The following is a 66533-nucleotide window of genomic DNA, read 5'->3' as shown; positions in this document are numbered from 1 at the left end:
TCCTCTGTCACGCTCTCTCTCTTTGTCTCGCTCTCTCTCTCTGTCTCGCTCTCTCTCTCTGTCTCGCTCTCTCTCTGTCTCGCTCTCTCTCTCTGTCTCGCTCTCTCTCTGTCTCGCTCTCTCTCTCTGTCTCGCCCTCTCTCTCTGTCTCGCTCTCTCTCTCTGTCTCGCCCTCTCTCTCTGTCTCGCCCTCTCTCTCTGTCTCGCTCTCTCTCTCTGTCTCGCTCTCTCTCTCTGTCTCGCTCTCTCTCTCTGTCTCGCTGTCTCTCTCTACCTCTCTGTCTCTCTCTGTCTCTCTCTGTGTCTCTCTCTCTCTCTTTCTCTCTCTCTCTCTGTCTCTTGCTGTCTCTCTCTCTCTCTCACTCTCTCTGTCTCTCTCTTTCTCTCTGTCTCCATCTCTCTGTCTCCATCTCTCTGTCTCTGTCTTTCTGTCTCTCTCTCTCTCTGTCTCTTTCTCTCTCTGTCACTCTCTCTCTGTCTCTCTCTCTCTGTCTCCCTCTCTGTCTCTCTCTCTTTGTCTCCCTCTCTCTCTGTCTCTCTCTCTCTCTCTGTCTCCATCTCTCTGTCTCTCTCTGTCTTTCTGTCTTTCTCTCTCTCTCTCTCTCTCTCTCTGTCACTCTCTCTCTCTCTCTGTCTCTCTCTCTCTCTGTCTCCCTCTCTGTCTCTCCCTCTCTGTCTCTCTCTCTGTCTCTCTCTCTCTGTCTCCCTCTCTCTCTGTCTCCCTCTCTCTCTGTCTCCCTCTCTCTCTGTCTCTCTCTCGTCTCTCTCTCTGTCTCTCTCACTTCTCTCTCTCTCTCTGTCTCTCTCTCTGTCTCTCTCTCTGTCTCTCTCTCTGTCTCTCTCTCTGTCTCTCTGTCTGTCTCTCTCTCTCTGTCTCTCTGTCTGTCTCTCTCTCTCACTGTCTCTCTCTCTCTCTCTGTCTCTCTCTCTCTCTCACTGTTTCTCTCTCTCTCACTGTCTCTCTCTCCTGTCTCTCTCTGTGTCTCTCTCTGTGTCTCTCTCTGTGTCTCTCTCTGTGTCTCTCTCTGTGTCTCTCTCTGTGTCTCTCTCTGTGTCTCTCTCTGTGTCTCTCTCTGTGTCTCTGTCTGTGTCTCTGTCTCTCTCTCTCTCTCTGTCTCTCTCTCTCTCTCTCTGTCTCTCTCTCTCTGTCTCTCTCTCTCTCTGTCTCTCTCTCTCTGTCTCTCCTCTCTCTCTCTCTCTCTCTCTTCTCTCTCTCTCTCTCTGCTGCTCTCTCTCTCTGTCTCTCTCTAGGATAGTTTGTGTGGTTTGTCACTCTGTAGTAACTGCTCCCACACCCCCTGTGATCTGTGTCAGGCTGACTCAATCACACAGGGGGTGATGCAATCATCAAAGAGCAGCTGTCTGCCTTGAGATAGCGCCAGAAACTTCAGCAAAAGCCCCAGTTACTCTCAGAGCTCAAAGCAGACACATATCAAACCCTGAAACCCCACAGGAGATACTCAGGGACAGCTGGCAAAGAGATTACTTTGAAGGAGAGGCTTAAAGGAATAGAGCGAGAGTGACGCAAAGGAAGAGAGACATACACAGAAGCTAGAAGCAGGAGGAGGCCATTCGGCCCTTCCAGCCTGTTCCCCCATTCATTTTGATCATGGCTGATCATCAAATTCAATATCCTGATCCCCCTCCTTCCCCCCATATCCCTCGATCCCTTTCGCCCCAAGAGCGATATCTAATTTCTTCCTGAAATCACACAACGTTTTGGCCTCAGCTACTTTCTGTGGGAGTGAATTCCACACATTCACCACCCTCTGGGTGAAGAAATTTCTCCTCACCTCAGTTCTAAAAGGTTTCCCCCTTATCCTCAAACTATGACCCCTAGTTCTGGACTCCCCCCACCATCGGGAACATTCTTTCTGAATCTACCCTGTCTAACCCTGTTAGAATTTTATAAGTTTCTATGAGATCCCCTCTCACTCTTCTAAACTCCAGTGAATATAATCCTAACCCACTTAGTCTCTCCTCATATGACAGACCTGCCATCCCAGGAATCAGCCTGGTAAACCTTCGCTGCGCTCCCTCTGTAGCAAGGACATCCTTCCTCAGATAAGGAGATCAAAACTGCACACAATACTCCAGGTGTGGCCTCACCAACACCCTGTACAATTGCAGCAAAACATCCCTATCCCGATACTCAAATCCTCTCGCTATGAAGGGCAACATACCATTCACCTTCTTTACTGCCTGCTGTACCTGCGCGCTTACTCTCAGCGACTGATGCACGAGGACTCCAAGGTCTCGCTGAGTATCCGCCTCTCCCAATTTACACCCATTCAAGTAATAATCTGTCTTCCTATTATTGCTGCCAGAGTGGATAACCTCACATTTATCCACATTATGCTGCATCTTCCATGCAGATACCCACACACTCAGCCTGTCCAAATCACACTGAAGCATCTCTGCATCCTCCTCACAGCTCACCCTCCCACCCAACTTTGTATCATCTGCAAATTTGGAGATAATACATTCAGTTCCCTCTTCCAGATCATTGATGCGTGATGTGAACAGTTGGGGTCCTCGCACAGATCCCCGCGGAACCCCACTCGTCACTGACTGCCAATCAGGAAAAGACCCATTTATGCCCACTCTTTGCTTCCTATCTGCTAACCAGCTTTCTATCCGTCTCAAGACATTACCTTTAACTTTACAAAGTGGTCTGTTATGTGAGACCTTGTCGAAAGCCTTCTGAAAGTCTAAATAAACCACATCCAGTGGTTCTCCTTGGTCAACTCTGCTAGTTACATCCTCAAAAAACTCCAATACATTCGTCAAACATGATTTCCCTTTTGTGAATCCGTGCTGACTTTGTCTGATTCTACCACTGCCTTCCAGATGCTGAGTTCTGAAATCCTTGATAACGGACTCCAGAAACTTCCCCAGTCCCGACGTTAGGCTCACTGGTCTATAGTTCCCTGTTTTCTCTCTCCCTCCCTTTTTGAATAGTGGGCTTACATTCGCTACTCTCCAATCTGTAGGAAGCAGTCCAGAGTCCAAACAATTTTGGAAAATAACCACCAATGAATCTACTATTTCCAGGGCCACTTCCTCAAGTACCCTGGGATGAAGATTATCAGGACCTGGAGATTTATCCCCCTTCAATCCCATCAATTTCCCCAAAACCATTTCTCTGCTAATGCTGATTTCCTTCAGCTCCTCACTAAAACACTTTTCTCTCAGCCCTTCTGGGACATTATTCATGTCTTCCTCTGTGTAATCAGAAATAAAGTACAAATTTAGTTCCTCAGCCATTTCTTTGTTCCCCGTCTCTGATACAAAGGGGTTGATATCCGTTTTAGGAATTCCCATTTCTGACTGTAAGGGGCCTACATTTGTTTTTGTCAATCTTTTTCTTGTTACATACCTACAGAAACTTTTACAGTCAGTTTTTATGTTCCCTGCAAGCTTACTTTCATACTCTGTCTTTCCCTTCTTAATCACTCCCTTGGTCCTCCTTTGCTGAATTTTAAACTGCCCCCAATCCTCGGGCCTATTGCTTTTTCTTGCCAATTTGTATGCTTCTTCCTTGAATCTGATTCTCTCTCTAATTCTCCTTGTAGGCCATGGTTTAACCACCTCCTGGCAGCGCGTTCCAGACACTTCCCACCTTGAATGCAAAGAAAACTTGCCTCTCACAATTCCTTTAAGCTTTCCCCCTTGTACCTCAGGCCTACGTCCCCGAGTAATTGACATTTCTACCCTGGGATAAAGACTGTGCCTATCCTTCTATCTACACCTCTCATGGAACACCATTGATGAGTTAACAGTGCCAACAGAGACAAGGGAATCCCCAATATGTTGTGGAACCAACTGGAGAGCTGGCCATTCTAAATTTGGTATCGTACAATGAGCGGGGTTTAATCGATGACCGTATAGTTAAGGATCCACGAGGAAAGAGTGACCATTGTATGACAATACTCTGCCTTCAGGAAATGTATTTTATTCATGTTTCTCTGCAGGACGTTGCAAGCAGGCCCTGACATTTTATCGGTGCAGAGTTGTCTGTAACCTGTGTCCTGTATTGTTGCTGAGGCAGTATCATTGATATCATGGTGATTTTAATCTGGACTAATGCAGTGTTCTGTGGTTTTAACGGTCCCTTAGGATTGCTGAGTGTAGCTTGATTGAGGTTGATTGATGTCCCTGAAGACAGTTTTTTCCACAGAGCATTAGTTTTGTTCCTCAGTTGCTGTTAGAAGCTGGTGGAAGGAGGCAGTGTCCGTCTCTCTCGCCCTCCAGAGACTTTCTGGAAGTTCTTAGACTGGGGAGCCGCAGCAATTTGATCCAATGTTGAAAGGAGACATTCACAGGGGGTGTTTAACAAGCTGCACAATCCAGCATCACGTGAGCATACTTGCTTTCTGTGCTAAGTAAGAAGTCTCACAACACCAGGCCAAAGTCCAACCGGTCTGTTTGATAGCATGAGCTTTCAGAGCGCTGCTCCTTCCTCAGGTGAGTCACCTGCTGAAGGAACAGCGCTGTGAAAGCTCGTGCTACCAAATAGACCTGTTGGACTTTAACCTGGTGTTGTGATACTTCTTACTGTCCAATGCTAGCATCTCCTCATCATTTCTGTGCTAAGTTGAAGAAGAGTGTATGTAGGATGGTGTTTGACTTGGAACAACAGAGATAACTAGCTGTTAAGAATTGTATTGAATTATACATGTTTAAGTACTTTAGTTGGGAAAAGTTATACTAATTATTTTAATTATATTCTAACTGTGTTCTTAAATAAACTTTGTTTGATAAAAGCTTCCCAGTGGATCACTGGAATTTTACCTGGAGTGGAACATCTTATGCTGATAAGTTTCTCATCCCCACTCTCCCGCCCTTTCCCCCATAACCTCTGACCCCCTTACCAATCAAGAACCTATCTATCTCTGTCTTAAACACACTCAATGGCCCGGCCTCCTCGGTGGCAATGAATTCCACAGATTCACCACCCTCTGGCTGAAGAAATTCCTCCTCATCTCGGTTCTAAAGAGTCATCTTTTGCAACTGTACACAACTCTGGTGCGGCCGCACTTGGAGTACTGTGTGCAGTTCTGGTCCCCACATTACAGGAAGGATGTGGAGGCTTTGGAGAGGGTGCAGAGGAGGTTTACCAGGATGTTGCCTGGTATGGAGGGGAGATCCTATGAGGAGAGGCTGAGGGATTTGGGATTGTTTTCGCTGGAAAGGCGGCGGCTAAGAGGGGATCTTATTGAAACATATAAGATGATTAGAGGTTTAGATAGGGTGGATAGTGATAGCCTTTTTCCTCTGATGGAGAAATCCAGCACGAGGGGGCATGGCTTTAAATTGAGGGGGGGTAGTTATAGAACCGATGTCAGGGGTAGGTTCTTTACCCAGAGGGTGGTGAGGGATTGGAATGCCCTGCCAGCATCAGTAGTAAATGCGCCTAGTTTGGGGGCGTTTAAGAGATCCGTAGATAGGTTCATGGACGAAAAGAAATTGGTTTAGGTTGGAGGGTCACAGTTTTTTTTTAACTGGTCGGTGCAACATCGTGGGCCGAAGGGCCTGTTCTGCGCTGTAATGTTCTATGTTCTATGTTCTATCTCTCCACTCTGACTCTGCACCCTCGGGTTCTAGTCTCTCTGACCAATGGAAACATCTTCCCCGCGTCCACTCTATCCAGGCCTTTCAGTATTCTGTAAGTTTCAATAAGATCCCCCCTCATCCTTCTAAACTCCAACAGGTACAGACCCAGAGTCCTCAACCGTTCCTCATACGACAAGCTCTTCATTCCAGGGATCATTCTTGTGAACCTCCTCTGGACCCTTTCCAAGGCCGGCACATCCTTCCTTAGATACGGGGCCCAAAACTGCTCACAATACTCCAAATGGGGTCTGACCAGAGGCTGCTGAAGCTTTGGAAGGCTCTGTCAGCGTGGGTGGGAGATGTTGTTTGGTGTCGGGGTGAAGTGTGGATAGGGAGATGTGTAACCGGTCAGGAGTCTCCCGTCACAGGGGAGGCAGTCAGGGGGAGGATGAAGAATTGGGAGAAGTTTTTCCACTGCGGTTTTACCATTTCACCTCTTCTCTTCACTGCCCTCCCAGGTTGCAGGAAATCGTCATCCGGAATCGGGAAGGGCGCCGATAGATTTTTCCCGTGGATTCCCCACTTGCGTCCGGACTTGAGGAAGGCGAAGAAGATGGAGATGGAGAAACTGGCAGCTTCCGAGGAGGAGGGAATGCTGCGGAACGGAAGCAACCTGAGTGAACTGACCACGGAGAAGATGATGCTGAACGAGGGGTGAGAGTGAGCAACGCTCCGAGCTGCCTCCGACATGTGTCCTGGAATCCTCCCCATATCCCTCGGTTAGACCCACACTTGGAGAGAATGTGGGACTCGCTCCCACGGGGAGTGGGGGAGAATGTGGGACTCGCTCCCATGGGGAGTGGGGGAGAATGTGGGACTCGCTCCCACGGGGAGTGGGGGAGAATGTGGGACTCGCTCCCATGGGGAGTGGGGGAGAATGTGGGACTCGCTCCCATGGGGAGTGGGGGAGAATGTGACTCGCTCCCACGGGGAGTGGGGGAGAATGTGGGACTCGCTCCCGCGTGGGGAGTGGGGGAGAATGTGGGACTCGCTCCCACGGGGAGTGGGGGAGAATGTGGGACTCGCTCCCACGGGGAGTGGGGGAGAATGTGGGACTCGCTCCCATGGGGAGTGGGGGAGAATGTGGGACTCGCTCCCACGGGGAGTGGGGGAGAATGTGGGACTCGCTCCCACGGGGAGTGGGGGAGAATGTGGGACTCGCTCCCATGGGCAGTGGGGGAGAATGTGGGACTCGCTCCCATGGGGAGTGGGGGAGAATGTGACTCGCTCCCACGGGGAGTGGGGGAGAATGTGGGACTCGCTCCCACGGGGAGTGGGGGAGAATGTGGGACTCGCTCCCACGGGGAGTGGGGGAGAATGTGGGACTCGCTCCCACGGGGAGTGGGGGAGAATGTGGGACTCGCTCCCACGGGGAGTGGGGGAGAATGTGGGACTCGCTCCCACGGGGAGTGGGGGAGAATGTGGGACTCGCTCCCACGGGGGGAGTGGGGGAGAATGTGGGACTCGCTCCCACGGGGAGTGGGGGAGAATGTGGGACTCGCTCCCACGGGGAGTGGGGGAGAATGTGGGACTCGCTCCCACGGGGGGAGTGGGGGAGAATGTGGGACTCGCTCCCACGGGGAGTGGGGGAGAATGTGGGACTCGCTCCCACGGGGGGAGTGGGGGAGAATGTGGGACTCGCTCCCACGGGGAGTGGGGGAGAATGTGGGACTCGCTCCCACGGGGAGTGGGGGAGAATGTGGGACTCGCTCCCACGGGGAGTGGGGGAGAATGTGGGACTTGCTCCCACGGGGGGAGTGGGGGAGAATGTGGGACTCGCTCCCACGGGGGGAGTGGGGGAGAATGTGGGACTCGCTCCCACGGGGGGAGTGGGGGAGAATGTGGGACTCGCTCCCACGGGGGGAGTGGGGGAGAATGTGGGACTCGCTCCCACGGGGGGAGTGGGGAGAATGTGGGACTCGCTCCCACGGGGGGAGTGGGGGAGAATGTGGGACTCGCTCCCACGGGGAGTGGGGGAGAATGTGGGACTCGCTCCCACGGGGAGTGGGGGAGAATGTGGGACTCGCTCCCACGGGGGGAGTGGGGGAGAATGTGGGACTCGCTCCCACGGGGAGTGGGGAGAATGTCAGGGGCAGAAACAATGAAAGGGAGCAGAGGGGCCGAATGATGTGTTTGTTGGCAGCTCGCTGCAGTTAGAAATTGGAGGCGGAATCGGGGCGAATTTGATGCCCTATCAGTTAATAAATACTTGTTCAGACCTTCGCAATGGTTGAGGGCTGTTTATTTCTCACAGAGTTGATTGAACATTTGCCAGAGGTCAGTTCAGGTTATCAATCGCCTTCGACACTCACAGTTTAACCTTGTCTTCGAATAAACCATTAACTTCCATTTCTCTCTCTGACCCCCTCAGACCAACAGCACACTGTTCCCTCAGCACTGACCCTCCCACAGTGCGGCGCTCCCTCAGCACTGACCCTCCCACAGTGCGGCGCTCCCTCAGCACTGACCCTCCCACAGTGCGGCGCTCCCTCAGCACTGACCCTCCCACAGTGCGGCGCTCCCTCAGCACTGACCCTCCCACAGTGCGGCGCTCCCACAGCACTGACCCTCCCACAGTGCGACGCTCCCTCAGCACTGACCCTCCCACAGTGCGGCGCTCCCTCAGCACTGACCCTCCCACAGTGCGGCGCTCCCTCGGCACTGACCCTCCCACAGTGCGGTGCTCCCTCAGCACTGACCCTCCCACAGTGCGGCGCTCCCTCAGCACTGACCCTCCCACAGTGCGGCGCTCCTGCATCACTGACCCTCCCACAGTGCGGCGCTCCCACAGCACTGACCCTCCCACAGTGCGGCGTTCCCTCAGCACTGACCCTCCCACAGTGCGGCGCTCCCTCAGCACCGTCCCTCCCACAGTGCGGCGCTCCCTCAGCACTGACCCTCCCACAGTGCGGCGCTCCCTCAGCACTGACCCTCCCACAGTGCGGCGCTCCCACAGCACTGACCCTCCCACAGTGCGGCGCTCCCTCAGCACCGACCCTCCCACAGTGCGGCGCTCCCTCAGCACTGACTCTCCCGGGGAACAGTGTGGGGTACGGTGGGAGTGGGTGCGATATAGCTGGTGTTGTCTCTCTGACCATTTCCCCCGTTGACAATCCTGTCTCTCGGTCTCTCTGAGTTCCTGCCTGCACTCACCCGGAGAATTATCTGTTTTTTTTTGCAGCTATGAAGCAAGTGAATCGACTGCAGCAGAATGTGACGAATTCCTGCCTCACATTTCCAAGACTAAAGCCATCCAATTCACCGATGTAAGGCAAAGCCCACTCTCTCCTCCCCGAGGCCTGGACTGGCTCTCTGGGCTTGTGTGTCGTTCCCCCAATCAGCTCCGACACTTCTCCACGGCTCACCCACCCACTGACTGCACATTCAGTGCTGTAGCAATCCCACTGCCTGGCAGATTGGAACAGGAGGAGGCCATTCTGCCCCTCTTGAGCCTGTTACATTGGACCAGGAGGCCATTCTGCCCCTCTCTCTCTCTCTCTCTCTCTCTCGAGCCTCTTACACAGGAACAGGAGGAGGCCATTCAGCCCCTCTTTCTCAAGCCTGCTACACAGGAACCGAAGGAGCACATCTAACCCCGTGCTGTACTTGTCCTGGGAGTGTTTGATGGGGACAGTGTAGAGGGAGCTTTACTCTGTATCTAACCCCGTGCTGTACCTGTCCTGGGAGTGTTTGATGGGGACAGTGTAGAGGGAGCTTTACTCTGTATCTAACCCCGTGCTGTACCTGTCCTGGGAGTGTTTGATGGGGACAGTGTAGAGGGTGCTTTACTCTGTATCTAACCCCGTGCTGTACCTGTCCTGGGAGTGTTTGATGGGGACAGTGTAGAGGGAGCTTTACTCTGTATCTAACCCCGTGCTGTACCTGTCCTGGGAGTGTTTGATGGGGGACAGTGTCGAGGGAGCTTTATTCTGTATCTAACCCCGTGCTGTCCCTGTCCTCGGAGTGTTTGATGGGGACAGTGTAGAGGGAGCTTTACTCTGTATCTAACCCCGTGCTGTACCTGTCCTGGGAGTGTTTGATGGGGACAGTGTAGAGGGAGCTTTACTCTGTATCTAACCCCGTGCTGTACCTCTCCTGGGGGTGTTTGATGGGGACAGTGTAGAGGGAGCTTTACTCTGTATCTCACCCCGTGCTGTACCTGTCCTGGGAGTGTTTGATGGGGACAGTGTAGAGGGAGCTTTACTTGTATCTAACCCCGTGCTGTACGGTAAGTGGAGGAACGGATATGTCTGGAGATTCTGGATATGTGCAGAAAAAATAGGGTTGTTGTACTGGGAGACTTCAATTTCCCTGGTATAGAGTGGAAAGTGCTTAGAGCTGGGGGTCTGGACGGGGAGGAATTTGTAAAATGCGTACTGGAAGGTTCTTTGGAACAGTATGTAGATAGCCCAACTAGAGAGGGGGCTATACTGGACCTAGTTCTGGGAAATGAGCCCGGTCAGGTCGTCAAAGTTTCGATAGGGGAACATGTGGCAAATAGTGACCACAACTCTGTTAGCTTTAGGATAGTAATGGACAAGGATGAGTGCTGTCCTACGGGCAGGGTGCTAAATTGGGGGAAGGCTAACTATAGCCGGATTAGGCAGGAATTGGTGGCCGTTGATTGGGAGAGGCTGTTCGGGGGTAAGTCCACGTCTGGCATGTAGGAGTCTTTTAAGGAACTATTGATAAGGCTGCAGGATAGGCATGTGCCTGTAAAAAGGAAGGATAGGAAAGGTAGGATTCGAGAGCCGTGGATAACCAGGGAAATTGAGGATCTGATCCAAAAGAAAAGAGAGGCGTACATTAGGTCCAGGCAACTGAAAACAGATGGAGCTCTGGAGGAATACAGAGAGAGTAGGAAAGAACTCAAACGGGGAGTTAGAAGGGCAAAAAGAGGTCACGAGATGTTCTTGGCAGGCAGGATTAAGGAGAATCCTAAGGTATTTTATTCATATGTTAGGAACAAAAGAGTTGTCAGGGAAAAAGTCGGACCTCTCAGGGACAAAGGAGGGGAATTATGCTTTGAACCCAAGGGAATAGGGGAGATCCTAAATGAATACTTTGCATCGGTATTCACAAAGGAGAGGGACTTGTTGACTGGGAGTGTCTCAGAGGGAGGTGTTGACCCGTTAGAGAGAATCTCCATTACAAGGGAGGAAGTGTTAGGTTTTTTAGGTAACATTAAAACTGACAAAGCCCCAGGGCCTGATGGCATCTATCCTCGACTGCTCAGGGAGACGAGAGAGGAAATTGCTGGGCCTCTGACGGAAATCTTTGTCTCTTCGTTGGACACAGGTGAGGTCCCTGAGGATTGGAGGATAGCGAATGTGGTCCCGTTATTTAAGAAGGGTAGCAGGGATAACCCGGGTATTTATAGGCCAGTGAAATTGACGTCCGTGGTAGGGAAGTCGTTGGAGAGGATTCTTAGAGACAGGATGTATGCGCATTTAGAACGGAACAATCTCATTAGTGACAGACAGCATGGTTTTGTAAGAGGGAGGTCGTGCCTTACAAATTTGGTGGAGTTTTTTGAGGAAGTGACAAAAACGGTTGACGAAGGAATGTCATCTATATGGATTTCAGTAAGGCATTTGACAAAGTCCTTCGTGGCAGGTTGGTTAAGAAGGTTCAGGCTCATGGGATACATGGAGAGGTGGCTAGATGGGTAGAAAACTGGCTTGGCCACAGGACACAGAGGGTAACAGTCGAAGGGTCTTTTTCCGGCTGGAGGTCTGTGACCACTGGTGTTCCGCAGGGCTCTGTACTGGGACCTCTGCTATTTGTGATATATATACATGATTTGGAAGAAGGTGTAACTGGTGTTATCAGCAAGTTTGTGGATGACACGAAGATGGCTGGACTTGCGGATAGCGATGAACATTGTCGGACAATACAGCAGGATATAGATAGGCTGGAAAATTAGGCGGAGAAATGGCAGATGGAATTTAATCCAGATAAATGCGAAGTGATGCATTTTGGAAGAAATAATGTAGGGAGGAGTTATACAATAAATGGCAGAGCCATCAAGAGTATAGAAACACAGAGGGACCTGGGTGTGCAAGTCCACAAATCCTTGAAGGTGGCAGCACAGGTGGAGAAGGTGGTGAAGAAGGCATATGGTATGCTTGCCTTTATAGGACGGGGTATAGAGTATAAAAGCTGGAGTCTGATGTTGCAGCTGTATAGAACGCTGGTTAGGCCACATTTGGAGTACTGCATCCAGTTCTGGTCGCCGCACTACCAGAAGGACGTGGAGGCTTTAGAGAGAGTGTAGAGAAGGTTTACCAGGATGTTGCCTGGTATGGAGGGTCTTAGCTATGAGGAGAGATTGGGTAAACTGGGCTTGTTCTCCCAGGAAAGACGGAGAATGAGGGGAGACCTAATAGAGGTGTACAAAATTATGAAGGGTATAGATAGGGTGAACAGTGGGAAGCTTTTTCCCAGGTCGGAGGTGAGATCATGAGGGGTCACAGGCTCAAGGCGAGAGGGGCGAGGAATAATCAGATATCAGAGGGACGTTTTTTACACAGAGGGTGGTGGGGGCCTGGAATGCGCTGCCAAGTAGGGGGGTGGAGGCAGGCACGCTGATACCGCTTAAGACTTGATAGTCACATGAGCAGTCTGGGAATGGAGGGATACAAACGAATGGTCTAGTTAGACCAATGAGCGGCACGGGCTTGGAGGGCCGAATGGCCTGTTTCCTGTGCTGCACTGTTCTTTGTTCTTTGTACCTGTCCTGGGAGTCTTTGATGGGGGACAGTGTAGAGGGAGCTTTACTCTGTATCTAACCCCGCGCTGTACCTGTCCTGGGAGTGTTTGATGGGGGACAGTGTAGAGGGAGCTTTACTCTGTATCTAACCCCGTGCTGTCCCTGTCCTGGGAGTGTTTGATGGGGGACAGTGTAGAGGGAGCTTTACTCTGTATCTAACCCCGTGCTGTCCCTGTCCTGGGAGTGTTTGATGGGGACAGTGTAGAGGGAGCTTTACTCTGTATCTAACCCCGTGCTGTACCTGTCCTGGGAGTGTTTGATGGGGGACAGTGTAGAGGGAGCTTTACTCTGTATCGAACCCCATGCTGTACCTGTCCTGGGAGTCTTTGATGGGGACAGTGTAGAGGGAGCTTTACTCTGTATCTAACCCCGTGCTGTACCTGTCCTGGGAGTGTTTGATGGGGACAGTGTAGAGGGAGCTTTACTCTGTATCGAACCCCATGCTGTACCTGTCCTGGGAGTCTTTGATGGGGACAGTGTAGAGGGAGCTTTACTCTGTATCTAACCCCGTGCTGTACCTGTCCTGGGAGTGTTTGATGGGGACAGTGTAGAGGGAGCTTTACTCTGTATCTAACCCCATGCTGTACCTGTCCTGGGAGTGTTTGATGGGGGACAGTGTAGAGGGAGCTTTACTCTGTATCTAACCCCGTGCTGTACCTGTCCTGGGAGTGTTTGATGGGGACAGTGTAGAGGGAGCTTTACTCTGTATCTAACCCCGTGCTGTACCTGTCCTGGGAGTGTTTGATGGGGACAGTGTAGAGGGAGCTTTACTCTGTATCTAACCCCGTGCTGTACCTGTCCTGGGAGTGTTTGTTGGGGGGACAGTGTAGGGGGAGGTTTACTCTGTATCTAACCCCGTGCTGTACCTGTCCTGGGAGTGTTTGTTGGGGCAGAGGGTGTGTGTGACGGGGCAGAGGGTGTGTGTGACGGGGCAGAGGGAGTGTTAGTTTGCGAGTGTCTGTGGGGAAGCTGGTCTAAGGGACACACACACACTCTGACACTTCATGCCGGGCCCTGTTTCTGACGCTCCTTCTTCCTCCGCAGTTCGAAGGCAAGACCTCTTTTGGGATGTCAGTTTTCAATCTCAGTAACGCCATCATGGGCAGTGGGATTCTGGGCCTTGCGTACGCCATGTCCAACACGGGCATCGTGGTGTTTGTGTGAGTATGCAGGCCATGCGTTCGAGTGGCGGTCGTGAGCAGGGGAATGGGATGGTGGTGGGTTAGGGTGTCAGGAGGGGCCGAGTGGTCTCTACCCGTTCCCATGTATTATTGGAGGATGAGCTGTCAATGTCTAACAGCGATCAAAAGCCCCAGCTTCCTGCCAGGCCGGGACGGGGGACAGAGTTGGTCAGCTGTTGGGCTGCGTGTGGCATCGCTGTACCCATGAGCCTGCACCGTAGCAGGTTAGAACTGCAGTGAATAAGCAGCAATGGGAGGGAGGACAGCAAGAAGCTTTCTGTAAAGCCTGGAGACAAATCTCCTCCTGGAATTTGTAATAGCTTCGGTATGTTGCATCAGCCTTGGCTCCCTCACTCACCAACTGGAACCCATCCAAATCTGCAAACATCTGAAGCCTGCCCAGGATACTGAGTGCCAGGTGCCAATCCTCATTGTCCATTTCCCACAGTCCTGCCAGCAGAGACACGCCAAGGCTCTGAATGGCTAGAGACCAGCCCACCCTCGCCAACCACCAGCACTGCCCACACCGGACTCTGCCTCCAAAGGTGTCCCCTGGGATCTGACCCTCTGACTAAGCACTGACCCTCCCACAGTGCGGCGCTCCCTCAGCACTGACCCTCCCACAGTGCGGTGCGCCCTCAGCACTGACCCTCCCACAGTGCGGCGCTCCCTCGGCACTGATCCTCCCACAGTGCGGCGCCCCCTCGGCACTGACCCTCCCACAGTGCGGCGCTCCCTCAGCACTGACCCTCCCACAGTGCGTTGCTCCCTCAGCACTGACCCTCCCACAGTGCGGCGTTCCCTCAGCACTGACACTCCCACAGTGCAGCGCTCCCTCAGCACTGACCCTCCCACAGTGCGGCGCTCCCTAAGCACTGATCCTCCCACAGTGCGGTGCTCCCTCAGCACTGACCCTCCCACAGTGCGGCGCTCCCTCGGCACTGACCCTCCCACAGTGCGACGCTCCCTCAGCACTGACCCTCCCACAGTGCGGCGCTCCCTCAGCACTGACCCTCCCACAGTGCGGTGCTCCCTCAGCACTGACCCTCCCACAGTGCAGTGCTCCCTCAGCACTGACCCTCCCACAGTGCGGTCTCCCTCAGCACTGACCCTCCCACAGTGCGGCGCTCCCTCAGCACTGACCCTCCCACAGTGCGGCGCTCCCTCAGCACTGACCCTCCCACAGTGCGGCGCTCCCTCAGCACTGACCCTCCCACAGTGCGGCGCTCCCTCAGCACTGACCCTCCCACAGTGCGGCGCTCCCTCAGCACTGACCCTCCCACAGTGCGGCGCTCCCTCAGCACTGACCCTCCCACAGTGCGGCGCTCCCTCAGCACTGACCCTCCCACAGTGCGGCGCTCCCTCAGCACTGACCCTCCCACAGTGCGGCGCTCCCTCAGCACTGACCCTCCCACAGTGCGGCGCTCCCTCAGCACTGACCCTCCCAATGTGTCACTCGGAGCTGCTTTCCCCCTGCCCCCTGGGGTGAGGTGGGGCCGTTTCTTGCGGGTTCAGTCTGTGGAGTGAGGCTCGAACCCTGGATTGTCAAACCCCCGCCCCTGTTTCGCCTCCCCCAATTGCGGCGGGTTACGGTGTGGCGAATGAGCTGGACACTGGGCTGAAGTTGGCCCACGTCCCTGAGCCCCAGCTGTTTCCAATGCCCCGTCCCCCACACAGGGATGGAAGGGGGGGTGTTGCTGCGGGTTGCGGGGGGGGGGGGGGGGCTCGGACTGTGATCAGGGTGTAACTCTGTCCTGTTGTCCTCTTCCAGATTCCTCCTGATCTCCATCGCTCTCCTCTCAGCCTATTCCATCCACTTACTCCTTCGCTCGGCTGGATTCGTAGGTAAGCATCTCCCTCCCTATCTCTGTAACCTCCCCCAGTCCCTACACCCCTCCCTATCTCTGTAACCTCCTCCAGCCCCTACACCCCTCCCTATCTCTGTAACCTCCTCCAGCCCCTACACCCCTCCCTATCTCTGTAACCTCCTCCAGCCCCTACACCCTCTCCCTGTCTCTGTAACCTCCTCCAGCCCCTACACCCCTCCCTATCTCTGTAACCTCCTCCAGTCCCTACACCCCCTCCCTATCTCTGTAACCTCCTCCAGCCCCTACACCCCTCCCCATCTCTGTAACCTCCTCCAGCCCCTACACCCCTCCCTATCTCTGTAACCTCCTCCAGCCCCTACACCCCTCCCTATCTCTGTAACCTCCTCCAGCCCCTACACCCCTCCCTATCTCTGTAACCTTCTCCAGCCCCTACACCCCACCCTATCTCTTTAACCTCCTCCAGCCCCTACACCCCCTCCCTATCTCTGTAACCTCCTCCAGCCCCCTACACCCCTCCCTATTTCTGTAACCTCCTCCAGCCCCTACACCCCTTCCCTATCTCTGTAACCTCCTCCAGCCCCCTACACCCCTCCCTATTTCTGTAACCTCCTCCAGCCCCTACACCCCCTCCCTATCTCTGTAACCTCCTCCAACCCCTACACCCTCTCCCTATCTCTGTAACCTCCTCCAGCCCCTACACCCCCTCCCTATCTCTGTAACCTTCCTGGGGAAAAGACTATGTGTGTTCATCCTATCTCTGTCCCTCGTGTGTTTATCCACCTCAGTAAGGTCACCCCTCATTCTCCTACGCTCCAAGGAATAAAGTCCCATCCTGGCCAACCGCTCCCTCTAACTCAGGCCCCAGTCGTCCTGGCAACATCCTCGGAAATCTTCTCTGCACTCTTTCCAGTTTATCAGTGTCTTTCCGATAGGGTGACCAAAACTATACACAATACTCCAAGTGTGGCCTCACCAAGGACTTGTACAATAATGTCCCAACTCCAATACCCAATGCCATGACTGAGGAAGGCCAGAGTGCTAAACGCCTACTTCACCGCCCTGTCTACCTGTGACGCCGCTTTCAACAAACTATGCACTTGTACTCCTAGGTCCCTCAGTTCCTCAACTCTCCCCAGGACCCGACCATTCATTGTATAAATCCTACCCTGGTTCAACTTTCCAAACTGCGACTCCTCACACTGATCTGTATTGAAGTCCCTTTGCCAATCCCTGGCCCACTTCCCGAACTCATCAAGATCCCCCTGTCATTTTTGATACACTTAAGAATGGAAACGCAGAAACTAGAAGCAGGAGGAGGCCATTCGGCCCTTCCAGCTGCTCCGCCATTCATTTTGATCACGGCTGATCATCAAATTCAATATCCTGATCCCCCCCCTTCTCCCCCATATCCCTCGATCCCTTTAGCCCCAAGAGCGATATCTAATTTCTTCCTGAAATCACACAACGTTTTGGCCTCAACTACTTTCTGTGGGAGTGAATTCCACACATTCACCACCCTCTGGGTGAAGAAATTTCTCCTCACCTCAGTTCTAAAAGGTTTCCCCCTTATCCTCAAACTATGACCCCTAGTTCTGGACTCCCCCCACCATCGGGAACATTCTTTCTGAATCTACCCTGTCTAACCCTGTTAGAATTTTATAAGTTTCTATGAGATCCCCTCTCACTCTTCTAAACTCCAGTGAATATAATCCTAACCCACTTAGTCTCTCCTCATATGACAGACCTGCCATCCCAGGAATCAGCCTGGTAAACCTTCGCTGCGCTCCCTCTATAGCAAGGACATCCTTCCTCAGATAAGGACACCAACCCTGCACACAATACTCCAGGTGTGGCCTCACCAACACCCTGTACAGTTGCAGCAAAACATCCCTATCCCGATACTCAAATCCTCTCGCTATGAAGACCAACATACCATTCACCTTCTTTACTACCTGCTGTACCTGCGCGCTTACTCTCAGCGACTGATGCACGAGGACTCCAAGGTCTCGCTGAGTATCCGCCTCTCTCAATTTACACCCATTCAAATAACACTAACTTTATTCACCATCCGCTTCTTGTTCGCAGTGTGTGTCACATTGAGCGGGTATAAATGGGCCACATTCCGGGCTTTGCTATTGGTTGTTAGTGTAGCTATGTGCGCACTCAGGGTCATTCAACAGATGTTTTGATTTGATTTATTATTGTCACATGTGTTGGGATACAGTGAAAATTATTGTTTCTTGCGCGCTATACAGACAAAGCATACTGTTCATAGAGAAGGAAATGAGAGGGTGCAGAATGTAGTGTTACAGTCACAGCTAGGGTGCAGAGAAAGATCAACTTAATGTGAGGTAGGTCCATTCAAAAGTCTGACAGCAGCAGCAGGGAAGAAGCTGTTCTTGAGTCGGTTGGTACGTGACCTCAGACTTTTATATCTTTTTCCCGAAGGTGGAGGAGAGAATGTCCGCAGCGGGGGGCGGTGGCGAGATCCTTAATTATGCCGGCTGCTTTGCCGAGGCAGCGGGAAGCGTAGACAGAGTCAATGGATGGGAGGCTGGTTTGCGTGACGGGGTTGGGCTACATTCACGACCCTTTGTAGTTCCTTGCAGTCTTGGGCAGAGCAGGAGCCCAGACCAAGCTGTGATACAACCAGAAAGAATGCTTTCTATGGGGCATCTGTAAAAGTTGGTGAGAGTCGTAGCTGACATGGCAAATTTCCTTAGTCTTCTGAGAAAGTAGAGGCATTGGTGGGGCTTTAACTATAGTGTCAGCGTGGGGGGGACCAGGACAGGTTGTTGGTGATCTGGGCACCTATAAACCTGAAGCTCTCGACCCTTTCTACTTTGTCCCCGTTGCTGTAGACAGGAGCATGTTCTCCTTTACACTTCCTGAAGTCGATGACTATCTCAGTTTAGTTGACATTGAGGGAGAGATTATTGTTGCCGCACCAGTTCACCAGATTCTCTATCTCATTCCTGTTCTCTGTCTCGACATTGTTTGAGATCCGACCCACTACGGTGGTGTCGTCAGCAAACTTGAAAATCGAATTGGAGGGGAATTTGGCCGCACAGTCAGAGGTGTATAAGGAGTATAGTAGGGGGCTGAGAACACAGCCTTGTGGAGCACCGGTGTTGAGGATGATCGTGGAGGAGGTGTTGTTGTCTATTCTTACTGATTGTGGTCTGTGAGTTCGGAAATTCAGGATCCAGGTGCTGCCCAATTTGGATTCACATCCAGCAATGTTGTGTTTTGGGTTGTTGAGACACGGTTATTTGCGTTGTGTTTTGGGTTGTTGAGACACGGTTATTTGCGTTGTGTTTTGGGTTGTTGAGACACGGTTATTTGCGTTGTGTTTTGGGTTGTTGAGACACGGTTATTTGCGTTGTGTTTTGGGGAGGGGGTCCGGAGGCCACTGGAAAGGTGTTGTGCTGACGTTCCGACGCTCTGGTGAACCCTCTTTGCTTCTCCTGCAGGTATGAGGGCCTATGAACAACTAGGCCACAAAGCCTTCGGGCAGCCTGGGAAGATTATCGCTGCAGTTATCATTTCATTGCACAACATCGGAGGTGAGGAGATGGCGCGTCCTTTCATTCCTGTTGCTGTACCACGCAGTCCCACCGCTGCGGCAGGAGGCCATTCAGCCCCTCTCTCTCCAGCCTGTTACACAGGAACAGGAGGAGGCCATTCAGCCCCTCTTTCTCGAGCCTGTTACACAGGAACAGGAGGAGGCCATTCAGCCCCTCTCTCTCCAGCCTGTTACACAGGAACAGGAGGAGGCCATTCAGCCCCTCTCTCTCTCTTGAGCCTGTTACACAGGAACAGGAGGAGGCCATTCAGCCCCTCTCTCTCTCTCTCTCTCTCTCTCTCGAGCCTGTTACAGAGGAACAGGAGGAGGCCATTCAGCCCCTCTCTCTCTCGAGCCTGTTACACAGGAACAGGAGGAGGCCATTCAGCCCCTCTCTCTCCAGCCTGTTACACAGGAACAGGAGGAGGCCATTCAGCCCCTCTCTCTCGAGCCTGTTACGCAGGAACAGGAGGAGGCCATTCAGCCCCTCTCTCTCTCTCGAGCCTGTTACACAGGAACAGGAGGAGGCCATTCAGCCCCTCTCTCTCTCGAGCCTGTTACACAGGAACAGAAGGAGGCCATTCAGCCCCTCTCTCTCTCTCTCGAGCCTGTCACACAGGAACAGGAGGAGGCCATTCAGCCCCTCTCTCTCTCTCGAGCCTGTTACACGGAACAGAAGGAGGCCATTCAGCCCCTCTCTCTCTCTCGAGCCTGTTACACAGGAACAGAAGGAGGCCATTCAGCCCCTTGAAAGCCCAAATTCCAGACGATGGCAACCAGTGATGTTGTGTGAGAAATGGGTGCTCATTGGCTGGCTGGGGGTGACTCTGTGTGACATGGTAGAACGCAGTCGGACCGTTTGGGTGTCAACCTTGTGGCGAGCGAGCGTGAACCCGGGTACAGGTGTGAGAGTGGGCAATCTGCCACCTTTCGCTGGTCTGGCCTACATGTGACTCCACACCATGTAGCTACTTTCAACTGCCTTCAGGGGCCAGCAAAGATGGCGAGGAACCTCACCAGCACCGCTCAGTTCCCTGGGAGTGAGAACCATAGAATCCAAACAGTGCAGAAAAAGGCCATTCGGCCCATTGAGTCTGCACCGACTCTCTGAAAGAGCATCCCGTCCAGTTCCTCCCCTCCACCCTATCCCGTAACCCCACACATTTAGCACGGCCAATGCACCCTAATCTGCACGCCTTTGGACTGTGGGGGGAAACCCGGAGCACCTGAAGGAAACCCACGCAGACACGGGGAGAATGTGCAGACTCCACACAGACAGTGACCCGAGCCGGGAATCGAACCTGGGTCCCTGACGCTGTGAGGCAGCAGCGCTAACCACTGTGCCACCGTGCCGCATGGTTTAGTTTGTGTGTGTACCTGGGAAGAGTCTCTCTGTCCCAGTTAAGCGAATATGAAATGTGCTGAAGCCTTTGGAATGTCTCTTTGCAAGTGTCACAGAATGCCGCGTTTGTAAGTCCTCTCTGTCTCTCTCTGTCTCTCTCTGACCCTCTCTGACCCTCACTGACCCTCTCTCTCCATTCTCCAGCCATGTCGAGTTACCTGTACATTGTGAAGTCTGAACTCCCGCTCGTTATTCAAGCCTTCCTTCAGCTCCAGGAGAGCAATGGGTGAGTCTTCCCGACAGGGGGGGGGCCTCCTCACTGGCTGCTCTGACCGAGGCTATCAACTTACAAACTAAAGTGCATGCCCCCCAACCATGAGACAGTTTAAAGTTTGTTTATTAGTGTCACAAGTAAGGCTTACATTAACACTGCAATGAAGTTACTGTGAAAATCCCCGAGCCGCCACACTCCGGCGCCTGTTCGGGTACACTGAGGGAGAATTTAGCACGGCCAATGCACCCTAACCAGCACGTCTTTCGGACTGTGGGAGGAAACCGGAGCACCCGGAGGAAACCCACGCAGACACGGGGAGAACGTGCAGACTCCGCACAGACAGTGACCCAAGCCGGGAATCGAACCCAGGTCCCTGGCGCTGTGAGGCAGCAGTGCTAACCACTGTGCCACCGTGCCACCCATTCGGGGGAAATAGATTCTGACTGTCAACCCTGTCTGTGCGTCTCATCATTTTATAGACTTCTATCAGGTCTCCCTCAGCCTCCGCCGCTCCAGTGAAAACAGCCCTAGTTTGTCCAGCCTCTCCTTATAGTCCATACCCTCCAATCCAGGCAGCATCTTGGTAAACCTCTCCTGCACCCTCTCCAAAGCCTCCACATCCTTCCTGTTCATTTAAGAGCACAGTTCAAATATAATAAAAAGACTTGGCAAAGATTCAAGCATGATACAGTATAAACCTTAACAGCTAGCTACCTCTGTTGTTCCAAGTCAAACAACATCCCATAAACACACACCCCACTCTAGACTCGGCACAGACAGCAAGTATGCCACGTCATGCTGGATTTTGCGGCTGCCAATTGGTCCTTTGAATGTTGGATTAAATCTCTGAGCTCCCCAGTCGTGGAATTTTCCAAAGACCCTCCGGGAAGAGAGAGAGAGACAGAGACACTACCTGCCTCCAGCAGCAACTCATTGAGTTTACAACTCCAGAGAGAGGGGAAAACCAGAGATTTTCTGTCTCAAATCCAAACAGCATCAAAGAAAAATGGAACTAAAAACGTGGACTTCTTTTGTGGGGAGAAAAATTGTGTCCGGGCAGCATCTGACCAATCATTCTCCACCCAGCAATTCCAAAAGGATCACAAAAACCCCCAGGACACTGCATTAGGCCCAGATTAAAAATAAACATGATATTGGTTCAGTAACAATTGGAGGACACCGGTTACAGACAACACGGCGCCAACAAAAACCCTGCAGAGAAACACCGTGACAATACATTTCTTAAAGGCACAGTACCATCACATGGGACCATGACCCCCGACCCCGCCCGTGTTCTCAATGATCTAGACACTTCCTCAATGGTCGAGATGCACCCAGAATGCTCTAGATTCTCACGACGGATGGTACTGGGTGGCACACTGCTGTCTGTATCCCAGCAACATCACGGAAAGGAAGGATCAGAAAAGCAAATCTGGTTTCCTTAAAGCAACAAGCTTGTTTAGTGGTGTTTGAAAGAAGCTGAACGGTGAGGGGGGGCGTGGTGGGGGCAAACATTGACAGACCTGGACACAGCATCCGGAGATACTTCCCAACTTGTGATGGCACAGTTTAGTGTTTGGGTGTTATTTTTAACCATGAATTTCAGGAACATTCTGTTCCTGCTCCACGCCTGACTGATCCAAGAAATTATTTGGACTGAGAGAAATAAATAATGCCAAAGCTTCCCCCCTCTTCCCCCGACATGAATAGCATCTTCAGCGTTGTAGAATACCTCTCCTCGGAGCCTCCTCATTGCAATGGGAATCAGACAGAATTTAACTCCAAGCAGATATTCAGGAGCAGGCAACCAGGAACTGGGTCAAAGAGGTCAGTTTTTAAGGAGTGTCTGTAAGACAGAGGGACAGAGAGAGAGGCAGCCAGAGGGACAGAGAGAGAGGCAGCCAGAGGGACAGAGAGAGAGGCAGCCAGAGGGACAGAGAGAGAGGCAGCCAGAGGGACAGAGAGAGAGGCAGCCAGAGGGACAGAGAGAGAGGCAGCCAGAGGGACAGAGAGAGAGGCAGCCAGAGGGACAGAGAGAGAGGCAGCCAGAGGGACAGAGAGAGAGGCAGCCAGAGGGACAGAGAGAGAAGCAACCAGAGGGGCAGCCAGAGGGACAGAGAGAGAGGCAGCCAGAGGGACAGCGAGAGAGGCAGCCAGAGGGACAGAGAGAGAGGCAGCCAGAGGGACAGAGAGAGAGGCAACCAGAGGGACAGAGAGAGAGGCAGCCAGAGGGACAGAGAGAGAGGCAGCCAGAGGGACAGAGAGAGAGGCAGCCAGAGGGACAGAGAGAGAGGCAGCCAGAGGGACAGAGAGAGAGGCAGCCAGAGGGACAGAGAGAGAGGCAGCCAGAGGGACAGAGAGAGAGGCAGCCAGAGGGACAGAGAGAGAGGCAGCCAGAGGGACAGAGAGAGAGGCAGCCAGAGGGACAGAGAGAGAGGCAGCCAGAGGGACAGAGAGAGAGGCAGCCAGAGGGACAGAGAGAGAAGCAACCAGAGGGGCAGCCAGAGGGACAGAGAGAGAGGCAGCCAGAGGGACAGCGAGAGAGGCAGCCAGAGGGACAGAGAGAGAGGCAGCCAGAGGGACAGAGAGAGAGGCAGCCAGAGGGACAGAGAGAGAGGCAGCCAGAGGGACAGAGAGAGAGGCAGCCAGAGGGACAGAGAGAGAGGCAGCCAGAGGGACAGAGAGAGAAGCAACCAGAGGGACAGAGAGAGAGGCAGCCAGAGGGACAGAGAGAGAGGCAGCCAGAGGGACAGAGAGAGAGGCAGCCAGAGGGACAGAGAGAGAGGCAGCCAGAGGGACAGAGAGAGAGGCAGCCAGAGGGACAGAGAGAGAGGCAGCCAGAGGGACAGAGAGAGAAGCAACCAGAGGGACAGAGAGAGGCAGCCAGAGGGACAGAGAGAGGCAGCCAGAGGGACAGAGAGAGAGGCAGCCAGAGGGACAGAGAGAGAAGCAACCAGAGGGACAGCGAGAGAAGCAGCCAGAGGGACAGAGAGAGAAGCAACCAGAGGGACAGAGAGAGAAGCAACCAGAGGGACAGAGAGAGAGGCAGCCAGAGGGACAGAGAGAGAGGCAGCCAGAGGGACAGAGAGAGAGGCAGCCAGAGGGACAGAGAGAGAAGCAACCAGAGGGACAGAGAGAGAGGCAGCCAGAGGGACAGAGAGAGAGGCAGCCAGAGGGACAGCGAGAGAGGCAGCCAGAGGGACAGCGAGAGAGGCAGCCAGAGGGACAGCGAGAGAGGCAGCCAGAGGGACAGCGAGAGAGGCAGCCAGAGGGACAGCGAGAGAGGCAGCCAGAGGGACAGAGAGAGAGGCAGAGGGGAAGACGGTGGGACAGAGGGAGAGAGAGACAGAGTTTTAGGGAGGGAACTCCAGAGCTGAGGGCCCCCCAGGCAGTTGAAGGCACGGCCGCCAATGGCGGAGCGATGGAATTGGGGGGTACTCGAGAAGCCGTAATTGGAGCAGCGCAGAGATCTCAGAGGGTCGTAGGAGGTTACAGAGATAGGGAGGGGTGTAGGGGGCTGGAGGAGGTTACAGAGATAGGGAGGGGTGTAGGGGGCTGGAGGAGGTTACAGAGATAGGGAGGGGGTGTAGGGGCTGGAGGAGGTTACAGAGATAGGGAGGGGTGTAGGGGCTGGAGGAGGTTACAGAGATAGGGAGGGGGTGTAGGGGCTGGAGGAGGTTACAGAGATAGGGAGGGGTGTAGGGGGCTGGAGGAGGTTACAGAGATAGGGAGGGGGTGTAGGGGCTGGAGGAGGTTACAGAGATAGGGAGGGGTGTAGGGGCTGGAGGAGGTTACAGAGATAGGGAGGGGGTGTAGGGGCTGGAGGAGGTTACAGAGATAGGGAGGGGTGTAGGGGGCTGGAGGAGGTTACAGAGATAGGGAGGGGTGTAGGGGCTGGAGGAGGTTACAGAGATAGGGAGGGGTGTAGGGGCTGGAGGAGGTTACAGAGATAGGGAGGGGTGTAGGGGGTTGGAGGAGGTTACAGAGATAGGGAGGGGAGTAGGGGCTGGAGGAGGTTACAGAGATAGGGAGGGGTGTAGGGGCTGGAGGAGGTTACAGAGATAGGGAGGGGTGTAGGGGGCTGGAGGAGGTTACAGAGATAGGGAGGGGTGTAGGGGCTGGAGGAGGTTACAGAGATAGGGAGGGGTGTAGGGGCTGGAGGAGGTTACAGAGATAGGGAGGGGTGTAGGGGCTGGAGGAGGTTACAGAGATAGGGAGGGGTGTAGGGGGCTGGAGGAGGTTACAGAGATAGGGAGGGGTGTAGGGGCTGGAGGAGGTTACAGAGATAGGGAGGGGTGTAGGGGCTGGAGGAGGTTGCAGAAATAGGGAGGGGTGTAGGGGCTGGAGGAGGTTACAGAGATAGGGAGGGGTGTAGGGGCTGGAGGAGGTTACAGAGATAGGGAGGGGTGTAGGGGCTGGAGGAGGTTACAGAGATAGGGAGGGGTGTAGGGGCTGGAGGAGGTTACAGAGATAGGGAGGGGGTGTAGGGGCTGGAGGAGGTTACAGAGATAGGGAGGGGTGTAGGGGCTGGAGGAGGTTACAGAGATAGGGAGGGGTGTAGGGGCTGGAGGAGGTTACAGAGATAGGGAGGTGTGTAGGGGCTGGAGGAGGTTACAGAGATAGGGAGGGGGTGTAGGGGCTGGAGGAGGTTACAGAGATAGGGAGGGGGTGTAGGGGCTGGAGGAGGTTACAGAGATAGGGAGGGGTGTAGGGGCTGGAGGAGGTTACAGAGATAGGGAGGGGTGTAGGGGCTGGAGGAGGTCACAGAGATAGGGAGGTGTGTAGGGGCTGGAGGAGGTTACAGAGATAGGGAGGGGGTGTAGGGAGGGACTTGAAAAGGATGAGAATTTTAGTTGTATATTAATTGTGTATTTAATGATATTCGGGTGTGAAGTGGGGGTTCCTTGCGCCCCTATTTTGGTACCGTGCTCGCGGGGTTTGGGATATATGCATGTGAGAGACACATCTGCAAATACATACTGATAAAGTAAAGGTGGATCTGTGGAGTGAGCCAGGCTTTCTGGAATAGAGCCGGTCTATTCAAGCGGTGGGCCTGGTGAGGTGGGTGTAAGTCGGGGAGGACAGGGGGCAGTTGGAGGGGAGTGCCTGAGCTGAGGTAGACAGTTCCGGGGGGTCATTTTGGAGGTGGGTTGGGCAGTTGGCGACGGTTTGGGCATGACAGGAAAGGGTTAAAAGGCTGGGCCTCGGAAGCCATTGTGCCGAGAGAGAGCGAGGGGAGTGTGCTGGTGCCCAGAGCCAAAGCAGGCAGTGGTGTTGGAGACAGATTCCTTACTATATATGGAGCGTTCCCAGATTGGAACTGGCACCTTCCACTGCCTTCACACCATCCTGGCCAAAGCCGGGGTCCGCTCCGGCACAGCTCCATCCTGAGGAGGGGGTGGGGGGGATGCGGGAGGGCTGCAGGCGAGGCGGGGGTGGGGAGTGTGGAGCGTTAACCCTCGCAGTGTCGCTCAGTGGGAGGAAACCTGTTCCCTCGGAGCCGGGGGGGAAACCCGGGGAGGGGCGTGGTGGGATCCGGTGCCGCCACCAGCACCCGTCCCCCAAGGCAGCCTGGCCACGCCCCGCGGACGGGGGCGGGTGAGCTACGCACAGCAAGATCCCGGGGGCGCTGCATCGGGGCTGAGTATCCGGAGCGGTGCTGGACATAAGGATGAACAATGGGCAGAGCGCTGGGAAGCCCCCTCCCCTCCATCGGCCATGTAACGGCCATGCAGTCTCTGACCCCCCACCCCGCCCCCCGCCACGAGCAGGTCGTCAGGGTTCGTAACGTCAGGGTAAACACCAACACCGCCCCCCCTCTGCACCCTCTGTACAAGCTGGGATTTCCATATCCACCTGGCCCCCGTCCCAACTCACCCCCAGTCACCCTGCAAACCCCATTCACTGATCCACACCCCCCGAGACCCCCCCAGTCACCCTGCAAACCCCATTCACTGATCCACACCCCCCGAGACCCCGTCCCTATCTCTGAAAGCTCTGGAACCGTTCAGGGGACTGGAGGAGGTTACCGAGATAGGGAGGGGTGTAGGGGCTGGAGGAGGTTACAGAGATAGGGAGGGGTTTAGGGACTGGAGCAGGTTACAGAGATAGAGAGGGGTGTAGGGACTGGAGGAGGTTACAGAGATAGGGAGGGGGTGTAGGGGGGCTGGAGGAGGTTACAGAGATAGGGAGGGGGTGTAGGGGGGCTGGAGGAGGTTACAGAGATAGGGAGAGGTGTAGGGGGCTGGAGGAGGTTACAGAGATAGGGAGGGGGTGTAGGGGGGCTGGAGGAGGTTACAGAGATAGGGAGGAGTGTAGGGGGCTGGAGGAGGTTACAGAGATAGGGAGAGGTGTAGGGCCTGGAGGGGGTTACAGAGATAGGGAGGGGTGTAGGGCCTGGAGGGGGTTACAGAGATAGGGAGGGGTGTAGGGGCTGGAGGAGGTTACAGAGATAGGGAGGGGGTGTAGGGGCTGGAGGGGGTTACAGAGGTAGGGAGGGGTGTTGGGGCTGGAGGGGGTTACAGAGATAGGGAGGGGTGTAGGGGCTGGAGGAGGTTACAGAGGTAGGGAGGGGTGTAGGGGCTGGAGGGGGTTACAGAGATAGGGAGGGGTGTAGGGGGCTGGAGGAGGTTACAGAGATAGGGAGGGGTGTAGGGGCGGAGGAGGTTACAGAGATAGGGAGGGGTGTAGGGGGCTGGAGGAGGTTACAGAGATAGGGAGGGGTGTAGGGGGCTGGAGGAGGTTACAGAGATAGGGAGGGGGTGTAGGGCCTGGAGGAGGTTACAGAGATAGGGAGGGGTGTAGGGGGCTGGAGGAGGTTACAGAGATAGGGAGGGGTGTAGGGGGCGGAGGAGGTTACAGAGATGGGGAGGGGTGTAGGGGCTGGAGGAGGTTACAGAGATAGGGAGGGGTGTAGGGGCTGGAGGAGGTTACAGAGATAGGGAGGGGTGTAGGGGCTGGAGGAGGTTACAGAGATAGGGAGGGGTGTAGGGGCTGGAGGAGGTTACAGAGATGGGGAGGGGTGTAGGGGCTGGAGGAGGTTACAGAGATAGGGAGGGGTGTAGGGGGCTGGAGGGGGTTACAGAGATGGGGAGGGGTGTAGGGGCTGGAGGAGGTTACAGAGATAGGGAGGGGTGTAGGGGCTGGAGGAGGTTACAGAGATAGGGAGGGGTGTAGGGGGCTGGAGGGGGTTACAGAGATAGGGAGGGGGTGTAGGGGCTGGAGGAGGTTACAGAGATAGGGAGGGGGTGTAGGGGCTGGAGGTGGTTTCAGAGATAGGGAGGGGGTGTAGGGCCCGGAGGAGGTTACAGAGATAGGGAGGGGGTGTAGGGGCTGGAGGAGGTTACAGAGATAGGGAGGGGTGTAGGGGGCTGGAGGAGGTTACAGAGATAGGGAGGGGGTGTAGGGGGCGGAGGAGGTTACAGAGATAGGGAGGGGGTGTAGGGGCTGGAGGAGGTTACAGAGATAGGGAGGGGTGTAGGGGCTGGAGGAGGTTACAGAGATAGGGAGGGGTGTAGGGGCTGGAGGAGGTTACAGAGATAGGGAGGGGTATAGGGGCTGGAGGAGGTTACAGAGATAGGGAGGGGTGTGGCTATAGGCCAATTTTGGATTATTCTGAGTGAGGGTAAAGAGTGGTTTTGTGAGCCAATGAGAAAGTTTCCTGTTGGAATCTAATGATTGTGTCCCTGTGTTCTGTTACAGAATGTGGTATATGAATGGGAATTATTTAATCATGATTGTCAGCGTGCTCATCATCTTACCCCTCGCTCTCATGCGACAACTCGGTAAGTGACAGTCCCAGTACTGGGACAGCACTGACCTTCCCACAGTGCGGCGCTCCCTCAGCACTGACCCTCCCACAGTGCGGCACTCCCTCAGCACTGACCCTCCCACAGTGCGGCACTCCCTCAGCACTGACCCTCCCACAGTGCGGCGCTCCCTCAGCACTGACCCTCCCACAGTGCGGCACTCCCTCAGCACTGACCCTCCCACAGTGCGGCACTCCCTCAGCACTGACCCTCCCACAGTGCGGCGCTCCCTCAGCACTGACCCTCCCACAGTGCGGCGCTCCCTCAGCACTGACCCTCCCACAGTGCGGTGCTCCCTCAGCACTGACCCTCCCACAGTGCGGCGCTCCCTCAGCACTGACCCTCCCACAGTGCGGTGCTCCCTCGGCACTGACCCTCCCACAGTGCGGCGCTCCCTCAGCACTGACCTTCCCACAGTGCGGCGCTCTCTCAGCACTGACCCTCCCACAGTGCGGCGCTCCCTCAGCACTGACCCTCCCACAGTGCGGCGCTCCCTCAGCACTGACCCTCCCACAGTGCGGCGCTCCCTCAGCACTGACCCTCCCACAGTGCCGCGCTCCCTCACATTGACCCTCCCACATTGCGGCGCTCCCTCAGCACTGACCCTCCCACAGTGCGGCGCTCCCTCAGCACTGACCCTCCCACAATGCGGCGCTCCCTCAGCACTGACCCTCCCACAGTGCGGCACTCCCTCAGCACTGACCCTCCCACAGTGCAGCGCTCCCTCAGCACTGACCCTCCCACAGTGCAGCGCTCCCTCAGCACTGACCCTCCCACAGTGCGGCGCTCCCTCGGCACTGACCCTCCCACAGTGCGGCGCTCCCTCAGCACTGACCCTCCCACAGTGCGGCGCTCCCTCAGCACTGACCCTCCCACAGTGCGGCGCTCCCTCAGCACTGACCCTCCCACAGTGCGGCGCTCCCTCAGCACTGACCCTCCCACAGTGCGGCGCTCCCTCAGCACTGACCCTCCCACAGTGCGGCGCTCCCTCGGTGTGCCATGTTACGCCATCTTTAATGACCGTGTTAGATACGTCTCCTGTGCATCCAGGTGGGTGCGGTGTCTCTTGCTGATTACTGGGACTGTCTGATCTTGTTGTCTCTCTCTCTCCAGGTTACCTGGGTTACACCAGCGGTTTCTCCTTGACTTGCATGGTCTTCTTTCTGATTGCGGTGAGTCAGAACTTTGTGGCTGTCACCCTCGGCGCTGGCTGACACGTGCTTGGTGCGATCCTCCTCAGCCAGTGCGTGCCCAGCTGGGCTGCTGCCAACACCCTGCAGATTCAGAAACACCGAGCTGCTTTACACCGGCCCCCGCCGACTGGACGCAATCCTGGACGGGCTTGGCTGCTGACAGTTTCTTCCCGCTGTGCTGACCGGGATTGCTGTCCCCAGTAGCATTCACTGGCCAGCGCCACAGGCCATTCAGCCCTCCTATTCCGTACTCGTGTTTGGGCTCAGCTCGAATCTCCACCCACCCTCGCCTCCTCTGCTCCTGTCCCCCCTATAGCCTTCCATTCCTTTCTCCTCAGTGTCTCTCGCCAACATCCCCTTGAATACAGTTTGCCTCAAAGGCACTGTGGGAGGGTCAGTGCTGAGGGAGTGCCGCACGGTGGGAGGGTCAGTGCTGAGGGAGCGCCGCACTGTGGGAGGGTCAGTGCTGAGGGAGCGCCGCACTGTGGGAGGGTCGGTGCTGAGGGAGCGCCGCACTGTGGGAGGGTCAGTGCTGAGGGAGCGCCGCACTGTGGGAGGGTCAGTGTTGAGGGAGCGTCGCATTGTGGGAGGGTCAGTGCTGAGGGAGCGCCGCACTGTGGGAGGGTCAGTGCTGAGGGAGTGCCGCACTGTGGGAGGGTCAGTGCTGAGGGAGCGCCACACTGTGGGAGGGTCAGTGCTGAGGGAGCGCCGCACTGTGGGGAGGGTGAGTGTTGAGGGAGCGCCGCACTGTGGGAGGGTCAGTGCTGAGGGAGCGCCGCACTGTGGGAGGGTCAGTGCTGAGGGAGCGCCGCACTGTGGGAGGGTCAGTGCTGAGGGAGTGCCGCACTGTGGGAGGGTCAGTGCTGAGGGAGTGCCGCACTGTGGGAGGGTCAGTGCTGAGGGAGTGCCGCACTGTGGGAGGGTCAGTGCTGAGGGAGTGCCGCACTGTGGGAGGGTCAGTGCTGAGGGAGTGCCGCACTGTGGGAGAGTCAGTGCTGCGTGATTGCTGTTGGAGAGAATGATTGCGGGTGGACAGAATGAGGGAATGTCTCCCTGGGTGACCTTGGACCAATGTTTACCCCTCCAACAACATCATTAGAAACAGCTGATCAGGCTCATTGTCACATTGTTAGAACATAAGAATATAAGAAATAGGAGCAGGAGTAGGCCATCCAGCCCCTCGAGCCTGCCCCGCCATTCAATAAGATCATGGCTGATCTGAAGTGAATCAGTTCCACTTACCCGCCTGCTCCCCATAACCCTTAATTTCCCTCCCGATCAGGAATCCATCTATCCGTGACTTAAACATATTCAACGAGGTAGCCACCACCACTTCAGTGGTCAGAGAATTCCAGAGATTCACCACCCTCTGAGAGAAGAAGTTCCTCCTCAACTCTGTCCTAAACTGACCCCCCTTTATTTTGAGGCTGTGCCCTCTAGTTCTAGCTTCCTTTCTCAGTGGAAAGAATCTCTCCACTTCTACCCTATCCAGCCCCTTCATTACCTTATATGCCTCGAGAAGATCACCCCTCAGCCTTCTAAACTCCAACGAGTACAAACCTAATCTGCTCAATCTCTCCTCATAATCAACACCCCTCATCTCCGGTATCAACCTGGTGAACCTTCTCTGCACTCCCTCAAAGGCCAATATATCCTTTCGCAAATAAGGGGACCAATACTGCACACAGTATTCCAGCTGCGACCTCACCAATGCCCTGTACAGATACAGCAAGACATCCCTGCTTTTATATTCTATCCCTCTCGCGATAAAGGCCAACATCCCATTCGCCTTCTTGATCACCTGTTGCACCTGCAGACTGGGTTTTTGCGTCTCATGCACAAGGACCCCCAGGTCCCTCTGCACAGTAGCATGTTGTAATTTTTTTCCATTTAAATAATAATCCAATTTGCTATTATTTCTTCCAAAGTGAATAACCTCGCATTTGTTAATGTTATACTCCATCTGCCAGATCCTCGCCCACTCACTCAGCCTGTCCAAATCTCTCTGCAGACCTTCCGCTTTCCCACTTATCTTCGTGTCGTCAGCAAACTTTGTTACCCTACACTCAGTTCCCCCCCTCCAGATCGTCTATATAAATGGTAAATAGTTGAGGCCCCAGTACCGATCCCTGCGGCATGCCACTAGTTACCATCTGCCAACCAGAAAAGCACCCATTTATTCCGACTCTCTGCTTCCTGTCGGATAGCCAATCCCCAATCCACGCTATCACCCTACCCCCAACTCCGTGTGCCCCAATCTTCTGCAGCAACCTTTTATGGGGCACCTTATCAAACGCCTTTTGGAAATCCAAAAACACCACATCCACCGGTTCCCCTCCGTCAACCGCACTAGTCACATCTTCATAAAAATCCAACAAGTTCGTCAAACACGACTTTCCTCTCATGAATCCATGCTGCGTCTGCTTAATCGAACCATTCTTATCCAGATGGCCTGCTATTTCTTCTTTAATGATGGATTCCAGCATTTTCCCAACTACAGACGTTAAGCTAACCGGCCTGTAGTTACCCGCCTTTTGTCTACTTCCTTTTTTAAACAGTGGCCTAACATTAGCCATTTTCCAATCCGTCGGCACTACCCCAGAATCCAACGAATTTTGATAAATAACCACTAACGCATCCGCTATTACCTCTGACATTTCTTTCAGTACCCTGGGATGCATTCCATCCGGGCCCAGGGACTTGTCCACCTTCAGTCCCGTTAGTCTACCAAGCACTGCCTCTCTGGTAACATTAATTGTATTGAGTACCTCTCCTTCTACCAACACTCGATCGTTAATATTCGGTAAACTATTTGTGTCTTCCACCGTGAAGACCGACACAAAAAACCTATTTAAAGTCTCAGCCATTTCCTCATTTCCCACTATTAAATCCCCCCTCTCGTCCTCCAAGGGTCCAACATTCACTCCAGCCACTCTATTCCTTTTTATATATTTGTAAAAACTTTTACTGTTATTTTTTTTTGTTGTTTGTGGGATCTTTCTGTGTGCAAATTATTTGCTGCATTAGGGCAGTGAGGATGCCTCCGAGCATGGCAAAGCCAACACTCAGTTTAGTACATGGCTGCCACCATGGTGCATTAACACACAAGTTGGTGCGGTTATGTAGCGCTGCCTCGACCTTGCCCCCGCCTGGTTGGCTCTCTGTTATTATGAAGCTTAGAAAAGACGTATTTTAGCTTCCATCCTGATGGGAGCGGCTTCGTGGCGAATCCACCACCAACAACCTGCTCTGAAAACTCTGTGCGCACTTTGACAACTGTGACAACAAAAATTCCAACCCACCCGGCTGGGATGGTCCGGAACATTCTGAAAGAGGGAAGGACACTCTATCTCAAATGTCCCAAGACGTTTGAAAAGTTCAAAGAAAGTCCATTTGTCCTGTCTGGCAATGTTCAGGGAACATTGGATCTACCTCTCCCATCAGTGGGGGAGTTTGGACACAGTATTTCAGTCGCCGTGAAGCACTGCCGGTGGCTGCTTGGTGGTGAACTGTGAACGAGAACTTCTAATCCTCTCTTTCTGTCTCCCCTCCAGCTGATCTACAAGAAGTTCCAGATCCCGTGCCCCCTCCCTGTGTTTGGAAATGAGACGCTGCAGAGCCACAACCTAAACCACACGACCCAGGAGGAGTGCACAGCAAAACTATTCACCATCAATCCTCAGGTATCTAACCCCGTGCTGTACCTGTCCTGGGAGTGTTTGATGGGGACAGTGTAGAGGGAGCTTTACTCTGTATCTAACCCCGTGCTGTACCTGTCCTGGGAGTGTTTGATGGGGACAGTGTAGAGGGAGCTTTACTCTGTATCTAACACCGTGCTGTACCTGTCCTGGGAGTGTTTGATGGGGGACAGTGTAGAGGGAGCTTTACTCTGTATCTAACCCCGTGCTGTACCTGTCCTGGGAGTGTTTTATGGGGGCAGTGTAGAGGGAGCTTTACTCTGTATCTAACCCTGTGTTGTACCTGTCCTGGGAGTGTTTGATGGGGGCAGTGTAGAGGGAGCTTTACTCTGTATCTAACCCCGTGCTGTACCTGTCCTGGGAGTGTTTGATGGGGACAGTGTAGAGGGAGCTTTGCTCTGTATCTAACTCCGTGCTGTACCTGTCCTGGGAGTGTTTGATGGGGACAGTGTAGAGGGAGCTTTACTCTGTATCTAACCCCGTGCTGTCCCTGTCCTGGGAGTGTTTGATGGGGACAGTGTAGAGGGAGCTTTACTCTGTATCTAACCCCGTGCTGTACCTGTCCTGGGAGTGTTTGATGGGGACAGTGTAGAGGGAGCTTTACTCTGTGTCTAACCCCGTGCTGAACCTGTCCTGGGAGTGTTTGATGGGGGACAGTGTAGAGGGAGCTTTACTCTGTATCTAACCCCATGCTGTCCCTGTCCTGGGAGTGTTTGATGGGGACAGTGTAGAGGGAGCTTTACTCTGTATCTAACCCCGTGCTGTACCTGTCCTGGGAGTGTTTGATGGGGACAGTGTAGAGGGAGCTTTACTCTGTGTCTAACCCCGTGCTGTACCTGTCCTGGAAGTGTTTGATGGGGGACAGTGTAGAGGGAGCTTTACTCTGTATCTAACCCTGTGCTGTACCTGTCCTGGGAGTGTTTGATGGGGACAGTGTAGAGGGAGCTTTACTCTGTATCTAACCCCGTGCTGTACCTGCCCTGGGAGTGTTTGATGGGGACAGTGCAGAGGGAGCTTTACTCTGTATCTAACCCCGTGCTGTACCTGTCCTGGGAGTGTTTGATGGGGACAGTGTAGAGGGAGCTTTACTCTGTATCTAACCCCGTGCTGTACCTGTCCTGGGAGTGTTTGATGGGGACAGTGTAGAGGGAGCTTTACTCTGTATCTAACCCCGTGCTGTACCTGTCCTGGGAGTGTGTGATGGGGACAGTATAGAGGGAGCTTTACTCTGTATCTAACCCCGTGCTGTACCTGTCCTGGGAGTGTTTGATGGGGGACAGTGTAGAGGGAGCTTTACTCTGTATCTAACCCCGTGCTGTACCTGTCCTCGGAGTGTTTGATGGGGACAGTGTAGAGGGAGCTTTACTCTGTATCTAACCCCGTGCTGTACCTGTCCTGGGAGTGTTTGATGGGGGACAGTGTAGAGGGAGCTTGTTCTATTTAGTGTTCAATGTTGGTCTGTAATTTACTACACAGACGGCGTACACCATCCCTATCATTGCCTTCGCTTTTGTGTGCCACCCTGAAGTTCTCCCAATCTACACGGAGCTCAGGAGGTAAGAGGGTCGGACGGGGTGGGGAAGGAGGCGACGGGGGGGGAGGTGGTTGGGGATGCTGGGGAACGGGTCAGGGGTTGGGAAGGAGGCGCGGGGGGTTGCAGGGAGGGGGTGGATGGGGGGATGGATACGAAAAAGCAATGAGGCTTTCATTGAGCTTTAGTTTAGGCTGGCACGGTGGCACAGTGGTTAACACTGCTGCCTCACAGCGCCAGGGACCCGGGTTCGATTCCCGGGAGCACGGTGGCACAGTGGTTCCTGCTGCCTCACAACGCCAGGGACCCGGGTTCGATTCCCGGCTTGGGTCACTGTCTGTGTGGAGTCTGCACATTCTCCCCGTGTCTGCGTGGGTTTCCTCCGGGTGCTCCGGTTTCCTCCCACAGTCCGAAAGACGTGCTGGTTAGGGTGCATTGGCCGTGCTAAATTCTCCCTCAGTGTAACCCGAACAGGTGCCAGAGTGTGGCGACTCGGGGATTTTCACACTAACTTCATCGCAGTGTTAATGTAAGCCTACTTGTGACACTGATGAATAAAGTTAACCTTAGTTTGCCTGTCCCTGATATCTCCGTATGGCTCAGGGTCAGGTTCCTTTTTGATGAAGGGCCCTATGAATTTCCTTGGAGGCATTCTGAAATGTCCGTGCGCTATTCCAGTGCTGTTTGTGGGTCTGTACCCCGTTTTCCCCCGTCTGTACCATCAGGAGATGCACAACCTGTTTTGCCCTTCCTGCAGGAATACTACCAACCGGACTTTCTGATAAGACCATCAGACGTGGGAGCAGAATTAGGCCACTCGGCCCATCGAGTCTGCTCCGCCATTCAATCATGGCTGATATTTTTCTCAACCCCATTCTCCCGCAACCTTTGATGCCCTTATTAATCAAGAACCTATCTATCTCTGTCTTAAAGACACTCAATGACCTGGTGTCCACAGCCTTCTGCGGCAAAGAGTTCCACAGATTCACCACACTCTGGCTGAAGAAATTCCTCCTCATCTTGGTTCTAAAGGGTCGTCCCTTTATTCTGAGGCCGTGCCCTCGGACCCTAATCTCTCCGACTAATGGAAAATATCTTCTCCCCGTCCACTCTATCCAGGCCTTTCAATGTGATCCCCCCCCCTCATCCTTCTAAACTCCATCGAGCACAGACTCAGAGTCCTCAACCGTTCCTCATACGTCAAGCCTTTCAATGTTAGGGACTGGATCAGACTTCAAGGTATATTATGAAGTTAGCCGAGACCCCACCGTTTCCTGATTTTGGCATTAGGGTGAGGGTAAGATGTTTCACTCCATGTATGATTTAAGTGACCCACTCGGGAGCTTTTATCACACCAAGTTTATTTAAGAAAACAGTTACAATATAACAAAGAATTAGCACAACTTTTACCAATTAAAATACTTAAACATGACACAGTATGATTCTTAACAGCTAGCTTTCTCTATAGTTCAAATGTAATCAATATCCTCATCGACATAATTCCTACTTCAGAACCAATTGGCACCAAAAACAGACATGCTCAAGTTGTTGCTGGATTTCCAGTCTTTTAACCCCTCTAGACGGATACAGAAAGACCTGCCTTCTGACTCCCAGACAGCGGTCTCCAGAGAAAGATCTGCCTTCAAGCAGCAGAACTTCAGAGAAAGAGACCTAGTTTCTGGCAGATCCCCATCTCCAAACTTCAGAGAGTGAAAGAGCTCCTGATCTCAACAGCTCCCAAGCAGCTGGGTTTCTCTCTGTGAGCCAAGTCACACATGCCTTTCCCTGTCAAACCCGAATCAAGCCCCAGTCTGGAAAAAAACCCAGGGGAAAATAAAATAACAACCCCGCCTTAGTCCAGGTTAAAACAAACATTCCAGGAATGAAGATCAATACTGCTGCTGCAGGAACAACAGGGATGCAGACTAAACGGCACCGAGAATAAAACAAACTTCCCTGCACAGGAAACATGACACACACACTTCTCAAAGGCACAGTATCGTCACACTGAGAAATCTTCCATTGTCTTGCAGCCCAACCAAGTTGCGAATGCAGAGAGTTGCAAACGTTTCAATTTCGGCAATGTTTATGATGTACCTTATCACCGCCCTCTTTGGATACCTGACCTTTTATGGTAAGTAGCTACAGCTCTGTCTTACATCAAATAATGGGGTTCATTTACAGATGGATAAAGTGAAGAGCACAGACCTTGTGTCAAACTTGTAATGGATATTATTTAGACCCACACTTGGAGCACTGTGCACAATTCCAGTCTCCATAATCCCTCGGTTAGACCCACACTTGGAGCACTGTGCACAGTTCCAGTCTCCATAATCCCTCGGTTAGACCCACATTTGGAGCACTTCCACGGTGAGTGGGGGAGAATGTGAAACTCGCTCCGAAGGAGAGTGGGGGAGAATGTGGGAATCGCTCCCACGGGGAGAGTGGGGGAGAATGTGGGACTCGCTACCATGGGGGGAACTGGGGAGAATGTGGGACTCGTCCCACCCCCCCTCCCCCTGAGTTCTAGATTCTCCCACAAGAGGAAACATCCTGTCCACATCCACCCTGTCCAGAAACCCCTTTGGGACCTTAAAGGTCGCGATCGAGTCGCCTCTCACTCTTCTGAAACTCCAGCGGATACAAGCCCAGCCTCTCGGACCTCTCCTCATCAGACAACCCGCCCGTTCCCAGGCTTTGGACTGAAGGTCATGGAGCTAAGGGAAGGAAAGCCATTCGGCCCATCTGGTGGGTGAGAGGCGATGGCCTAGTGGTATTATCGCTGGACTGCTATGGGCAGCACGGTGGCACAGCGGTTAGCACTGCTGCCTCACAGCGCCAAGGACTCGGGTTCAATTCCCGGCTTGGGTCACAGTCTGTGCGGAGTTTGCACGTTCTCCGGGTGCTCCGGTTTCCTCCCACAGTCCAAAAGACGTGCTGGTTAGGGTGCATTGACCCGAATAGGCAGCGGAATGTGGTGACTCGGGGAATTTCACAGTAACTTCATTGCAGCATTAATATAAGCCTATGAGTGACTAATAAATAAATTTTACTAATCCAGAAACTCAGCTAATGTTTCGGGATCCCGGGTTCGAACCCCACCACGGCAGATGGTGGAATTTGAATTCAATAAAACTATCTGGAATTAAGAATCTACTGATGACCCATTGTCAGAAAAACCCATCTGGTTCCTTTAGGGAAGGAAATCTGCCGTCCTTACCCGGTCTGGCCTACATGTGACTCCAGAGCCACAGCAATGTGGGTGACTCTCAACTGCCCTCCAAGAGGCAACTCGGGATGGGCAATAAATGCTGGACCCAGCCAGCGACGCCCGTGTCCCAGGAATTAATTAAGAAAAAAGACGAGGCTCAAGGGGGCTGGTCGAGGCAGTGGCGGGGGGTGGGGGGCTGTGGTTGGCTTCAATGTAGTTGTGACTTCAAATGCAATTCTGTTCTCTGGTCACTGCAGGGAAGGTAGAAACAGAACTCCTTCACACCTTCAACCGCGTGGACCCCCTGGACACACTCATTCTGTGCGTGCGTCTGGCCGTGCTCGTGGCGGTCACCTTGACTGTCCCTGTGGTGCTGTTTCCGGTGAGTCTATAGGTGGGGGAGGTGGGGTGGAGGGTTGTGCTTTCTCTTCCCATTCAGCCGGAGCTTGGATAAGTTGTTCTGCCGTTAACCCGGTCTCTGCTGTTTGTGCTTCCTCCCCTGCGCGCCCTGCCCTGCCTTCAGATCCGCCGTGCCATCCAGCACCTGCTCTTCGCCAAGAAAGATTTCCATTGGGTGCGACACATTGCCATCGCCATCGTACTCCTCATCTTCGTCAACCTCCTCGTCATCCTCGTGCCCAACATCCGAGACATCTTCGGCATCATCGGTAAGAGGCCGCCAACACGATTCTGACTTACCAACGCCAAAACCAGCCATTCGGCCCCTCGACAGGCCATTCTGCCTCAGCACCAGCCTCCTAACACACCCTCTTCACCTGCCCCTACCTCCTTTATCCTTTTATTCCTTTCTCCCTCATGTGTTTATCCAGCTTCCCTCCCCAGAAACCCATTGACACGATTTAACTGGAACACACCCACATTCTCCCCCACTCCCCCCATGGGAGTGAGTCCCACATTCTCCTTGCTGCCATCAGTCTTTTCTCGATCATCGTAAAGTGATGGAAGGGGTCATCGACAGCGCTATCAAGCAACACCTGCTCAGGAATAACCTGCTCGGTGACGCCCAGTTTGGGTTTCGCCAGGGTCACTCAGCTCCTGACCTCATTACAGCCTTGGTTCAAACAGGGATAAAAGAGCTGAATTCCAGAAGTGGGGTGAGAGTGACAGCCCTTGACATCAAGGCCGCTGATTCCTGGGATGGCAGGTCTGTCATATGAGGAGAGACTAAGTGGGTTAGGATTATATTCACTGGAGTTTAGAAGAGTGAGGGGGGGGGGATCTCATAGAAACTTATAAAATTCTAACAGGGTTAGACAGGGTAGATTCAGAAAGAATGTTTCCGATGGTGGGGGGAGTCCAGAACTAGGGGTCATAGTTTGAGGATAAGGGGTAAATCTTTTAGAACTGAGGTGAGGAGAAATTTCTTCACCCAGAGGGTGGTGAATGTGTGGAATTCACTCCCACAGAAAGTAGCTGAGGCCAAAACGTTGTGTGATTTCAGGAAATTAGATATAGCTCTTGGGGCGAAAGGGATCGAGGGATATGGGGGGAAGGGGGGGATCAGGAAATTGAATTCGATGATCAGCCATGATCAAAATGAACGGGGGAGCAGCTGGAAGGGCCGAATGGTCTCCTCCTGCCTCTAGTTTCGATGTTTCTACTCAACCTCTCCTCATCCCTTCCGACCCAGGATTGACCAAGTGAACCTTCTCTGGACTGCCTCCAATGCCAGTGTATCTTTCCTTCCTCTGATAGGCATTTATCTAGTTCCCTGGCTGGATCTGGGCCCACCGCTCTGTCAGGCAGCGAGCGAATTCCAATCCTAACCAAGCATGGCTTGAAGGAAAAGCTTTTCCTCACATTACCTGTGCTTCCTGAGCCAAAATGAATGGCAGAGCAGGCTTGGAGGGCCGAATGGCCTCCTTCTGCTTCTAGTTTCTCTGTCAATGTTCACCTCCATTCGTGCCTCCCCTCCAGCAGAGACTCTTGAAGGCACCTTAACAACTCCCTGTCAAGGGGCAAGTAGGGATGGGCGATGAACGATGCCCCAGCCAGCGGTGCCCACATCCCATTAGTGAATTAAAATGATTACAAAATGATAGAACATCCGATATTAAACTTAGTGTGACCCCAAGTCACATGAAAAGATCTTCAGGGAGAGATGGCCAGAGGCCTGGTCAAACAGACTGGGAAAGATGGGGAGAGAGAGAGAGCTGAAGGCACGGCCGCCAATGGCAGAGCGATGGGGATTGGGGTGAACTCGAAAGGCCTGAATTGGAGGAACGTAGGGATCTCGGAGAGTCGCAGGAGGTTACAGAGATAGGGAGGGGTGTAGGGGCTGGAGGTGTTTACAGAGATAGGGAGGAGTGGAGGGGCCGGAGGAGGTTACAGAGATAGGGAGGGGTGTAGGGGCCGGAGGAGGTTACAGAAATAGGGAGGGGTGTAGGGGCTGGAGGAGGTTACAGAGATAGGGAGGGGTGTAGGGGCTGGAGGTGTTTAAAGAGATAGGGAGGAGTGGAGGGGCCGCAGGAGGTGACAGAGAAAAGCGATGTAGGGGCCGCAGGAGGTTACAGAGATAGGGAGGGGTGTAGGGGCTGGAGGAGGTTACAGAGATAGGGAGGGGGTGTAGGGGGCTGGAGGGGGTTACAGAGATAGGGAGGGGGGTGTAGGGGCTGGAGGAGGTTACAGAGATAGGGAGGTGGTGTAGGGGCTGGAGGAGGTTACAGAGATAGGGAGGGGGTGTAGGGAGCTGGAGGAGGTTACAGAGATAGGGAGGGGGTGTAGGGGGCTGGAGGAGGTTACAGAGATAGGGAGGGGTGTAGGGGCTGGAGGAGGTAACAGAGATAGGGAGGGGTGTAGGGGCTGGAGGAGGTTACAGAGATAGGGAGGGGTGTAGGGGCTGGAGGAGGTAACAGAGATAGGGAGGGGTGTAGGGGCTGGAGGAGGTTACAGAGATAGGGAAGGGGTGTAGGGGCTGGAGGGGGTTACAGAGATAGGGAGGGGGTGTAGGGGCTGGAGGAGGTTACAGAGATATGGATGTGTGTAGGGGCTGGAGGAGGTTACAGAGATTGGGAGGGGTGTAGGGGGCTGGAGGCGGTTACAGAGATAGGGAGGGGGTGTAGGGGCTGGAGGGGGTTACAGAGATAGGGAGGGGGTGTAGGGGGCTGGAGGAGGTTACAGAGATAGGGAGGGGTGTAGGGGCTGGAGGGGGTTACAGAGATAGGGAGGGGGTGTAGGGACTGGAGGAGGTTACAGAGATAGGGAGAGGTGTCGGGGCTGGAGGAGGTTACAGAGATAGGGAGGGGTGTAGGGGCTGGAGGAGGTGACAGAGATAGGGTGGTGTGTCGGGGGTGATTGAAGAACAGGATGAGAAGCAGGTGATGAGAGGGGAGTGAATCTTTGTGATCCAGTGCCTCCCGATCTGTTCTAATATGGTGACAGTGACTGCCCTCCGTGCTCCCGGTAACCTATCTTCCTGTTTGTTTGCAGGTGCCACCTCTGCTCCCAGCCTGATTTTTATATTGCCCGGATTATTCTATGTCCGCATTGTGCCAAACGACAGGGAACCCTTAAGATCCCGAACAAAAATCCAGGTATTACTGGGAGGGCTGTCTGTCACACTCACTGATTCCCACATTGCAACTTCACAGTGCGGCGCTCCCTCAGCACTGACCCTCCCACAGTGCGGCGCTCCTTTGGCACTGACCCTCCCACTGTGCAGTGCTCCCTCAGCACTGACCCTCTCACAGTGCGGAGCTCCCTCGGCACTGACCCTCCCACAGTGCGGCGCTCCCTCAGCACTGACCCTTCCACAGTGCGGCGCTCCCTCAGCACTGACCCTCTCACAGTGCGGAGCTCCCTCGGCACTGACCCTCCCACAGTGCGGCACTCCCTCAGCACTGACCCTCTCACAGTGCGGAGCTCCCTCAGCACTGACCCTCTCACAGTGCGGAGCTCCCTCGGCACTGACCCTCCCACAGTGCGGCGCTCCCTCAGCACTGACCCTCCCACAGTGCAGCGCTCCCTCAGCACTGACCCTTCCACAGTGCGGCGCTCCCTCAGCATTGACCTTCCCACAGTGCGGCGCTCCCCCTTCCACAGTGCGGCGCTCCTTTGGCACTGACCCTCCCACTGTGCAGTGCTCCCTCAGCACTGACCCTCTCACAGTGTGGAGCTCCCTTGGCACTGACCCTCCCACAGTGCGGCGCTCCCTCTGCGCTCACCCTCCCACAGTGTGGCGCTCCCTCTACGCTGTCTCTCCCACTGTGCGGCGCGCCCTCGGCACTGACCCTCCCACAGTGCGGCGCTCTGTCGGCACTGACCCTCCCACAGTGCGGCGCTCCCTCGGCACTGACCCTCCCACGGCACGGCGCTCCCTCGTTACTGACCCTCCCACGGTGCGGCGCTCCCTCGGCACAGCGCTCCCTCGCCACTGACCCTCCCACGGTGCGGCGCTCCCTCGGCACTGACCCTCCCACGGTGCGGCACTCTCTCGGCACTGACCCTCCGACAGTGCGGCGCTCCGTCAGCACTGATGTTCCCACAGCAAGTCTGGTTGTGAGCTGTATTCCCAGTGTAACCGGTGCGGATTGACTGGGTGTGTAAGTGGTTCTGTTGTGGCCTCTGGCTTTCTCACGTCCTGTGGTCTAATTCTCGCTCCCTCTCTCTCCTCTGCCCCTTGTGTCCCTCGCAGGCTGTCATCTTCGCAACTGTGGGCTTCATTTTCATGATCATGAGTTTGAGCTTCATCTTCAGGTCTTGGAGCAGCAGTGACGGCGGAAGTCGCATCAGTGGACACTAGCCGGGATCCGTCACCAACCTCGCCACTCCCCTCTGCCCCCCTCCCTACCCAACCACCCCTTGCAGCTCCTGTCCAAAGAGGACTGAAGCGCCTGTGCTGCCAAAAGCACAGCAAGGAGCCGCAAAACGTGTCGACTGCTCTGGGATTACCCATGTCGGCCCTCCTTGCCTCTCCTCCACGTCCCCTCCCCTCCCCAGCACCCCTGAAGTACCCATTCGCTGACCCCACTCCGGGAGGTCCTCTCCCGGAGTGCCCTCCGACCTCGCTGGGCTAACGCTCACTCACATTCCGACATTCGGGACGCAGCCGCGGAGGACGGCGTCCGTGGGGTGGCCCCAGGGCCCCTGTAGGATTTGCTAATTTATTGACGGATCCATCTCACCGGGAATCCGGCTCCTGCCTGATTGCTGGCCACCTATTTATTCCGCATGAGGACAGAGAAAGGGGTGACAGTTGGCCGATCTTTGCCCACTCCGTCGTGAAAGCTATCGATCCCGTCCGGACTAGGAGAGAGAGAGGAGAGTGCTCGTGACAAAATGGAGGCTGGGCTGGAGAGGGGGCGATCGAGGCCCTCGCTCTGGTGATCGGAGTATCCGGAGATGTCCAGGGGTGGTGTGGGGGTTGGGAGAGGGTGACGAGGGGTTGGTTTGGTGTTTCGCTGGGCGTCCCACCGCATTCTGGGACCCCGATCCCCTCCCCAGTGTCAAACCCAAAGAAAAGTAGGTTTGCACCATCTCCCTTGACCGACCCCACATGGCCCTTCATCCGACTCGCCGCTGCCCCACGGGGTGATACCACCGCCTGTCCACCATGTCCGCCAAGGCCCTTCTGGCTGGTATGGTTGGTTCCCCGGGAAGATCTATCCCATTCATCTCGAAACCTCCCTCTCTCTCCCCCACAGCCCTGTGAATTTTCCTCCTTCCAGTATTACCCCCCCCCCCCCCTCCCCTTTCTGAGGGTGAATCTGCTCCCACCGCCCTCTCGGGCAGCGCCTTCCAGATCACAACAACTCGCCGTGTCAGTAAAATTTGCCTCATCTCATCCCCCTCCATCTTGGTTTTTCCAAAGATCTTAAATTATTTTATGTGGGACTATGAGTTTACAGGAACAGGCAGCTAAACCAGCACATATTTATTCCCCGCCCTTCCTCCGCAAAACCATGCTGTGCTGAACATGAGGCCAAGTTAAACTAATCCCTGCTCCCTGCTCTTGCTCCCTATCCCTCTGTTCCTTGCATATTCCTGGGCTTATCTAAAAGCCCCCTAAACGCCCCGATCATAACTGCCTCCACTCTCTGTTAAAAACCCTGCCCCTCACATCTCCTTTGAACTGTCCCCCACTCACCTTCAGTGCGTGCTCCCAGGTATTAGACATTTCAGTTCTGGGGAAAAGGATTCTGTCAACCCTATCTCTGCCTCTCGGGTTTGGCTGGATCAGGACCTCGTTGAGCTATGACTCTGTGACGGGAGGGAGGTTGCGGGAGCTGCTTCTTGGCAGTTGCCTCGTGCTCTGCTGCGTTTGTGCGCGTGGCCGTGACCCCCTCACCCCCCCCCCCCCCCCCCAAATTTAGCCAGGAAACATTTCAAATCCGACTCCGCAGGAATCCTGCTTCCTGGGGAATCCCACAGGATTGGGGTCTGGCGGGCTGGGAATTGAATTGGTTCCGGTGGCAGTCAGCGACAGGGGGGTAATGGAGCTGGAGAGATGATGCTGTCAGCTGTGCAGCAGGGAAGAGCAGCGGGAGTGAAGTGAAGCGATGCTGTAATAATACTCGCATCGAGAGGAGGCTGTGATTTCTTGGGTCAGGTCAAAAGCACCGATAATGGTTTCTCTGCTCCAGAACCTCATCCAGATTGTAGACCCCCCCATCTTAAACGCTGTGGTGTGCGTGTGTTTGAGCATGTTTTGCGTGCGCACACCTCTGTGCAAGTTTGAGCATATGTGTATGCATGTGCTTGTGTTTGAGTGTGTGCGCGCTCACTGTGTATGTGTGTGTGTGCGCGCTCACGTGTTTGAATGTGTGTATGTGTGTGCGCTCACGTGTGTATGTGTGTGTGTGCGCTCACATGTGTTTGAATGTGTGTATGTGCGCGCACATGTGTGTTTGAGTGTATGTATGTGTGCGCGCTCACATGTGTGAGTGCGTGTGTGTGTGCGCTCGTGTGTTTGAGTGTGTGTGTGTGTGCGCTCACATGTGTGAGTGCGTGTGTGTGCGCTCACATGTGTGAGTGCGTGTGTGTGTGCGCTCGTGTGTTTGAGTGTATGTGTGCGCTCACATGTGTGAGTGCGTGTGTGTGCGCTCACATGTGTGAGTGCGTGTGTGTGTGCGCTCACGTGTTTGAGTGTGTGTGTGTGCGCTCACATGTGTGAGTGCGTGTGTGTGTGCGCTCATGTGTGTTTGAGTGTATGTGTGTGTGTGTGTTTGAGTGTATGTGTGTGTGCGCGCTCACGTGTTTGAGTGTATGTGTGTGTTTGAGTGTATGTGTGTGTGTGTGTGTGTTTGAGTGTATGTGTGTGTGCGCGCTCACGTGTTTGAGTGTATGTGTGTGTGTGTTTGAGTGTATGTGTGTGTGTGTGTGTGTTTGAGTGTATGTGTGTGTGTGTGTGTGTGTTTGAGTGTATGTGTGTGTGCGCGCTCACGTGTTTGAGTGTATGTGTGTGTGTGTGTGTTTGAGTGTATGTGTGTGTGTGTGTGTGTGTGTTTGAGTGTATGTGTGTGTGTGTGTGAGTGTATGTGTGTGTGCGCGCTCACGTGTTTGAGTGTATGTGTGTGTGTGTGTGTGTGTTTGAGTGTATGTGTGTGTGTGTGTGTGTTTGAGTGTATGTGTGTGTGCGCGCTCACGTGTTTGAGTGTATGTGTGTGTGTGTGTGTTTGAGTGTATGTGTGTGTGCGCTCACGTGTTTGAGTGTATGTGTGTGTGTGTGTGTGTTTGAGTGTATGTGTGTGTGTGTGTTTGAGTGTATGTGTGTGTGTGCGCTCACGTGTTTGAGTGTATGTGTGTGTGTGCGCTCACGTGTTTGAGTGTATGTGTGTGTGTGTGTTTGAGTGTATGTGTGTGTGTGAGTGTGTGTTTGAGTGTATGTGTGTGTGTGTGTTTGAGTGTATGTGTGTGTGTTTGTAAAAGCTTTGGGTCTGAATTCTCTTTCTGAACTAAGGGCACTTTCTGGTTGGGAAATGTGTATCTTTACGAGTTTGTGTGTATGATTTCTGTATGCCTGGGGAACAGGGGGAGATTATCCCTCCAATTAACACCCCCCCCCCGCCCCCCCCCGGTGATTACATCACATCCAGAGCTATAATGTAGAGAGGATTAGAAACAGGATTTTCTGGAATGTACTGTGCATACTGATCATGTTACTGGGCTAGTTATCATCAGCTTCAGGGTAGGACACTCGCTGACAACCCCCATTCTGGACCTGCACGTGTCTCCAGTCCCACCCAATATGATTGATTCTTAACAGGGCGGCACGGTAGCACAGTGGTTAGCACTGCTGCTTCACAGCTCCAGGGTCCCGGGTTCGATTCCCGGCTCAGGTCACTGTCTGTGTGGAGTTTGCACATTCTCCTCGTGTCTGCGTGGGTTTCCTCCGGGTGCTCCGGTTTCCTCCCACAGTCCAAAGGTGTGCGGGTTAGGTTGATTGGCCAGGTTAAAAATTGCCCCTTAGAGTTCTGAGATGCGTAGGTTAGAGGGATTAGCGGGTAAATATGCAGGTGTAGGGCCTGGGTGGGATTGTGGTCGGTGCAGACTCGATGGGCCGAATGGCCTCCTTCTGCACTGTAGGGTTTCTATGGTTAACTCCCCTAATTGCCCCTTTGCGAAGGTGGTGGTGAGCCGACTTCTCGATGGGCCGACTGGCTGCCTCCTCCACTGTGGGCATTCTATGAAGTAGGAGCAAAGTGGAGGCCATTCGGCCCCTTTGAGCTCTGCTCTTCCACTCAATGAGATCATTGATGATCTGATTGTGACCTCAACCCCAGCTGCCCCTGCACCCCTGGATAACCTTTGACCCCCCTCGTTAGTCAGAAGAATCTATCTATCTATAAAAATATTCAGTGGCCCTGCCTTGCATCGCTCTGGGGAAGGGAGTTCCGGAGACTCTCCACCCTGTGAGAGAATTTCTCCTCACCTCTGTCTTAAATGGGCGGCCCCTTATTTTTAAAGTGTGACCCCCCCCCCCCTCCCCCCTCCCCAGTTCTAGATTCTCCCACAAGGGGAAACACTCTCTCCACATCCACCCCACCATTCGCTGGGCATCTGTTCCACTGAGGTTTGGCCACACCAATGGCGTTGCCCAACCCCTCTGCTATCCTTTTGGCATCAGTGGGGACAGTCGCCCCCCCCTCCCCGCCCCCCTCTCGTTCTCTCCTCCTCCAGTTTTGATGAGGTGGTTAAAATGGGGCAGATTGGATTGTCTGTCCAGCTCTCTCTCTCTCTCCCAACCCCCTCGCCTCCGATATTGCTGCTCCTTACTCTTCGGCATGGGGGGGGGGGGTTGAAATAAGACTTTAAACTGGTTGAGTGATCCTGTGAGAATGTAGGTGCTGTCAGAGCTCTAAGCTGCTCACCAGAACATCTGAGATCGTTTAATTCCCAACCGCACCCCAACGCAAATCGCTTTTAATCATGTTAGTTTTTTTTCTCTCAGATCTGGGAAGTTAGGGACAGGCCGGGGTGAGGGGGATATAAAGTTGAAATTCTCCAGCATGGTAGCAGCGTGTTTATTATGCAAGCTCACATTGCTGAACTAAAACGATCACGTTATGGGCAGCACTGTGGCACAGCGGTTAGCACTGCTGCTTCACAGCGCCAGGGACCCGGGTTCGATTCCCGGCTTGGGTCACTGTCTGTGTGGAGTTTGCACGTTCTCCCCGTGTCTGCGTGGGTTTCCTCCGGGTGCTCCGGTTTCCTCCCACAGTGCATTATACCCACGTGCTGGTTAGGTGGATTGGCCGTGTTAAATCGCCCCTTAGTGTCAGGGGGACTTGTTAGGGTAAATGCATGGGGTTATGGGAATAGGGCCTGGGTGGGAGTGTGGTCGGTGCAGACTCGAACAGCCTCCTTCTGCACTGCAGAGTTCTATGGTACATTCTATGGTACATTTTGACACACAGTTAAATATTTGCAAGTCAGTTAATGAGGATTGGCCGATCGACATCCCCCACCCCCCCCAATTCCATTTTGAACTTCTTATTTGCGTAAAGCTATTCAAAGACTTGGAACTGCGCAGAGTATTCAACATTTCATTTGTATTGTTCTTGGTGTTTGCTAACATTATTTTTCCAATCAATTGGGACTATGTATATATGGAGATGCTGTTATCTTTAAATTCCGAGCATAAGCTAGAAAACCCATCTGGTTCACTAATGTCCTTTAGGGAAGGAAATCTGCCGTCCTTACCCGGTCTGGCCTACATGTGAGTCCAGAGCCACAGCAATGTGGGTGACTCTCAACTGCCCTCTGAAATGGACCAGCGAGACACTCAGTTCATGGGCAACTAGGGATGGGCAATAAATGCTGACCAGCCAGCAATGCCCATGGATACATAAAAGACAGTTTATCCTTGCCACATGTACGTGAATCGGTTATGAGCAGGGGAGGTCTGGTGGTGTTGTCACTGGACTAGTAATCCCCAGACCCAGGGTATAATGCGCTGGGGAACCTGGGTTTGAATCCCACCACCACGGCAGCAGGTGGAATTTGAATTCAATAAAAATCTGAAATTTGTGATAACCCATTGTCGTAAAAACCCATCTGGGTCACTTGAGGGAAGCGGAAATCTGCATTCCTTCCCCGGTTTGGCCTACATGTGACTGCAGACCCCCGCCCCCTCCCCAGCAATGTGGTCAATTCTTAGCTTTCCTCTGAAATAACTGAGCAAGCCAGTTGGTTCAATTGAAGGGCAATTAGGGAGGGGGCGATAAATGTTGGCCCAGCCAGCAATGCCCATATCCCATGAATGAACTAATACCGCAAGTCAGTACACGGTGCTTCTTTTGGTCTTACCTGGAGTACTTGCAAAGAGCGCCACGTCTGAAGTGACTCTACCTGCCGTGTACTCTGAGGCCCTCACACGCCCACGTGAGCTGCAACGCTAATCAGACGGGAGAGAATAATGATTTCATTCTTTGTAAAACGGTACAGCTTTCACTCTGTGTTGGAATGAAAGAGGTGACTGGGTATCACGCTCTTGCGAGTTAAAAATCCCGGCACGGGGTGTTGTAGGGAGGGAAGATGGTAAACACGCAATTTTCTTTCTTTCTTATTGATTCGATTAAAAATGCGATGAAGTCATTCTCTGCCATTTTAAACATGCTGCAACCACCCCCCCCGGAGTGGTTTTTACATGAACCTCGCGAGAGTTCTGTCTCTGGGAGATGGAGAGAGGGAACATTGCTCAGTTCCTGTGTTTCACACTAATGTATGCTATTAGTTGCGGGTGTTGTGAACCTTACATATTGATAAAGAGTGGCACGGTGGTTAGCACTGCTGCCTCACAGCGCCAGGGACCTGGGTTCCATTCCCAGCTTGGGTCACTGTCTGTGCGGAGTCTGCACATTCTCCCCGTGTCTGTGTGGGTTTCCTCCGGATGCCCTGGTTTCCCCCCACATTTGGATTGGCCATGCTAAATTGTCAATGTGTGGGGTTACGGGGTTAGAGCGGAGGATTGGGCTGTTTTGGAGAGTCAGTGCAGACTCAATGGGCCAAGTGTCCTCTTCTGCACTGTAACCCAGTGTAGGGATTGTATGATGGCCTTGTGGAATTGGTGAGGTTCACAACACCACTCACAGCTCAATGGCCTGTCACTACACACACACTTGCCCTCGTCACGATGATCACTCGAGTGTGTATCTCTGCGCTTTCTCCAGCCACCCACTCCATTCTCGGGTTGGGCCACCCCTGGGCACTGACTCATGTCCTGGCCAGACTGCTTGCCTTGCAGTCAGTCTCCCTTGCTCCATCGCCAAGGCTGCCCTGTGTCCACCTTCAGTGCGTGCGTGTGCTCACCCGAGGCCTCTTGCCACCTGGATACGTTGACACTGACAATCCTGCCTCTGTTCCCTGTCCACCCAGACTGACAGTGGGCACGGCCTCTGCGATCCCCTCTCTCGGAGCCCTAATTATCTTTGCAGCTTGCTTTCTCACTCTCTTACGAATGACAATGGCCATGTCAGAATGGTTTTAACGGTATCCCCTGTGTAATATTGTGATCTGTGCAGTACTGTTCACATTCTAGGCAGTGCTGAGGGGTTTTTTTAGTGTAAAAAGGATTGTGGTGCAGTATTGTGAATTTAATGTTGAAACCCCACACTGCTGGGTCCACGTTCACAGCTGGGATGTTTTTCTGTGTTACTTTTTAAACTATTTCTCAATGACTTTGTCTTATAGTGCTTGTTAATTCCTTTGGTGATGGGTCCCCATGCTTGATGTAACTGCTGTACAAACCTCCCCCTGCCCCTCAGACTGAAACTAATGTTCAGTCATTTTAATAAAACAAAGAGTAAAATGTGTCTCTGCTGTCTTTGTTTCTCCAGGTCTTCCCAGCACTGACGTACGTTATTAGCACATCAATTGTATTTTCTGCAGGCAGAGCTATTCGACTATAGGGTAGCCTCGCACTCTGGCCACACAATAGGATAGAAAGCAGGAGGGAAAATTTCTTTCCTAATGCAGATTCATCTTTGCATCTCAAATATACACTCTACTCGCACTCATATACTCGCACTCATATACACGCACTCATATACACGCACTCATATACACGCACTCATATACACACACTCATATACACACACCTACACTCTCGTACACACCTACAGTCACACACCTACACGCTCTCACACACTTACACACCTACAGGCTCTCTCACGCACACCCATACACACACACTCATGCACTCATATACACACACCTATACTCCCTCACACACTCATACACATCTACAGTCACACACACTCTCACACACCTACACTCTCACAGACACCTACACTCTCACACACCGACACTCTCACAGACACCTACACTCTCACACACCGACACACAGACACCGACACTCTCACAGACACCGACACTCTCACACACACCTACACTCACACACACCTACACTCACACACACACCTACACTCTCACACACACCTACACTCTCACACACACCTACACTCTCACACACACCCACACTCTCACACACCTACACTCACACACACCTACACTCTCACAGACACCTACACTCACACACACTACACTCACACACTCCTAAACTCTCACACACACCTACACTCTCACAGACACCTTCACACTCACACACCTACACACTCACACACCTTCACACTCACACACCTACACTCTCACACACACCTACACTCACACACCTACACTCTCACAGACACCTTCACACTCTCACACACCTACACTCACACACACCTACACACACAGACACCTACATTCTCACAGACACCTACACACACACACACCTACATTCTCACAGACACCTACACTCTCAAACACCTACACTCTCACACACACCTACACTCTCACACACACCTACACTCTCACACACACCTACACTCACACACACCTACACTCTCACACACACCTACACTCTCACACACACCTACACTCTCACACACACCTACACTCACACACACCTACACACACACACCTACACTCACACACACCTACACTCACACACACCTACACTCTCACACACACCTACACTCTCACACACACCTACACTCTCACACACACCTACACTCTCACACACACCTACACACTCACACACACCTACACACACACACCTACATTCTCACAGACACCTACACTCACACACACCTACATTCTCACACACACCTACACTCTCACACACACCTACATTCTCAGACACCTACACTCTCACACACACCTACACACACACACCTACACACACACACACTCTCACACACACCTACACTCACACACACCTACACTCTCACACACCTACACTCACAAACACCTACGCTCTCACAGACACCTACGCTCTCACAGACACCTACGCTCTCACAGACACCTACGCTCTCACAGACACCTACGCTCTCACACACCTACACTCACACACACCTACACTCTCTCACACACACTCGTACACACCTACACTCCCTCACACACTCGTACACACCTACACTCACACAGTCGTACACACAATACACTCACAGTCGTACACACCTACACTCACACACACGTACACACCTACTCACACACACACGTACACACCTACACTCACACACGTACACACCTACACTCACACAGTCATATGCACCTACTCTCACACACACACACCTACACTCTCACACACCTACACACACACACACCTACACTCTCAGACACCTTCACTCGCACACACCTACACTCTCAGACACCTACACTCGCACACACACCTACACACACACACACCTACACTCTCAGACACCTTCACTCGCACACACCTACACTCTCAGACACCTACACTCGCACACACACCTACACACTCACACACCTCCACTCACACACACTCATACACACCTACACTCTCAGACACCTACACTCGCACACACACCTACACTCTCACACACTCGTACACACCTACACACACTCGTACCAACCTACACTCACACACTCGTACACCTACACTCATACACACCTACACTCGCACACACCTGCACTCTCTCACACACTCGTACACACCTACACTCACACACACTTATACACACCTACACTCTCTCTCACACTCGTACACACCTACACTCTCACACACACTCATAGCACCTACACTCTCTCACACACTCATACACACCTACACTCACACACACTCGTACACACCTCCACTCTCACACACACTCGTACACACCTACACTCTCCCTCACACACTCATACACACCTACACTCACACACACACCTCCACTCTCTCAGACACTCATACACAACTACACACTCGTACACACCTACACTCTCTCACACACATGTACACACCTCCACTCTCCCTCACACACTCATACACGCCTCTACTCTCTCTCACACACTCATACACACCTCCACTCTCTCTCACACACTCATACACACCTCCACTCTCTCACACTCATACACACCTATACTCTCCCTCACACACGTACACACCTACACTCTCTCACACACTAGTACACACCTACACACTCTCACACACTCGTACACACCTACACACACAGTCATACGCACCTACTCACACACACTCGTACACACCTACACTCTCTCTCACACACACGTAAACACCTACACTCTCTCACACACTCGTACACACCTACACTCTCACACAACCGTACACACCTACACTTTCTCACACACTCGTACACACCTCCACTCTAACACACACTCGTACACACCTACACTCTCACACACTCGTACACACCTACACTCTCACACACACTCGTACACACCTCCACTCTCACACACACTCGTACACACCTACACTCTCACACACGTACACACCTCCACTCTCACACACGTACACACCTCCACTCTCACACACGTACACACCTCCACTCACACACACACCTACACTCTCACACACCTACACTCTCTCACACACGTACGCAACTCCACTCACACACACTCGTACACACCTACACTCACACACAGGTACACACCTACTCTCTCACGCACACGTACACACCTACACACACACACTCGTACACACCTCCACTCACACACAGGTACACACCTACTCTCTCACGCACACGTACACACCTACACACACACACTCGTACACACCTCCACTCACACACAGGTACACACCTACACTCACACACTCGTACACACCTACACTCTCTCACACACGTACACACCTACACTCTCACACACTCGTACACACCTACACTCTCACACACTCGTACACACCTACACTCTCACACACGTACACACCTACACTCTCACACACTCATACACACCTACACTCTCTCACACACTCGTACATACCTACTCACACACACTCGTACACACCTACACTCTCACACACACACTCGTACACACCTCCACTCTCTCACACACACGTACACACCTACACTCTCACACACACTCGTACACACCTACACTCTCACACACACTCGTACACACCTACACTCACACACACTCGTACACTCACACACTCGTACACACCTACACTCTCTCACACACTCATACACACCTACACTCTCACACACTCGTACACACCTCCACTCTCTCACACACTCGTACACACCTCCACTCTCTCACACACACGTACACACCTACACTCTCTCTCACTCGTACACACCTACACACACACACACGTACACACCTACACACTCTCACACACACGTACACACCTACACTCTCTCACTCGTACACACCTACACTCACACACTCGTACACACCTACACTCTCTCTCACTCGTACACACCTACACTCACACACACTCGTACACACCTACACTCTCTCTCACACACACCTACACTCTCTCACACACCTACACTCTCTCTCACACACACTCGTACACACCTACACTCTCTCACACACTGATACACACCTACACTCTCACACACACTCGTACACACCTACACTCTCTCTCACACACTCATACACACCTACACTCCCTCTCACACACTCGTACACACCTACACTCCCTCTCACACACTCGTACACACCTACACTCCCTCTCACACACTCGTACACACCTACACTCCCTCTCACACACTCGTACACACCTACACTCCCTCTCACACACTCGTACACACCTACACTCCCTCTCACACACTCGTACACACCTACACTCCCTCTCACACTCGTACACACCTACACTCCCTCTCACACACTCGTACACACCTACACTCCCTCTCACACACTCGTACACACCTACACTCCCTCTCACACACTCGTACACACCTACACTCCCTCTCACACACTCGTACACACCTACACTCCCTCTCACACACTCGTACACACCTACACTCTTTCTCACACACTCATACACACCTACACTCTCTCACACACACGTACACACCTACACTCTTTCTCACACACTCGTACACACCTACACTCTTTCTCACACACTCATACACACCTACACTCTCACACACACTCGTACACACCTACACTCCCTCTCACACACTCGTACACACCTACACTCCCTCTCACACACTCGTACACACCTACACTCACACACACGTACACACCTACACTCACACACACGTACACACCTACACTCACACACACACACACCTACACTCTCTCACACACATGTACACACCTACACTCTTTCTCACACACTCGTACACACCTACACTCTTTCTCACACACTCGTACACACCTACACTCTCTCACACACACGTACACACCTACACTCTTTCTCACACACTCATACACACCTACACTCTCACACACGTACACACCTACACTCTCTCACACACACGTACACACCTACACTCTCTCACACACACGTACACCTATACTCTCACACACACCCGTACACACCTACACTCTCTCACACACACGTACACACCTACACTCTCTCACACACGTACACACCTACACTCTCTCACACACACGTACACACCTACACTCACACACCCGTACACACCTACACTCTCTCACACACGTACACACCTACACTCTCACACACACGTACACACCTACACTCTCTCACACACGTACACACCTACACTCTCTCACACACACGTACACACCTACACTCACACACCCGTACACACCTACACTCTCTCACACACGTACACACCTACACTCTCTCACACACGTACACACCTACTCTCTCACACACGTACACACCTACTCTCTCACACACACGTACACACCTACACTCTCTCACACACTCGTACACACCTACACTCTCTCACACACGTACACACCTACTCTCACACACACGTACACACCTACACTCTCTCACACACTCGTACACACCTACTCTCTCACACACACGTACACACCTCCACACTCTCACACACTCGTACACACTTACACTCTCTCACACACACACCTACACACTCTCACACACACGTACACACCTACACTCTCTCACACACACACCTACACACTCTCACACACACGTACACACCTACACTCTCTCACACACACACCTACACACTCTCACACACACGTACACACCTACACTCTCTCACACACGTACACACCTACTCTCTCACACACACGTACACACCTACACTCTCTCACACACGTACACACCTACTCTCACACACACGTACACACCTACACTCTCTCACACACTCGTACACACCTACTCTCTCACACACACGTACACACCTCCACACTCTCACACACTCGTACACACCTACACTCTCTCACACACACACCTACACACTCTCACACACACGTACACACCTACACTCTCTCACACACACACCTACACACTCTCACACACACGTACACACCTACACTCTCACACACACACGTACACACCTACACTCTCTCACACACACACGTACACACCTACACTCTCTCACACACGTACACACCTCCACTCTCTCACACACACGTACACACCTACACTCTCTCACACACACTGGTACACACCTACACTCTCTCACACACTGGTACACACCTACACTCTCTCACACACACGTACACACCTACACTCTCTCACACACACTCGTACACACCTACACTCACACACACGTACACACCTACACTCACACACACGTACACACCTACACTCTCACACACACTCGTACACACCTACACTCTCTCACACACACGTACACACCTACACTCACACACACCTACACTCTCTCACACACACTCGTACACACCTACACACTCTCACACACACGTACACACCTACACTCACACACACGTACACACCTACACTCACACACACGTACACACCTACACTCTCTCACACACACGTACACACCTACACTCTCTCACACACACGTACACACCTACACTCACACACACGTACACACCTACACTCTCTCACACACACGTACACACCTACACTCTCTCACACACGTACACACCTACACTCTCTCACACACGTACACACCTCCACTCTCACACTCGTACACACCTACACTCTCACACTCGTACACACCTACACTCTCTCATTCGTACACACCTACACTCACACACACGTACACACGTCCACTCTCTCACACACTCGTACACACCTACACACACTCGTACACACCTCCACTCTCTCACACACTCGTACACACCTCCACTCTCTCACACACTCGTACACACCTACACTCTCTCACACACACTCGTACACACCTACACTCTCACACACTCGTACACACCTACTCTCTCACACACTCGTACACACCTCCACTCTCTCACACACTCGTACACATCTACACTCTCTCACACACACTCGTACACACCTACACTCTCTCACACTCGTACACACCTACACACTCGTACACACCTACACTCACGCACAAACACATACATGACACACGATATGGAGGGAAGAACAGTTTATATTAGCTTTTAACTGTGACAGTAAATTACAGAACGACAAAATAGACATTTCCAAATGGACTCATTGTACTTTCCTCACAGTGCCAGGAGTCTCCAGTACATGCTATACTCTGCAGCTCTGTTCAAACTTGCACACGCTGCTTTGAATGGCTTTCCTACTGCACTCCGTCCTCGCTTTCCTCCATGTCACTGTCTTTGTCTGGGCTGGTCACCTTCCTGCCGGCTTCCCATTCCTCCTGAAACCTATCCCAAGGAGAGAGAGAGTTGCACGGTCAGAGTTGGTTGTGAAGGTAGCTCTGACTAGGCCAGCTACAGAGGTAGTCAGCTGGGTTTTGAGTCTTGAAGCCTGTTTGGGGGCGGGGGCACTCTGCAGTTTTTAATAGGGCCAGGATATCCCTCCAGCCCCCCTTGGTGTTAGGGTTCTGCTGCTGTAAACGCTGCATTGCACTGGGTGGGAGGCACGCTGTGGTGGGGCTGTACAAGCATGGCCAGCAGCTAGGCCACAGGTAGTTTAAAAAAGGAAGGGTATAATCAGAGTTAGCTGTCGTCTGCCGGGGATATATTATCCCTGAGGAACCCAGTATCTATGAACAAACACCCAGGGTGACTGATTTATTTTACTGTTCACAGGATGTGAGTGTCACTAGTAAGTCCAGCACTTACTGCCATTCACAACTGGCCCTTTGAGAATGTGATGGCGGTTAGCGTGTCGAGCGAGCGGGGCTGCTTTATCCTGGATGGAGTTTCTCGGGTGTTGTTGGGAGTCGCACCCATCCAGGCAAGTGGGGGTATTCCAACACACTCCTGACTTGTGTCCTTGTGGATGGTGGATAGACTTTGGGGGGAGTCAGGAGGTGAGTTACTCTCCACAGGATTCCCAGCCTCTGACCTGCTGTATGGCTGGTCCAGTTCAGTTACCCCACCCCCTCCTCTCCAGCATCAATATATGCTGCAAATGATGGAACTGTAACGCCAAGGCCATTCTGGGACTGTAACATTGAGGCCACTCTGGGGCTGTAATGCCAAGGCCATTCTGGGACTGTAATGCAAATCTGGGACTGTAATGCCAAGATCAATCTGGGACTGTAACACCAAGGTCAATGTGGGACCGTAATGCCAAGGTCAATCTGGGACTGTAATGCCAAGGTCAATCTGGGACTATAACACCAAGGCCAATCTGGGACTGTAACATCAAGGTCAATCTGGGACTGTAACGCCAAGGTCAATCTGGGACTGTAACATCAAGGCCATTCTGGGACTGTAACGCCAAGGTCAATCTGGGACTGTAACGCCAAGGTCAATCTGGGACTGTAATGCCAAGGTCAATCTGGGACTGTAATGCCAAGGTCAATCTGGGACTGAAATGCCAAGGCCAATCTGGGACTGTAACGCCAAGGTCAATCTGGGACTGTAACGCCAAGGTCAATCTGGGACTGTAATGCTAAGGTCAATCTGGGACTGTAACGCCAAGGTCAATCTGGGACTGTAACGCCAACGTCAATCTGGGACTGTAACGCTAAGGTCAATCTGGGACTGTAACATCAAGGTCAATTAGAGCTGTGAAGGCCTATAGTGTGTTAGCTTTTATTAACAGGGGGTTGGAATTTAAGAGCCGTGGGGTTATGCTGCAACTGTACAGGACCTTGGTGAGACCACATTTGGAATATTGTGTGCAGTTCTGGTCACCTCACTAGAAGAAGGATGTGGAAGCGCTGGAAAGAGTGCAGAGGAGATTTACCAGGATGCTGCCTGGTTTGGAGGGTAGGTCATATGAGGAAAGGTTGAGGGAGCTAGGGCTGTTCTCTCTGGAGCGGAGGAGGCTGAGGGGAGACTTAATAGAGGTTTATAAAATGATGAAGGGGATAGATAGAGTGAACGTTCAAAGACTATTTCCTCGGGTGGATGGAGCTATTACAAGGGGGCATAACTATAGGGTTCGTGGTGGGAGATATAGGAAGGATATCAGAGGTAGGTTCTTTACGCAGAGAGTGGTTGGGGTGTGGAATGGACTGCCTGCAGTGATAGTGGAGTCAGACACTTTAGGAACATTTAAGCGGTTATTGGATAGGCACATGGAGCACACCAGGATGATAGGGAGTGGGATAGCTTGATCTTGGTTTCAGATAAAGCTCGGCACAACATCATGGGCCGAAGGGCCTGTTCTGTGCTGTACTGTTCTATCTATCTAATCTGGGACTGTAACATCAAGGTCAATCTGGGACTGTAACATCAAGTCAATCTGGGACTGTAATGCCAAGGTCAATCTGGGACTGTAATGCTAAGGTCAATCTGGGACTGTAACGCCAAGGTCAATCTGGGACTGTAACGCCAAAGTCAATCTGGGACTGTAATGCTAAGGTCAATATGGGACTGTAACGCCAAGGTCAATCTGGGACTGTAACGCCAAGGTCAATCTGGGACTGTAACGCCAAGGTCAATCTGGGACTGGTAAATTGTTTGCTGTGCTGCTGGAGTGGATTGAGCAGGTTAAATACCAGATGGGTGAATGGTGTGGGAGCAGCTCTCACAATCCCTACTGAAGGAACAATATAAAAGCAGGTGTTTCTGAGCCCTTCCACAGTTTTTCTCCTGATATCTGCCAGCGCTGTCAGAAAGACCTGAAAGTGCAAATTATCTGTGACTCACAGAGAATGCTGTTCCACATCCGCTGCACAGTCTGCAAGTTGGGGCTCGATTAACACATTGAGCTGGGATTCAGAGGGGGTGAGTAAGCGCTTTGCTGCAACAAAGATTTGAATATAATTAAACTTAGAGGTTTGCAGCTCCAATTAATATTTAATTCACCGGTGGTATGTGAGCACTGCCGGTGAGGCCAACATTTGTTGCCCAACCCTGAGAAGGGTGTGAGGGGTAGACTGGAAAACTATAGGCTGGTCTGATGCTGTGTAAATGATTGGAATCAATTCTGAGAGTCAGGGTAAGCTGTCACTTAGATTAATCAGGGATATAGTCAACATGCTTTTGTTCAGGGAAGATTGTCTTACTAATTGAACAGAATTCTCTGAGGAAGTAACGAGTCGGGTTGGTGAGAGTCATACGGTGGACGTTGTCCACGTGGATCTCAGTCAGGCGTTTGACAAGGTCCCACATGGTGGATTGGTCAGAAATGTTCATGGGATACAGGGGAGAGGTTGGTGAGCTGGATCCAATATTGGCTCAGCGATAGGAAACAAAGGGTAACGCTGGATGGATGTCTTTTTGTGAATGGGAAAGAGTTTCCAGAGGTGTTCCACAGTGTTCAGTGCTGGGACTTTGCTGTTCAGTAATAAGTCTCACAACACCAAGTTAAAGTCCAACAGGTTTATTTGGTAGCAAATACCACAAGCTTTCGGAGCACAGCTCCTTCGTCAGATGGAGTGGATATCTGTTCTCAAACAGTGCAAACAGACACACAAATCAAATTACAGAATACTGATTAGAATGCAAATCTCTACAGCCAGCCAGGTCTTAAAGGTACAGACAATGTGGGTGGAGGGAGCATTCAACACAGGTTAAAGAGATGTGTATTGTCTCCAGACAGAACAGCGAGTGAGATTCTACAAGTCCAGGGGCAAGCTGTGGGGTTACTGATAATGTGACATAAATCCAACATCCCGGTTTAGGCCGTCCTCATGTGTGCGGAACTTTGCTATCAGTTTCTGCTCAGCGACTGCGCTGTCGTGTGTCGTGAAGGCCGCCTTGGAGAACGCTTACCTGAAGATCCAAGGCTGAATGCCCGTGACTGCTGAAGTGCTCCCCCACAGGACGAGAACAGTCTTGCCTGGTGATTGTCGAGCGGTGTTCATTCATCCGTTGTCGTAGCGTCTGCATGGTTTCCCCAATGTCCCATGCCTCGGGACATCCTTCCTTGCAGCGTATCAGGTAGACAACGTTGGCCGAGTTGCAAGAGTAGGTACCGTGTACCTGGTAGATGGTGTTCTCACGTGAGATGATGGCATCCGTGTCGATGATCCGGCACGTCTTGCAGAGGTTGCTGTGGCAGGGTTGTGTGGTGTCATGGTCACTGTTCTCCTGAAGGCTGGGTAGTTTGCTGCGGACAATGGTCTGTTTGAGGTTGCGTGGTTGTTTGAAGGGAAGACGTGGGGGTGTGGGGATGGCCTTGGCGAGATGTTCGTCTTCATCAATGACATGTTGAAGGCTCCGGAGGAGATGCCGTAGCTTCTCCGCTCCGGGGAAGTACTGGACGACGAAGGGTACTCTGTCCACCGTGTCCCGTGTTTGTCTTCTGAGGAGGTCGGTGCGGTTTTTCGCTGTGGCGCGTCGGAACTGTTGATCGATGAGTCGAGCGCCATATCCTGTTCTTATGAGGGCATCTTTCAGCGTCTGGAGGTGTCTGTTGCGATCCTCCTCATCCGAGCAGATCCTGTGTATACGGAGGGCTTGTCCGTAGGGGATGGCTTCTTTTACGTGTTTAGGGTGGAAGCTGGAGAAGTGGAGCATCATGAGGTTATCCGTGGGCTTGCGGTACAGTGAGGTACTGAGGTGACCGTCCTTAATGGAGATGCGTGTGTCCAAGAATGCAACCGATTCCGGAGAGTAGTCCATGGTGAGTCTGATGGTGGGATGGAACTTGTTGATGTCATCATATAGTTGTTTCAGTGATTGCTCACCATGAGTCCAAAGGAAGAAAATGTCATCGATGTATCTAGTGTATAGCATCGGTTGAAGGTCCCGTGCGGTGAAGAAGTCTTGTTCGAACCTGTGCATGAAGATGTTGGCATATTGAGGTGCGAATTTTGTCCCCATGGCTGTTCCGTGTGTCTGGATGAAGAACTGGTTGTTGAAGGTGAAGATATTGTGGTCCAGGATGAAGCGGATGAGTTGTAAAATTGCATCTGGAAACTGGCAGTTGACGGCATTGAGTACTGAGGCCGTTGCAGCAATGCCATCATCGTGGGGGATGCTGGTGTAGAGTGCCGAGACATCCATTGTGACGAGGAGTGCTCCTGGTTTAACTGCTCCATGTGTGTTGAGTTTCTGTAGGAAGTCCGTGGTGTCGCGACAAAAGCTAGGGGTTCTTTGTACAATGGGTTTCAAGATGCCCTCGACATTGACCCACGTTGCCTGTACATTTAAGACCTGGCTGGCTGTAGAGATTTGCACTCTAATCAGTATTCTGTAATTTGATTTCTGTGTCTGTTTGCACTGTTTGAGAACAGATTTCCACTCCATCTGACGAAGGAGCTGTGCTCCGAAAGCTTATGGTATTTGCTACCAAATAAACCTGTTGGACTTTAACCTGGTGTTGTGAGACTTCTTACTGTGCTTACCCCAGTCCAACGCCGGCATCTCCAATCATGACTTTGCTGTTCCACAGGGTTCAGTGCTGGGGCCTTGCTGTTCCACAGGGTTCAGTGCTGGGGCCTTGCTGTTCCACAGGGTTCAGTGCTGGGGCCTTGCTGTTTGTTGTAGACATATTAGTGATTTGGGAAATTTGCAGATGACAGTGAAGAGGACAGCTGTTGTCCCCAGATTCATAGAATCCCTACAGTGCAGAAGAGGCCATTCGGCCCTCGAGTGTCCACCAACTCTCTGACAGAGTATCACACGCAGGTCCTCTCCCCGTAACCCCACACATTTAGCATGGACAATCCATCTAACCAGCACATCTTTGGACTGTGGGAGGAAACCGGTGCAGACATGGGGGAGAATGAGCAAACTCAGCACAGACAGTGACCCAAGCCGGGAATCGAACCCGGGTCCCTGGCGCTGTGAGGCAGCAGCGCTAACCACTGAGCCACCCGTGATATCAGTGGTTTTGGTGGAGTCCTCAGGGAAGTGTCAAATGGAATTCAATGTGGAGAAGAGTCAGGTAATGCATTTGGGGAAGGCAAACAAAGCAAGAAAATACTCAATAAATGGGGGGGATATTGAGAGGGTAGAGGAAGAGAGAGACCTTGGAATGCAGGACAGGTGGATAAAGTGGTAAAGGAAGCATATGGAATGCTATCCTTAATGGGACGAGGTGTAGAATAGAAAAGCAGGGGTGTGATGATGGAACAGGGTAAAACGATAGGCCACGGCTGGAATTGTGCATACAGTTCTCATTGCCACATTACAGGAAGGACATGATCACCCTACAAAGAGTGCAGAGATTCACAAGAATGTTGGCAGGGCTGGAAAATTGCAGCTGGGTTGTTTTCAGTAGAAAAGAGGAGGCTGAGGGGGTGACCTGATTGACTGTATGAACTGATGAAGAGCTGAGATAGAATAGACGGGGAAAACTCTGTTCACTCTAGCGGAGAGGTCAATTTCCAGGGGGCACAGGTTTGCGGTGATTGGTAGAATGATTAGAGGGGACATGAGGAAAACACGTCTTCACCCAGAGGGTGGCAGGTGTTTGGAATTTGCTGCCTGGTTTGGTGCTGGAGGCAGTAACCCTCAACTCATTGAAAATGTACCTGGTGCAGTGCTGTAACCTGCCAGGCAGTGGCCCAGGTACTGGAACGTGGGATTAGAAAGGGCGGCTAGTTATGTTCAATTTCACCTGGCGCAGACCTGATGGGCCGAACGGCCTCTTTCTGAGCCATTAACCTCTCTATGGTTTGAATAAACAACTTGATGAACTGAGAAATTCCTCATGATTCTCGCAAGAGTCGAATGCTGCTGTCTGTCATCTCACCTGCGAAGCAGAGCTTGCTGCTGAGGATCTAAGGGATACTCTGCCGCCACTCTGATCAATTCTTTCACTGTCTTGTTCTCTTCCACAAACAGTTGACTAGAAATCAGAAGACACAAAGTCAAGACTGTCCATTTCATGTCAATTAGAGCGTTTTAAAACATCACAGTGTGGAGACACCAGGGGAAGGGCCCCAGGGGAAGGGCCCCACGGCGTGGAAGTACCAGGGGAAGGGCCACGGTGCAGAGACACCAGGGGAAGGGCCCCATGGTGCAGGGACACCAGGGGAAGGGCCCCACGGTGCAGGGACACCAGGGGAAGGGCCCCACGGTGCAGGGGCACCAGGGGAATGGCCCCACGGTGCAGGGGCACCAGGGGAAGGGCCCCACGGTGCAGGGGCACCAGGGGAAGGGCCCCACGGTGCAGGGACACCAGGGGAAGGGCCCCACGGTGCAGGGACACCAGGGGAAGGGCCCCACGGCGCAGGGACACCAGGGGAAGGGCCCCACAGTGCAGGGACACCAGGGGAAGGGCCCCACGGTGCAGGGGCACCAGGGGAATGGCCCCACGGTGCAGGGGCACCAGGGGAAGGGCCCCACGGTGCAGGGACACTTGGGGAAGGGCCCACGGCGCAGGGACACCAGGGGAAGGGCCCCACGGTGCAGGGGCACCAGGGGAAGGGCCCCATGGTGCAGGGACATTGGGGGACGACGCCACGGTGCAGGGACACCAGGGGAAGGACCTAGACCCACGGTGGAGGCTCCATCACTTGCTCTTTCTCCTGGTCATCTGGAGAGGCCTGGATGTATGGGATGAGATTGAAGAATTGGTTGTGGCCATCGTCACAATCCCCAAGCTGAGTGTGTCTTGTTTCACTGGTATTTTGGTCAGTGAAGTGCCAAGCTCAGTGGACAAACAGGTCAGACTGTCTTCTGGTTTCTCTAACTGAGCCTGGGAAATTCTGCATGCCGCTGCTGTGGATCACAGTAGGTCACTGACTGGGCTGTGGGGGTCACTGGCCAGGCCCAGCATTCAACCCCCCATCCCTAATTACCCCTTTGAGAAGGTGGCGGGTGAGCCGCCTTCTCAAACCCGCTGCAGTCCCCGTGTGGTGTAGGTACACCCACGGTGCTGTTAGGGAGGGAGCTCCAGGATTTTGACCCCAGCCACAGTGAAGGAACGGCCGATATATTTCCAAGTCGAGATGGTGAGTGACACGCAGGGGAAACCTCCAGGTGGGGGTGCTCCCAGGTATCTGACATAGAACAGTACAGCACAGAACAGGCCCTTCGGCCCACGATGTTGTGCCGAGCTTTATCTGAAACCAAGATCAAGCTATCCCACTCCCTATCATCCTGGTGTGCTCCATGTGCCTATCCAATAACCACTTAAATGTTCCTAAAGTGTCTGACTCCACTATCACTGCAGGCAGTCCATTCCACACCCCAACCACTCTCTGCATAAAGAACCTACCTCTGATATCCTTCCTATATCTCCCACCATGAACCCTATAGTTATGCCCCCTTGTAATAGCTCCATCCACCCGAGGAAATAGTCTTTGAACGTTCACTCTATCTATCCCCTTCATCTGCTGCCCTTGTCCTTCTAGATGGTAGAGGTGGTGGGTTTGGAAGGTGCTGCCTAAGGAGCCTTGGTGAGTTGCTGCGGTGCATCTTGTAGACGGTACACACGGCTGTCACTGTGTGTTGGCGGTGGAGGGAGTGAATGTTTGTGGTTAGCGTGTCGATCGAGCGGGGCTGCTTTGTCCTGGATGGTGTCGAGTGTTGTTGGGAGCTGCTCCCATCCAGGCAAATGGAAAGTATCCCATCACACTCCTGATTTTTTAGGAGATGGTGGACAGGCTCTGGGGAGTTACTCAGGGGGAGAGGCAGGATGGGCCTTCTGGTGTTCACTGGTTTGCCGGAAGCTCTCCGTGGCTAATCATGTCTGCTGAATATGCAATTGCTGATTCATCGGGCATTCCCCTCTCCCCCTTTGCTCTGCCATTGGCAGCTGTGCCTTCGGATGCCTGAGCCTCTTAGCTCTGGAACTCCCTCACTAAACCTCCTGCCTCTCTCACTCTCTCCTTCAAACCTAAGTCTCTGACCAAGCTTTTGATCAGGTGCTGTTAATGTCCCGTGAAGCACTGTGGAATGTATAAATGTGAGTTGTTGTTGTGTTGAGCCAGATTACTGACAGATGTTCCGATTGCCCACGGTCTGATGGGTGCTGAGGATTGCTGTTACCTAACCCCAGGCTGCCAGCCCATATGAAACAGCTCCCTTCACACTTTACATCTTGTAATCTGGCACAGTGACAGTACTTCTCCCTAAATCAGGAGCGCCAGTATTGAGAAATTCTAAACCCCCTTACTGCCAACCTGCCTGAGGAACCTGGCTGGGGACCGTTCAGCTGAAGCCCTGGCGCTGGGTGACCCTGATGTCGCCCCCCCACCCCCGCCGTAAGTCTTCATGTTTCAGTGTACCGTCACGGCGTGCAGCTCTGCACCTTGGGCAGCCTGACCTTACTCTACGTACTGGGTGATTTTAGCCTCTTTGCTGTGCAGGAAAATGGCCTCGCTGGAGGCAGCTCCTTGCTGCCGGACAGAGTCCAGTTCCTTATTCAGGGTGCTCATTTTCTCCATCATCACGCGCT

The 66533-nt window shown here is 53.0% G+C and overlaps 2 protein-coding genes across 3 annotated transcripts in view; one reads left to right on the top strand and one right to left on the bottom strand.

Moving 5' to 3' along the window:
* The first annotated feature begins 5989 nt into the window (after positions 1 to 5989).
* Positions 5990 to 42917, top strand: LOC144487715 (sodium-coupled neutral amino acid transporter 3-like). The gene is made up of 15 exons (XM_078205794.1): positions 5990 to 6270; positions 8798 to 8882; positions 13433 to 13548; positions 15341 to 15414; positions 18872 to 18964; positions 20510 to 20591; positions 28281 to 28363; positions 29501 to 29559; positions 33135 to 33263; positions 34755 to 34834; positions 36843 to 36943; positions 38278 to 38402; positions 38544 to 38688; positions 41471 to 41574; positions 42675 to 42917. Exons 1-15 carry the CDS (start codon positions 6005 to 6007, stop codon positions 42780 to 42782), a joined length of 1650 nt encoding a protein of 549 aa, XP_078061920.1. The 5' UTR covers positions 5990 to 6004; the 3' UTR covers positions 42783 to 42917.
* Positions 42918 to 57220: 14303 nt separating this feature from the next.
* The window catches only part of LOC144487716 (synaptonemal complex central element protein 1), a 36074-nt gene continuing 26761 nt past the window's right edge, over positions 57221 to 66533 (bottom strand). For both annotated transcript variants that reach the window (XM_078205795.1, XM_078205796.1), the window contains exons 10-12: positions 66416 to 66533; positions 63882 to 63977; positions 57221 to 57481 (exon numbers count right to left, since the gene is read on the bottom strand). In XM_078205795.1, coding sequence (XP_078061921.1) covers positions 57394 to 57481; positions 63882 to 63977; positions 66416 to 66533 — 302 coding nt within the window. In that variant the 3' untranslated portion in view covers positions 57221 to 57393. The remainder of the gene's footprint in view (positions 57482 to 63881; positions 63978 to 66415) is intronic.

This window comes from Mustelus asterias, unplaced genomic scaffold (assembly GCF_964213995.1).
Source record: "Mustelus asterias unplaced genomic scaffold, sMusAst1.hap1.1 HAP1_SCAFFOLD_987, whole genome shotgun sequence".
NCBI classification, from domain to species: domain Eukaryota; kingdom Metazoa; phylum Chordata; class Chondrichthyes; order Carcharhiniformes; family Triakidae; genus Mustelus; species Mustelus asterias.
This window is presented reverse-complemented; position numbering and strand designations above follow the sequence as displayed.

Coding starts and splice junctions, on each gene's coding strand:
- LOC144487715 (XM_078205794.1), top strand. CDS start 6,005: ATGAAGAATTGGGAGAAGTTTTTCCACTGCGGTTTTACCATTTCACCT. Junction 33,264..34,754: donor TATTCACCATCAATCCTCAG/GTATCTAACCCC, acceptor TTTACTACACAG/ACGGCGTACACCATCCCTAT. Junction 41,575..42,674: donor GATCCCGAACAAAAATCCAG/GTATTACTGGGA, acceptor TGTCCCTCGCAG/GCTGTCATCTTCGCAACTGT.